At 41.7% G+C, this 72,089-nt stretch overlaps 4 protein-coding genes, 1 long non-coding RNA gene and 2 pseudogenes across 6 annotated transcripts; 1 reads left to right on the top strand and 6 right to left on the bottom strand.

The window, feature by feature from the left end:
• The first annotated feature begins 16,135 nt into the window (after window positions 1-16,135).
• Window positions 16,136-20,535, top strand: LOC139781720 (putative nuclease HARBI1). Its single transcript, XM_071720602.1, has 4 exons — window positions 16,136-16,270; window positions 19,386-19,480; window positions 19,627-19,894; window positions 19,987-20,535. Exons 1-4 carry the CDS (start codon window positions 16,136-16,138, stop codon window positions 20,533-20,535), a joined length of 1,047 nt encoding a protein of 348 aa, XP_071576703.1.
• A 2,551-nt stretch (window positions 20,536-23,086) lies between these two features.
• On the bottom strand, window positions 23,087-27,976 carry LOC139781729 (uncharacterized). 2 transcript variants are annotated; one of them, XM_071720609.1, is made up of 3 exons: window positions 25,940-27,976; window positions 25,090-25,573; window positions 23,087-25,000 (listed from the first exon to the last, which is right to left on the bottom strand). In XM_071720609.1, exon 1 carries the CDS (start codon window positions 27,697-27,699, stop codon window positions 25,942-25,944), a length of 1,758 nt encoding a protein of 585 aa, XP_071576710.1. In that variant the 5' UTR covers window positions 27,700-27,976; the 3' UTR covers window positions 23,087-25,000; window positions 25,090-25,573; window positions 25,940-25,941. The 2 variants fall into 2 exon arrangements, with proteins under 2 accessions (XP_071576710.1, XP_071576709.1); XM_071720608.1 differs by having other exon boundaries at window positions 25,090-27,976.
• Window positions 24,961-28,782, bottom strand: LOC139781721 (uncharacterized). The gene is made up of 4 exons (XM_071720603.1): window positions 28,502-28,782; window positions 28,111-28,359; window positions 25,090-25,185; window positions 24,961-24,980 (listed from the first exon to the last, which is right to left on the bottom strand). The coding sequence occupies exons 1-4, from the start codon at window positions 28,695-28,697 to the stop codon at window positions 24,961-24,963; spliced, it is 561 nt and encodes a 186-aa protein (XP_071576704.1). The 5' UTR covers window positions 28,698-28,782.
• Window positions 28,694-32,314, bottom strand: LOC139781722 (uncharacterized; annotated as a pseudogene).
• Window positions 32,315-35,165: 2,851 nt separating this feature from the next.
• LOC139781727 (uncharacterized) lies at window positions 35,166-35,971 on the bottom strand. The gene is made up of 3 exons (XR_011720644.1): window positions 35,665-35,971; window positions 35,440-35,579; window positions 35,166-35,354 (listed from the first exon to the last, which is right to left on the bottom strand). It is a non-coding gene; the product is annotated as an uncharacterized lncRNA (long non-coding RNA).
• A 1,491-nt stretch (window positions 35,972-37,462) lies between these two features.
• On the bottom strand, window positions 37,463-41,785 carry LOC139781728 (uncharacterized; annotated as a pseudogene).
• A 17,188-nt stretch (window positions 41,786-58,973) lies between these two features.
• LOC139781730 (uncharacterized) lies at window positions 58,974-60,990 on the bottom strand. Its single transcript, XM_071720611.1, has one exon. The coding sequence runs from the start codon at window positions 60,988-60,990 to the stop codon at window positions 59,266-59,268; it is 1,725 nt and encodes a 574-aa protein (XP_071576712.1). The 3' UTR covers window positions 58,974-59,265.
• Between the last annotated feature and the right edge of the window lie 11,099 nt (window positions 60,991-72,089).

Here is a 72,089-nt window from a genome sequence, read left to right on the forward strand (position 1 = left end):
GTTCTTACATTTCGAACGCGTCGCATCACATATATATACCTTACGACTCCTCCAACGCAGTGATGTGATACCGGCCCGGTTTTTGGCGCATGCGCCCCCCTCCACTACGCACACAGAGTGACGCTCGGTCTATCGGTGTGTCGGCAGCGCTCGGCAGTGCCGAGCGAGAGGGAGAATATTACTCCCTCCTTGTCGCTCTCACTTAGCTCGCGCGCTCGACTGTCTACAATGCGACCGTTGGGCGCAAAAGTCTCGGGTCTTGGCGCGAAAGTGACGGGTTCGTCGAAGGAGGTTAGAGACCAACAATACCTACACAAGGTAAGTTAATAAGTATAACACTTATTTATATATTTGTGCAAGCTGCATGATGGATTCTGTTAGTCAAGGAGCTATTAAGAAACGTAGAAGTAGAGAATTTCAAAATGCCTGGCTAGATGAAGATATCTTTAAAGGATGGTTAGCTCCTCATCCTGCAGAAAATAAAGCATTTTGTATTGCATGCAATAAAACTATCAGATGTTGCAGAACAAATTTAGTTGAACATTCACAAACGGTCAGACATATCGATAACATAAAATCTTGTAATTATAAGACTGCTGATAATATTGATACCGAAAATAGTTTGTCACATAAAGATAACGTTAAACGCACAGAAATTAAATTATCAACTTTTTTTGCCGAGCATAATATAGCCTTTCAACTCGCGGATCATTTATCACCTTTGATAAAAGATACTTGTAAAGATCCCAAAGTTGTGCAAGATTTTTCACTAGGTCGAAATAAGTGCGCAAGTATTGTTAAAAATGTCACTGCAAAACGGGAAATTGAGACAATAGTAAAATATTTAAAAACTTGTAAATTTTCTATTCTAATAGATGAGAGTACGGATATCTCAGATACTAAATTAATGTGCCTTCTTGTTAGATATGTATCACCTTCGAATAAAAAAATTACAACTCAATTATTAGAATTATTATCTTTAGATGCAAGAGATTGTTCCGCGAATAAAATTTTTGAAATATTTAAAAAATGCTTAGAAGAAAAACATATTCCTATAAAAAATATTGTTGGAATGGCATCCGATAATGCGTCAGTTATGATTGGACGTAAAAATTCTTTTATGAGTCGTCTTAAAGTAGAAGTTCCAAATTTAGTAACACTGAATTGTATTTGCCATTCATCCGCGATTGTAGCCAGTAAAGCTTGCAAAAAGTTACCTTCTTCTTGCGAAGATTTGATTAGAGGAGTTGCCACTTACATTTCGGGCAGTGCGAAGAGATGTGCAATATTGGGTGAATTCCAAGATTTTTTTGAAATTGAACGAAAAAAAATATTAAAATTGTCAGAAACTAGATGGCTTTGTTTACGAAAGTGCGTTGTTAGACTCTTAGAAAATTGGGAAGTCTTGAAAAATTATTTTTTGTTAGCAACAGTAGAAGATAAATTAAAATCCGCGGAAAATATATTACAATATTTAAATGATAATTCCATTAAAGCATATTTGTTGTTTCTCAAATACGCATTAAATTATTTTAATAATTTTAACGCACTATTTCAATCGCGTAACATTTTAATCCATAAATTATACGAAAGCAGTCAACAAGTAATTCGTCAATTAGCCGACAATTTTTTAAAGTACGATAATGTCGAAAATATTTCAATTTCAGAGTTAGATAATAATGTACAACATATAGATAACATACGTATAGGACCGGAATGTGACAGTTTTTTAGAAACATTATCTTTGGAATGCGCGCAAGAAATTAAATTGAAATGTTTGGACTTCTATGTTACGGCAGTTCGAGAAATGCTAAAGCGTCTACCTTATAACGATGAATTTTTTAAACAGTTAAGTTTTCTAGATCCTAAAATTGCTCTTTATAAAGAAGGTAGAAATAAAATTAAATATCTAACTCATATTGCTAAGCAAGTAGAACATGTTAACATATCAGATTTAGCTTTCGAGTGGGACATATTACCATCAAGTTTTGACGAACAACAAAAAATACAGTTAGCTTCTTTACAAATAGATGAAATGTGGAATAATATATTACAATGTAAAAATTTTGACGGGAAAAAGTTGTTTCCAAATTTAGAATTATTAATTGAAGTAGTCCTTTGTTATCCTCATTCCAATGCCGAGGCTGAAAGAATATTTTCTATCGTTACAGATGTAAAAAGTAAGAAAAGAAATCGATTGTGTAATAATACTCTTTCTTCAATTTGTGTAATTCGATCAAGTTTTCAAGCTAATAACTTTAATTGTATTAACTTTCAACCTGATGCGAGGCATTTTGAACTGCATAATGCGCAAAATTTATATAACAATCAATGCACATCCTATTTTTCTTATTATAATTTAAGATTTAGTTGATTAGATTCAGTTTTATACGCGATCAAAAAGGTCCATATGCAAAAGTCCATATATGGACCATGTATCCTGAACTCCCAAAGTTAATATCGATTTAACATTGCGTCAATTGTTAAATTCCACTTGTGCTACTAAGCTGACCTTTTTTCAATTCATAAAAAGGTTAAATTTAAAATGAAAAAGAAATTGTGCTAATTAGAAATTTGCACTTTGCTTCTTCAACAAATTGAAGTGTGCGATTTGGAAATTTGCACATAGCAAAGTCACAATTTTGAAGTGAGAGAATAGGAAATTAGCAAATATTTAATTTTATATATACGTATGGGGTATTTTTGTTAACAAATATATTTATATAAAAACTATATTTTATATATTTATTTATGTCGAATAACCTGATATATACGTATATATAAAATTAAATATTTGCAAGATATTAATTAACTTAAAAGTAACAGTTACCGACAAATGCAATTACTAGACTCTAGTAAGTACCCACATATAAAAATAAGTGAATGTGTTAACAAATAACGATCATTATAAATTCAAATCAAAACTTAAGCAACGATTTTTTCTGCAAGCACCTTACATTGTAAACTAAACAGTCTTGGTAACTCTTAACACACAGTTATCGTTATACCTATTGTCTATGAATTACAAAAACAACTTTAAAATTTTATCAGTCTCCAAAATTCAATCAGTTTCAAAATTTCAACTTTGGGCGCGAAATTATCAAACTCAATCATTTCACTTTACAACCTTAAAATATATAGAAAAGAAACGTGTGTTTCTAAAATCATTTTGCAATCTAATTTTATAGTGTTTTAGCCTATCAAATGCGTCAAATTTAATTATGTAATGTAAATATTATATTACTCACCTCTTATCGAAACTACCAGCAAAATTACAGTGAATAAGCAGAAAATCTTGCAGAGCGCAGTGTCTTCACATGGATGGCCGGAACGAACTAACAGCGCATTCGCGGGGGGTATTTCTAATTTTATTATATTCTTCAGTCTTTTTTACCCCTATTTCATATATAATTCCTTAAGATTTGGTTGATTAGAAATAATTGCAAAAAATTCGTCAAATTTGGTTTATTCCGGAATAAAATTAATATAAACGAAAAAATATAATTAAAAAAAGTTAAGGAAGGACAGGGGCAGATAGACTTACAGGAAGACAGCAAGAAGAAGATGCAGCCTGTAAACTTTATGAAAAACTTTAAGAAAGAAATTGTGCAAATTAGAAATTTGCACTTTGCTTCCTCAACAAATTGAGGTGTGCGATTTGGAAATTTGCACATAGCAAAGTCACAATTTTGAAGTGAGAGAGTAGGAAATTAGCAAATTGAATCCACAACGTATTGTTACGCGCAAAAAGGTTCCTCTATGAGGAAGCCAAACTAAAAATTATGCATCTAATAAAATACAAGGTTCCTCAGAAAGAAGCTTTAAACGCGTAACAATACATTGAATTCAATTTGCTAATTTCCTATTCTCTCACTTCAAAATTGTGACTTTGCTATGTGCAAATTTCCAAATCGCACACTTCAATTTGTTGAAGAAGCAAAGTGCAAATTTCTAATTAGCACAATTTCTTTTTCATTTTAAATTTAACCTTTTTATGAATTGAAAAAAGGTCAGCTTAGTAGCACAAGTGGAATTTAACAATTGACGCAATGTTAAATCGATATTAACTTTGGGAGTTCAGGATACATGGTCCATATATGGACTTTTGCATATGGACCTTTTTGATCGCGTATAAAACTGAATCTAATCAACTAAATCTTAAATTATAATAAGAAAAATAGGATGTGCATTGATTGTTATATAAATTTTGCGCATTATGCAGTTCAAAATGCCTCGCGTCAGGTTGAAAGTTAATACAATTAAAGTTATTAGCTTGAAAACTTGATCGAATTACACAAATTGAAGAAAGAGTATTATTACACAATCGATTTCTTTTCTTACTTTTTACATCTGTAACGATAGAAAATATTCTTTCAGCCTCGGCATTGGAATGAGGATAACAAAGGACTACTTCAATTAATAATTCTAAATTTGGAAACAACTTTTTCCCGTCAAAATTTTTACATTGTAATATATTATTCCACATTTCATCTATTTGTAAAGAAGCTAACTGTATTTTTTGTTGTTCGTCAAAACTTGATGGTAATATGTCCCACTCGAAAGCTAAATCTGATATGTTAACATGTTCTACTTGCTTAGCAATATGAGTTAGATATTTAATTTTATTTCTACCTTCTTTATAAAGAGCAATTTTAGGATCTAGAAAACTTAACTGTTTAAAAAATTCATCGTTATAAGGTAGACGCTTTAGCATTTCTCGAACTGCCGTAACATAGAAGTCCAAACATTTCAATTTAATTTCTTGCGCGCATTCCAAAGATAATGTTTCTAAAAAACTGTCACATTCCGGTCCTATACGTATGTTATCTATATGTTGTACATTATTATCTAACTCTGAAATTGAAATATTTTCGACATTATCGTACTTTAAAAAATTGTCGGCTAATTGACGAATTACTTGTTGACTGCTTTCGTATAATTTATGGATTAAAATGTTACGCGATTGAAATAGTGCGTTAAAATTATTAAAATAATTTAATGCGTATTTGAGAAACAACAAATATGCTTTAATGGAATTATCATTTAAATATTGTAATATATTTTCCGCGGATTTTAATTTATCTTCTACTGTTGCTAACAAAAAATAATTTTTCAAGACTTCCCAATTTTCTAAGAGTCTAACAACGCACTTTCGTAAACAAAGCCATCTAGTTTCTGACAATTTTAATATTTTTTTTCGTTCAATTTCAAAAAAATCTTGGAATTCACCCAATATTGCACATCTCTTCGCACTGCCCGAAATGTAAGTGGCAACTCCTCTAATCAAATCTTCGCAAGAAGAAGGTAACTTTTTGCAAGCTTTACTGGCTACAATCGCGGATGAATGGCAAATACAATTCAGTGTTACTAAATTTGGAACTTCTACTTTAAGACGACTCATAAAAGAATTTTTACGTCCAATCATAACTGACGCATTATCGGATGCCATTCCAACAATATTTTTTATAGGAATATGTTTTTCTTCTAAGCATTTTTTAAATATTTCAAAAATTTTATTCGCGGAACAATCTCTTGCATCTAAAGATAATAATTCTAATAATTGAGTTGTAATTTTTTTATTCGAAGGTGATACATATCTAACAAGAAGGCACATTAATTTAGTATCTGAGATATCCGTACTCTCATCTATTAGAATAGAAAATTTACAAGTTTTTAAATATTTTACTATTGTCTCAATTTCCCGTTTTGCAGTGACATTTTTAACAATACTTGCGCACTTATTTCGACCTAGTGAAAAATCTTGCACAACTTTGGGATCTTTACAAGTATCTTTTATCAAAGGTGATAAATGATCCGCGAGTTGAAAGGCTATATTATGCTCGGCAAAAAAAGTTGATAATTTAATTTCTGTGCGTTTAACGTTATCTTTATGTGACAAACTATTTTCGGTATCAATATTATCAGCAGTCTTATAATTACAAGATTTTATGTTATCGATATGTCTGACCGTTTGTGAATGTTCAACTAAATTTGTTCTGCAACATCTGATAGTTTTATTGCATGCAATACAAAATGCTTTATTTTCTGCAGGATGAGGAGCTAACCATCCTTTAAAGATATCTTCATCTAGCCAGGCATTTTGAAATTCTCTACTTCTACGTTTCTTAATAGCTCCTTGACTAACAGAATCCATCATGCAGCTTGCACAAATATATAAATAAGTGTTATACTTATTAACTTACCTTGTGTAGGTATTGTTGGTCTCTAACCTCCTTCGACGAACCCGTCACTTTCGCGCCAAGACCCGAGACTTTTGCGCCCAACGGTCGCATTGTAGACAGTCGAGCGCGCGAGCTAAGTGAGAGCGACAAGGAGGGAGTAATATTCTCCCTCTCGCTCGGCACTGCCGAGCGCTGCCGACACACCGATAGACCGAGCGTCACTCTGTGTGCGTAGTGGAGGGGGGCGCATGCGCCAAAAACCGGGCCGGTATCACATCACTGCTCCAACGCCACACGCTCGTGCTGTGCCCTTTTTACTCTACTCTAGCTTGCGCTTAGAACTGCCGTCATTTCTCTACTTGGCTATGACGTGCGTGTGCCGTTGTTCTTCCTTGCAAAATTTCATCTCGATCGGATGGATCGTTCGCTAACTAGCCGTGCTTACTTCCGGGAATGCTGTGGACCTTATCTTCGTGTTCCCTGTATCGCATAGGACCTAATTCCGCTTTTACCATATCCCTATCTCTTATGGTTTGCTACTTCCTAGGGCGATGGCCTGGCGTCGCTGCCGACATTGTATTCGCGTTCCCTAGCTATTTCCGCTTTCAGCTTCGCGATAGGCCTGCTGGTTCTCTAGTTCCTTGTGCGGTTGAGTTGGGACGTTACTGACCCCATGTCCGAGTTTCTCGTGACGCATAGACTCTAATTCTAACCTCATATATCGCCCAACCCGCACGGTTCGCTACTTTCCGGGGCGTTGGTCGTACGTCGTCGCCGACCCTATGGGGTTGTTCGCCGTGACCTAGTACGTCCATCTCCGGTCTTTGTTCCAGAGGAAGACCTCTGGTTTCCTACTTCCCGGGGCGTTCGTCGTACGTCGTCGACCTTGACATTTTCTAGTTCCCCGTGTGATTCTGAACACGCTTATACCATTTGTTTTCACGAACTACGCTCCGTTCGCTACTTTCGCGGGCGTTGACTCTACGTGAGTACCGTCTCGATATTTGCGTCCTCCGGATTCTCCCGAGGGCGATGATAACCTTGGTTACTGTATGGGATGTCCCGTGTGCCCGTTCGCGGGGCAGTGGTCCGCCATTGACGGGAGTGGGTGCGATGGATTCCTCTCATCCTCCGGGAGCTGTTGGTACCCTTTGTTCCTGGAGAATATGTCTGTTTCGCTATCTCGCGAACCCGGTGTCCTAACTCAACGCGGTTTTCACCACCGGGTGTACCAGGTATCAGGGGTTCCGATTACGCTATCATCTTCCCCAAATTCGCTCTAACTTTCGAACCGTTCATAATTTCGCGCTCTCGACCGCGGAATCGCGTTCTCTATCTATTACTTAGCCCGAAACCGTATAGTGGTTCTCCACTTTTGCGCATGTCTCCGTTAAGCTTCCCTGGGTGTACTCATAACCTTAAAATGTCAAAACGCTACCGCCTTTTCACTTTAACCTATCCGAATGGTAGGACGCTCGGGTTATGGTTACATTCGGGCCGTCATTAATAATAAAGGAACATCATAGGTTACGAAATCAATCTTTATTTTATAAAAAATAAATTTTCCACCGCCAACATGGCGCGTCAGTCTTTCTGGGACTAGAGTTGCGCAAAATAAATCTTTGTATCTTGACTCATGGCGCTTAACCTATATTCAATCTTATATTATAATACTCTCGCGCTTTTTATAAGCTAAATTGCACAATGGCGCTCGCTTTTAACCAACCTACTACTTAACCTAGTTTTGTACGGCGTGAACCTCTTAGTTGTTGTTTACGTCGCCGGTTATTATCTCGCCTGCTGATTAGCCATCTTTGTCCGTCGAGGTCGTCAGGATTCGCATCTTGACTTGCGTCGTTTCTACGCTCATCATTAGAGCGTGTCTTCGCAGTACGACTCGTGGCACCCCTTCCTCCATGGCTGCCATCTTGGAAAATAGCGCCACCGGGGTTGGCTGCTGTTGCGTCTCCATAATGGCGGCGGATCGGCTCGTCCCAGCCGTCGACTGCAATGTCATGTACAATGATTTTCGACACCTTGAGCAGAACCGGCTATGCATCGTATCGTGTAACTAAACGAAGTGTTTTCGGACAGCATACATATGCCCGATATCAATGTCCGATAGAGCTATCATGCACGGAGAACATACTGCAAGTGCACCACCCGTGGAATAATAAAAGTATATTACGCACTGTTTCGTACGTAAATTCATCGCAACGATTTCCGAACGAGGCACTGTCTTGCGGGTAACTTCCTTAAAGTCATCACTTTCATCGCTGTTATAGTCACTGTCCGATGACATTCTTGCTCACTGTTATGAAAAACGTTCGCGGCGCGAAAGCTAATGTTTTTTTTTCACTTCATGCAAATCGGGCACATGTTGCACGGCAATATTTGGTATAATGGAGTTAAACAATTTTTGCAGGTTCGGCCACTTATTACATCGTGCGGCTCGGTTACATGTTTTCGAATAGCATACATGTACCTAAATTCAGTGTCCGCTATAGATATCATACATGAAGTACACACGACGTATGAACCACCCGTGGAATAATAAAAATATATGGCGCAACACTTCGTACGTCCATTTAGCGCTAAAATTTCCAGACCCGACACTATTTTATCGATAACTTCTTTACGGTTATCGTCTTCATCGTGTCATAAGTGCTGTCCGGTGACAACGGACGATCCTCGTTGGATGAATCTACATCCATTATTGCCTCGAAATTATTGTCTATCTCCATTTTTCTTTCATGCTCACTGTTACGAAAAAACTTTTTTCCTTTATACCGCCCACTTGACAAAAAAAAAACTTTACCCCCGAGTATAAACGTTCGCGTTGCAAAAGCTAGCCGAAGACTGATCCGCAAGATGCGGATCCATAATCATCCTGGCGACAATGGATGCTATGCATTTGTATAATTACCGTTAGACATATTTTGTTTATACATTCTGTCGTAGCCCGACCAGCCTTCGGGAATAAGAACATGCTTAATAATCAATACGTGATCAAAATAGAAAATATTAATATAAGATAAGACAATTAAAATTATTAAATTATTAAAGAGGAACGTGACGAGAAGAAAGCGAGTCACAGTTCTGTTCCCAGAATGCTGAGACAGCAACGGAGCCGCACGGAGCAGCGTACGTGCTCCGATCAGGGTCACCCCTCCTTCCGCCTTAATGAAATTAATATATATGTCAGTAGCGACAGGATCAGACAGATCGCTTCTGAGAGTAACCGCGCATCCTACTTAACGCGTGTTGACTTAAGTTACTAATTTAAACCTCTTGTAATAAAGTAAGTGAGAGCAAATACATCCTCTTTTACTGTAAAGTACGGAGTGTCATTTATTAGTGCGTGGATCCTAATCCTTTGGGCGCCTACATCCCGACAAAGTCCCTCCTTCACGGCTACGGGCACAACATTAATTAATGGCAGCGGTGGGATGCGCCAGCACTAGTGAGGCAAAAGAGTGAAAATCGCTAACCACTACACAAGAGAAAACCGTGGAAAGAAAAACCACGACGAAAACTGAAGAAAAGCGGCAGATGACTAAACTGTCAGCAAACTAAATCGCAACCAAGAGGAAAGGACGTCGACGCAAGGACCGACGAGACATTCGGTACAGCGAGACGCAAGGACCGACGAGACATTCGGTACAACGAGACGGCAACGATAGTGCAACCCGAGAAGACATCAACCTACCTCAACGCACGAGACAACATCCGCAGTCGACGGCCGACAACACTGAACGAGAACAGCAACGTCAGCAGCCGACACCAACACAGACATCGACATCACATTGCGAGGCGAACAGCGAAACGCGATGCAGATTCTCATCGTAATGTAAGTCGCTAAAAAAATATTGTAAAACCGCATGAATGTCGTTAGGCCGAAGTACGAGTGCACAAAACGTTGCGAATGCGTCTTGGCTACTTAGCGAGTCAGCAGAGCGAGCCATACGCAACAGCCGTGTAAACCCCGCGATAGTAGTAACCGAAGCAATCTCCGACATACGCGAAAACGTACGTCGTAACTTAGAAAATTACTATTCGAGCGAAAGTTCGCCCGAACCTAGCGAGCGTGAATTAATAATTCTCGGCGAGACAACCGATGAGTTAACCGCGAGTCACGAGGAACAAATCCCCGACGCGGAATCTAACATAAGCACGCCCAGTAGAGTATCACACCGTCGTGAATATTCCTTGACATCTTACAATTCGAGCATTTTTGAGCCCCAAGAATATTATACGAGCATGAGTCACTTAAGAGTAAATGAACAGCGAAACGTTCCCGCCGAAGAAGTCGACAGAGAAATCGACCGCTTACGCGACGAATCGAGCCGGGTAAACGCGAGCGCACAAATACGAGGAAATGCGGTAAGCTCTCCAAACCAACAACCTGACGATGTTAGAGCAATGATACACGATATGATGAACATAATGCACGGTTTGAGATTAGAGATAGATAGCTTGCGCGAAAGGAGGTACCGTCGAGCCCGCGCGGCGACGAGCAAAACCGACACGATTACGGGTACGATAGACACAATATTGCGTACGGGCGCACTTCAAATGATATTCGAAACCAAGCCGAACATGCGATAGGGTACTTGAGATTAAAAGAAGCTCGAGACATGATCCCCGAATTTGACGGAAATTCAAACAAACTCCAAGAATTCTTAAGCGCACTATCATACGCGATAAAGAATATTAACCCTCTAGAAGAAGCCACATTACTAGAATCGGTTTTATGCACGAAACTTAAAGGAAGAGCTATGACAGACTTCCAAACGCGAGAAATTCAGGATTTCCAGCAATTAAAGACAGAACTAGAAATTTCTTATCTGAGTAGAAAAAGTACCACGCATCTCCAGTTAGAATTTAACACGTTGAAGCAAAAACAAGGGGAGAGCGCGCGATCGTTCGGACTCAGAACAGACAAGTTAGCCATGGAATTGTACGACGCAATGATAGAAGGAAGAAACCATCCTCCCGAAGGAAAAAGGGCCATACTAGAAACCATACAGCAACAAGCATTGCAAAACTTTCAATTAGGGCTACGAGAAGATATCAAAATACTCGTACGATCCCAACATTACGCTACGCTGCAAGAGGCAATTGCAGGGGCAAACGCAGAAGAAAAAGTTAATGGACCGAGCGGAAATTTACCGCGTCCAAAAAATAATTACACGCATCCTCCACAGGCACGAGATAATAAACCGATGGTACAATGCCAGAAATGTGGAAAGAACGGACATTACGGTCGCGATTGCAGGACAAGCCGATACCCGAACCGATTTTCGTTACCAAAACCAGACAGATATTCCCGCGTAAATACAATTGAAAAATATTGTAAACATTGCAAAAAGGCAGGACACGTACGCGAGGAATGCTGGTTATTACATGGGCGACCTGGCAAGGAACAGGTAAATCAAGCCAAGCAATACAGAGGACCACAAAAAGGCAATTATAAAGCCATGGATCCAAAAAAGAAAAATTCTAACTTCACGCAAAATAGCGATGAAGAAGACGAAGCAAAACAGCGACGACTAGCGATCGAATACCAAGTTTCACACTTAAACGATACGCAGCGATCGCATACAGAGTTAGATCTCGTTACCCTACCAATGAAAGAAGCTAAACAAGGTAAGGTGAATCTATTGTTTGATACCGGAGCTGCTATATCACTAGTTAAGGTGAAGCACCTAAAAGGAGAAACGCCTATCGAAACAGAGGAAATAACGCTCACCGGAGTGACCGGACACCAGGTACAGACTATTGAAAAGGTCGAGGCAACCATTAAACTCAAGGATCACCAAATCCGACACGTTATGTACGTAGTTAACGATAATTTCCCGATAGAATATGACGGAATCTTGGGAGTAGACTTCTTGAAGAAGCAACAAGCCACTTGCAATTACAAAAATAAGCAGTTGCAGATTGGACAGAATATACTGAAACTGTACCCTTACAGAAAACTAATACTAAAACCTCGTAGCGAAACAATCATACAGGTTGTTACCGATAAAAATAAGAGAGGTATAATACAAGCGGAAGAAATCATTCCTGGAGTAATAATAGGAAATGGCTTGGTGGAGCCTGAAAATTTCTTATGCAAGGCAAGTATTTTAAACACGACCGACGTCCCGGTCGAGATAGCGACACCGCATGTAACCATAGAGGAAATCGAACAGTGCGAACCAGAAGAGATATATATTACTCAATTAAATAGCACGGGAGAGAAAATCCCGCGGAGTGAAAAGGTACTGCGCCTATTACGTACCGAACATTTAAACACAGAAGAAAGAAAAGCTATCATGGAAATCTGTAAAGACTTTAGTGATGTATTACATTTAGAAGGAGAACCACTGATGTGTACGGACACCATCTCACACGAAATTGCTACGCAAGCAGATAGCGCACCGGTCAACGTACGACCGTATCGCTTGCCAGAGAAGAACAAAGCCGAGGTAAACCGACAAGTCGAAGAAATGTTAAAAAACGGAATTATTAGACCCAGCACTAGCAAGTGGAACGCACCATTATTAGTAGTTCCTAAAAAGGCCGATGCATCCGGAAAACCAAAATTTCGGGTAGTCGTAGATTTTAGAAAACTAAACGATTTAACCATAGGCGATTCTTTCCCCCTACCAAATATAACAGACATACTTGATCAACTGGGAAATGCTAAATATTTCACTACACTGGATTTAGCCTCTGGATACCACCAGATACCAATGAAAGAAAGTGATAAATGCAAGACTGCATTTTCAACACCATATGGGCATTACGAATACAATAGAATACCCTTCGGATTGAAAAATGCACCTGCCACATTTCAACGCCTAATGAATTCAATACTTACTGGATTGCAAGGACTCAAATGCCTAGTGTATTTAGACGATATTGTAATATACGGAGCGAGCCTGCAAGAACATAATCGGAGACTTATAGAAGTCTTACGGAGGTTACGAAAAAATAATCTCAAGTTACAACCAGATAAGTGTGAATTTCTGCGGAAAGAGGTAACATATCTTGGTCATATAATTACGGAGAATGGAATTTCGCCAGACCCAGCTAAGCTAGAAGCTGTAAAAAATTTTCCGACGCCTACAAAAGTAAAGGACGTACAGGCATTCATAGGATTGGCCGGATACTATAGACAATTTATCGAAGGATTCTCGAAGATCGTCAAACCACTGACTAAGCTAACAAAGAAAGAGAATGAATTTGAATGGACGCAAGAGCAATAGCATGCTTTTAATGTTCTAAAAGAAAAATTAACTACCGCTCCTGTACTGAAATACCCCAATTTTACACAAGAATTCATTGTAACCACTGATGCTTCCGACTACGCAATCGGAGCAATATTATCGCAAGGAAAGATAGGTCAGGATCAACCGATAGCTTATGCCAGTCGCATACTATCGCGAGCGGAACAAAACTATAACACCACCGAGAAGGAATTATTAGCCATAGTATGGGCAGTTAAATATTTTCGACCATATTTATATAGAACCAAGTTTACTATCATAACCGATCATAAATCTCTCGTATGGTTGTTTAACGTAACAGATCCTGGATCACGCCTAATGCGATGGAGACTGAAACTCGAAGAATATGATTATGTAATTGTACACAAAGCCAGACAAGCTAACAGAAACGCTGACGCATTAAGTCGGCACGTGGCTAATATAACTACTGGCAAGGAAGATGAGACCAACGACACCGAACGAAGATATAGCGAGGAAGAAAAACGACGCATATTATATGAGTACCATGACGCGCCCCTAGAAGGACACCAGGGGGTAGAACGAACAATAAATCGAATTCGATTAACACACAATTGGCGAGGTATAACTAAAGATGTAGAAGAATATATAGCGAAATGCGAATTATGTCAAAAAAATAAATTAACGCGAAGAAATAAAGCGCCTTTGGTAGTAACAGATACCGCGAATAAACCATTCGAGAAATGCGCATTAGATATCGTAGGACCGTTGACAATTACTAATAACGGAAACAGGTATATATTAACGTTTCAAGATAACTTGACAAAATTTAGCAAAGCAATTCCGATCCCGAATCAAAAAGCAGCAACAATTGCAAAAGAATTCGTTACAAAAATAATATTTGAACACGGAATTCCGGAAAAAGTTCTAACAGATCAAGGAACTAATTTTTTGAGCGAATTATTTAAGAATACCTGCAAACTATTAAAAATCGCGAAAATACAGACAACGGCCTATCACCCAGAAAGCAATGGCGCACTAGAAAGATCTCATCGCGCATTAGCGGAGTATCTCCGCCACTATATTAATTCAGAACAGACGGATTGGGACGAGTGGATTCCCTATGCAATGTTCGCATATAATACCACTCCGCACACGGCAACAGGATTTACGCCGTTCGAACTAATATACGGGCATCGGGCGACACTGCCTACAGCCCTATCACAACGTCCAAGGTCGACGTACTCATACGATGACTACGCGCAGGAATTAAGAGAAAGACTACGCGCCACCCAGCAGATTGCAAGAGAGCACCTCAAAGAAGAAAAATTAAAAGCAAAGGACAACTACGACAAGAAGACGAGAAACAGCACTTTTAAAGTAGGAGATAAAGTCTTATACGACGAGACTGTTCGTCGGGGACGTTCGAAAAAACTAGACTCATTATGGGTAGGACCCTACACAATTATTGAAAAAAATTCGGATGTTAATTATGCAATTAAGATGGGGAGAAAAACTCTACGCGTCCACACAAACCGATTAAAAGCGTTTGTAGAAAATTAAACCGTAGAAGGAAAGAAAAGTAAAAAAACATAGGAAGAAATAGATAAGTACGAGACAGCGAAAAAAAAATCGCTGAAAGCTTAGTTGCATTCATCGAAAAATATGAATATAGCAACACAAAGGAAGCCAAAATAAAATACTAGGAAATGTTTTTTATTACAGAATGCTAATGGCATGGAGCACCTGTACGAAGACCGAACCTGATATCCGTGAATCGTTTGAAGTGAAAAAATTCACACACGAGCCGGGTATATATTTCGAAAAAATCGGAGTAATGAACCAGGTCGAGTCAGTATGGAAAATGGTAATCAAACTGGACATCATAGCTATTGTGCGAGAGTGCGCGAAGGCGCGATTGATGGCGCGAGGAAGACGACCACGAGGAAAGCGGTTCACACAAGTCAAATACGTATAAGTCCAATAAAATAAGTATATTACAATAAAGTCTCAATATATACAATGGATACAGTGTTCCTTTACTTTTAGCAAAGCAAGAAGCCGTAAACGCGCGCACAGATGTTAGTACGGCATGTAGCGGTGGTGAAAGCGTGTTCGCGAAGCGCGATAGCGAAGAGCGAACTCAAAGCGGTGTACACAGCGGTGTTAACTAGCGTAGTTAAGCGGTTTAGCGAGCGGAGATTCTATGCAATTGACTTTCGACAAAGAGCCGGGTGCGCGACGAAGCAAGCTCTTTTATACGGGAGCTTCTTCTCGCAATGACCAATTGTTTCGAAGCGTTGGCGGTGACCTCCGATTTTTCCTTGTGATTGTCGGCAAAGGGCTATGACACGCATTGAGTCGCACCTGATTGGCAATCGGCTGCCTACGTCACCGCATCGCGTCGACGCGAGACGAAACATTGCTAACCGGCCGTTAGCAATGTTGTTGTTTGTCACACCGGTAACTGTTTATAGCGTAGGTTTCTCCATCGCGCAAGGGTATGAAAACAGCGTTCTGGAAACGTCTTGAAAGTTATCGATTGCGAACTGCCTTTAGAGAAACCCACGTTATAATGCAAAGTATTCAGAACTTACATATTAGGATTAGGATTTTATTGAAACGATGAACTTATAATACAGAGAAGGCACGCGCATTGTGCCCTTTCATTTGACGAGACCGATGCACGCTACGATGCACTTGTGATCTCAAACAGCTATGGACCACCGATACCAACAACTACAAAATTACATGGCACAAACCAAAGCGCTGTGCTATGATAAACCGTTAGAAGAAGGCATGAGGCAAACCTGCCAAACCTTGCTTCAAATAACAGAAAAAGATAACGAGCAAGTAACAATGGTATTAAGACGATTGAAAATCGCATACCAAAACCCAAGGAAAACACGAAGAGGATTAATCAATGGTTTAGGAACGATAGCTAAAACATTATTCGGAACAATGGATGCCGATGATGAAACAATCATAAAGGAACAATTAAAAATGATGCAAGGAAACCAGCAAATATTACAACACGCCGTGAAAAATCAAATAAAAATATTAAATGCAACTATTGCGCACGTGGATGATATGGAAAAGGTTCTACAAGAAAATGAAAATCGATTTCTAAATATTACAGAAAGGATGAGAGAAACCTGGTTACGCGAAAAAGCCGGGTATGGACATCGAGAAGAACTCGACGAACACTTTCTAATACTGAATGCAATTTTAAATGATTTAACAAATGATATGACAAACATTATAGAACATTTAACTAGTGCGAAAAATGGAATACTAAACATAAGATTAGTTCCGATTGAGAATATAATAAATAATTTACGAGACATAGTTTCGCAGATACCTTAGGGAACACACTTTTCGTTTCAAATAGATATATTTGTATTTGTAGAAATAAATCAACAACTTATAGCGATAGATACCGATAGCCGAACATATTGTACAATTGCGGAAAACGAATTAAATAAATGTATTAAGGATGACAATTCATATGTATGCGAGCGAAACCACCCCGTTCATCACGTAGATAATAATGCGCTATGCGAAGTACAAGCGTATGTAGCTATAGATACACATTTAAATCATTGCAGTATTCGAAGCATACACGCCAACACAACGATATGGATAGCATTAAGTAATCCGAACTCATGGCTATATTCCACTCAAACTAAACAAGCCATAGAAATAACGTGTAGAAACAAAGCGATGCAAAAGATAGAAATCGAACGGACAGGTCAAATAACGCTAAGAGACAAATGTAAGATAGTAACGCCTGACATGACGGCAAGAACAAACGCACGCGAAAGAACGACGTACATACAGACACACCTGCCCGATTATAACATAACATTCAGACATGCACAACAGACGAATCAACAACTGGACGTTGCCAGAATGTCGAAATTCAGGAAAATTATACAAAATCCCTCAGAACTTATGGATTTAAGCAAACAACTGACAGAAATCGACAGCGATTTAGATAAAAGCGAGATAGATATACATAAATACACTACATACCCGATACTTTCAAGTTTTACGGGAACTGTACTCACAATTATAGCAATAGCGGTAATATATATAATACAAAAGAATAAAAATAAACCAAAAATACTAATGAATCCAAATCTAAACCCTATGTGCAAACTACGAATTATTCAAGAACATATATATCATACGGCAAGCGGCCGAGAAACACCCGACAATAATATAATGCCCAAAAGGGAAAACGATACCGCAATATTGTATTAAATAACGATGTAAGTTAAGAAACTCAATGTAAATTATGTAAGACGAAAACTCATGTAAACCATTCGTTTTCTTTTTTCAAAGGGGGAGGAATGTCGTAGCCCGACCAGCCTTCAGGAATAAGAACATGCTTAATAAATCAATACGTGATCAAAATAGAAAATATTAATATAAGATGAGGCAATTAAAATTATTAAATTATTAAAGAGGAACGTGACGAGAAGAAAGCGAGTCACAGTTCTGTTCCCAGAATGCTGAGACTGCAACGGAGCCGCACGGAGCAGCGTACGTGCTCCGATCAGGGTCACCCCTCCTTCCGCCTTAATGAAATTAATATCCCATACAGCACAAGTAGATACTGAGAATGTTCGAAGGATATCTCAGCAGTAGATTGCGTATATTCTCACAACATTCGAGATACGTACCACGATTTTCTGAGAACATACTCAGAACATTCCTATTTCCGCCTCACGCCTAGTTCATAGTATCTACTGAGAATATCCCGCAGTAAATACCAAGAATATCTCAGGTATCAATATAGAACCAAGGATAGAATATGCACGGTATATACTTATTACGTTCGATTAGGGTTAAATAATTGGTACTCTTTTATATTTTATAAATTCATATTTATTTATATGTGCATTGTAAATTATTGCCAATGTGTGTACATTATACACTACAAATATTAATACTGACAATTAATACCGCAATAACGCCGAGTTTAATGCTTATGTTACTTCGAGTGTCATACGTGATGAGAGAATTGCTATAGAATAATAGATTACTGCCTGTTTTATGTCACATACGATTTCCTTATAGAATATTGCAGTGCTGTCGAACTTTAAATCACATAGTGATTTGAGTACATATGAAGTACATATTTAAAACTAGCGAAAATAATCGTTTTCTTAAAAAAGGATTGCACATAAGTAAACAAAAAAGAAATAGGAAAATATTTAAAGTTCGAGAACACTGCAATCGTTCAAATATCTCATGAATACATTTTCAATTGAATAATATTAAGACAAACAATTCTTACAGTGCGAACATTTATTTTGTAAGTTATGTTGTGACCGGACGGCAAGAGTTCGGCCCGATTCTCGCGGCTATTTTCCTATCACACGGTCGCCACTCGGTTTTACCTCTGATTACCGAGAAGGTAATTTTGTGGGTATATTCCGAACGATACCTGTTTGGCTTAGTTTTGTTTTTTGATATTGGCAGCCACTTAACTAAACTAACCGAGAAGTGTTCCGAACCCAACATAACCTGCAAATAGCTCAACGGTTACAGTGATACGCTATATTTGCAGACCAAAGCAAATTAAACCGAATAATAGTTTAAAGTTAATTAAAGTTAATAAAAATATTATAATAAAAATTATAATAGTAAAAATGAGTAGAAATAAAGCAGTGATACTTGACGTGCTTTTTACAAGTTCTAGTTCAAGTGAGAGTGATGATGAAGATGTCGAATTTTTTCTTAAAGAAAATAATCGCGAAAATAATCGTACAAAAAAGCCGCGAGTAAAAAATTTTATTTTCACAGTAATCTATGCCTATGATAATCAAGAATTTAAACGCCATTTTCGGTGAGTCAACACATAATAATTAAATAAGCTATTCATTTTGCTTTTAATTTTACATGTGGTTTTTCCAGGATGTGTCGCACCACTTTTTACTTTTTGTTAAACATATTAAAGCCATATTTGCAAACTAAAGAAAGTGGTCCTGTTATTTCTCCTGAAAAGCAATTGTATATTGCTTTGTATGTATTAGGAACACCTGATTCATACAGGTAATTATTTATGTACATACAATTATTTTAAGAGGGAACATCACTTTGGTCAGTAAAAAATCGATGTTTTTTGCTTAAAATGTTCTTTATATCCTTAAAAATTATATCCTTAAGCAGATATTCATTTATAACTTTTATTTACATAGATTTGTTGTAACTAAGTTTGATGTGGGGAATGCAACAGCTTGGCGAGCTGTAAAAAGAGTAGTGAGAGCTTTATGCTATTTCCGAAATTATTTTATTCATTGGCCGACGTTGGAAGAAGCGGAAAGAACAAGCAGATATATACAGAGAAAATATAATTTTCCAGGCGTAATTGGAGCAATAGATGGAACGCACATTACAATCGCACCTCCAAAAAAAGATGGGCTTGCTTACGTTAATCGAAAAGGACATCACTCTATACAGCTACAAGTATGAAGTATTATAAAATATTAAATTTTTAATATTATTAAATTGTCAATATTATATTAAAATAAAATATAAAATATTATTCCTGTTTATAGGTAGTGTGCAATGAAAAGAAAGAATTTATCCATTGCTACGCTGGAATGCCGGGATCGGTACATGACATGAGAGTATTTAAATACTCAGGAATTCAACAAAAGTGCAATGAAAATTATTTTGGTTATAATAAACATCTTATAGGAGATTCAGCTTATTCTCTGCAAACATTCGTGATGGTGCCATACAAGGATAATGGACATTTATCAGCTGACGAAATCTGTTATAATAATGCTCTATCTAGAAGCAGGATGATTATAGAACAGGCTATAGGTCTTTTAAAAGGAAGATGGAGATATATATTGGATAAATTGCCAATGCGAAGGACAGACCTCATTCCCTACTATATTATTAGCTGTTGTGTTCTTCATAACATTTGTCTCATGCAAAGAGATGAGATTGAATATCCAGTTATCCTCCCAAACGAGATAGAAGATCATGGACCCTTGATTATTACTTCAGAACAACAACAAGAAGGAATCATCAAAAGGGAACAAATAAAAAATTCTCTTGCAGTTAATATAAATTTGAATGAGGACATACATATATAAAATTTCATATTTTTATTTTATACTTTTATATATTATATCGTGGTGACTAATAAAAACAATTTTATTTTATGTCTACAACTTTTTATTAAAATCATTATATACAGTAACCTCTTTCAAACAAATATATATATATAATAAACAACAAAAAATATCACTTTTAGAAGTATCACTGTATTAAAATAAATGACTATTAAATGACTCTTAACTGACTATAAATAACTATTATTACTATTAATGCTTTTTGTTAAACAAAAAAAAATATCGAACACAACTTGAACTTAAAAAAAAATAAAAACTTTAACTAAAACACAAATATATAAAAAACAAAGTATTTACTTTTTTAAATTTAAATTATAGCTTATTTTTAATATCTCTAAGTATTGCCAATTTGTTTGTTTTATATTCTTTATCAATGTCTATCTTTTGTTTTTTTAATTCCAAAAGTTCTCTTAGATAATCATCCTTATTGTTACGTTTTAAACCTCCTGAAAACAATTTTTTATATAGTTTATGTAAAATTTATGTAATTTATTTTTGTGTCAATTGAAAAAATATTACTAACTTGAAGTTGAAGGTTCCTCATCCATGTGATGGCCAAGAGGCGTACTAGATCCAATAACAGATAAAGGTTCCATCCAGGGTGATTTAGCAAATATTTCATGTAAAATCTGAAAAAAGTAAAAAATTGATAATACTTGCTAAATAAATATTGATACTTTAACAATTATTATTTATCTATTATACTTACATCGTAATGCTCAATTCTTTTTGGTGTATTTCCTGTTTGGCGATTATGATCACGACATTTCTTGTAAGATTTTTTTAAATTTTCCATTTTTGTGCTACATTGTGATGCGGTAATTACATAATGTTTCTTCTTCATTTCTACCGATATTTTATTCCAGAAAGAGCTATGTGTCATTTTTCCTTCATTTAAAGATTTACTGAACTGTCGATATAAAAATAATAATAATTTTGTTTGCTCATTGGTCCAATGGTGTCTCTGAACGCCTAGAAGATGTATTCTTTTTAATTTATATATTTTTAATTTTAATACATAAAATTTATTATATAATGTAGGGTGAGTCAGCAAGGTCGCACGAAAAAGAAAAGATGTAAATAACACTTATATTTCGTGTTTTAGGGACAATAGATAAAATTATCAGAATCAGATTCCGATGACTGCTTGGAATCATCGTCTAAATGCTCGGTATGAATTTACTGTGGAAAGGTGAAAAAAAGTACGGAGAAAACAATAATGTTAGGACATTTGAAAAAGATCTTAAGTGGTTATACAATCTTACAATTACAATCTTAAACTCTACAATAAAGATTTTATTACCTGTAGTATTACCTACATCTTACGGCTGTATTTTCTCTATCGTCGCTTTCATTAGAATTTTCCAATTCAATGTTATTAAGAGTATTTCCATTATCAAATTCAATGTTATTAAGAGTATTTCCATTATCCAATTCAATGTCATTAAAAGTATTTCCATTATCCAATTCAATGTTATTGAGAATATTTTCCACTTTGTCAAAATTGTTTGTGTCTATACAGTGAGGTATTTGCTTGGCTATTTCTTTATTGTACTTATGGAATAGTTCTGTAGCAAACTGTAAATCTGTAGAAATAAAATATAATTAAAAATAAGAAAATGCGCAAAAAGATCTTTCCTATTGTAAGTTTACTTACCTTTGTTAGCACGTTTATAAATATTATCAGGTACATAAAGACTTATGTTATGAGATCCATCTGATAATTGTAATACTTTTTTATCATAAGTTTCGGGATTCCGGTTTTTAAATAATTCGGGATATTTTTGTTTTTGCATAACGAGAAATTTTTCTGCGTATGATGAGTCTGAAAATTTTAATTATAATAAAATCTTTGCGACTAAAATAACGTTACAATTACTTACCATTATGAGCAAAATCATAAACGTCTTTTGTCACTAAGAAGTTGTATATCTTGTTGTCGCGATCTTGAATTTCCAAATTGAACATTTCGTCTGACATTGTGTTGTCAATTTTATTTAACTTATCAACTTTAAACTTATTATTTGGTTTCACTTGCTTTGGTCTGCGTATCACTGTAACCGTTGACCTATTTGCAGGTTATGTTGGGTTCGGAACACTTCTCGGTTAGTTTAGTTAAGTGGCTGCCAATATCAAAAAACAAAACTAAGCCAAACAGGTATCGTTCGGAATATACCCTGTATCCACGCCCCGATTCTTAACCAGACGCTAATATTATTCCTTTCTTTCAGACTGATGCCCCTGATGGTTCACCGTTGCTGCTACCCGTCTCCAGATCCTCGCCTATTCGCATACTGGATAAAGGTACGTCTCGATAATGTAAAATAATTATGTGCTAATATTCTTCTTCTGTTGCAGGCCCTGCCCAGGATGGATCGTCGCTGCTGTTGATCGTCTCCGGATCCTCGCTTTACATCGCATACCGGATCGCCGCTGGACAACGAGGGATCATCGCCAAGGGACAAGGTAAGTAGAAGGTAAGTATCACTAATTATATAATTAATCTTGAGACTTTGTTTTAGAATTCACTATTCTTTAATTTCAGATCGTTATTTCAGCTCTACAGATCGTTTCACAATTCATAAAGGTGCTTCACAATGGAGTCGCCACACTTCGGTGTGAATCGCGCTTTATTTGCAATAATTTCCGCAAACGCCGATTTTATTGATCCCAGTGGATTAAATATAATAAATGACGCTGTTCGCACAATATCTCGTAGTCGTGAGACCCAATGTCCACGATGGTAATATACTCGATACGCACTAAGTCGTCACCGTTCTATTTCACTATCACGGAATGTTAATTTGATAATTAATTATCTCTCGCTAGTGTTGAGCGAGTATTTAACGCGCGATTATGCGGGAGTTCCCGATTGTTAAGTATCTCCGATAACTGTCGTTGTGTTCTACGCTCGCGATATCCGTTACTACACGAGACACGTCCGTTCGCTATGGCGATACTCGAGAGACTGCCTCGAGCCGCCTATCTCGCGCTGGCTCCCCACCATGCCGAGCCATCCCTACTCTCGGGTTGTTTTCGTCGTTCGCCGTGACGTCACAACTTTCTCTTTCGGTTTTTGTGTGTTTTCGCACGCGCTCCCATATCGCCGCGCGTGATTATCACGCTTGTCCCCCGTGCCCCCCTTTCGGACGCTCCCGGGTGGAAATTTCCACGCGCAGCACCATGTGGAGGTCCCCTTCCTTCGGTACCGCTGCACCAGGTTTTCAACTTCTTGGATGGGAAGGACGCCTCGGAGACGTCCCCGATGATGATTCCGGATCGATTCCCCGTAGAAGATGTCTGGGTGTACTCTGGGTTGTCGGCCGTTGACGCCGACCCGTGCGCACTCCTTTTGAAGTACCCCTGATGATATTTCCGGACCGACTTCCTGGGGAAGACGTCCGTGTGCACTTTTGGGTGTCAGCCGTTGACGCCGACCTGTGCGCACCTCTTTGGAGATGCCCCCGAACAGGTTTCCGGACCGACTTCCTGGAGAAGTCGTCCGTGTGCACTTTTGGGTGTCGGCCGTTGACGCCGACCTATGCGCACCTCTTTTGAGATGCCCCGGAACAGGTTTCCGGACCGACTTCCTATAGAAGTTGTCCGGGCGCCCTTTTGGTGGTCGGACGTTGACGCCGACCCTATAGGCGGGTGTCCCAGGTCCTCGAGAGATGAATACGGGACTTTGTTCCTGGGGAAAAAGTTCCTTTTTGGAGCTGATGCTCCGCCGACGACGCCGACCCTATGGGCGCGTGTCCTAGGTCCGGCTGATGCTCCTCCAAATCCTTTTTCCTGGAGATTGTTGTGGTCCACCTACTAGTTGCGCGCATTGTCACGCTGACCCTCGCGCGTCAAGCAAAAATGTTCTAAACCAATGGACCGGCAAAAATAAATGAAAACAACTCGTACGGTCAGCGACTCACTGAGTGCTCACTGTTGAGAATTGAATAAATGCGAGCTGAAAATTCTCGAACTTCGACGAGACAGCAAGCATTATTCGAGAACGCTTGAAAGGCTCCAAATCGCGACGGTTTCCTCCCCCCTTTTTTTGTGTGTTTTCGAGCAAACGGCACAGGTGTTTCTCGCGTGATCGCAAGCACCGCGACCAATAGACGATTTGGAGCCAACGAGCGTTTCTCACGTCACCGAATTCCTCGACGCGAAGCTCCGGCCGCGATCCCTCGCCTGCTCCGTCCGGGACGGCAGTGAGCCATCATAACTCGCACGCGATACATTGATCGACGTCGAGAAAACGGAGGAATGTAGCGAGTGCGAAATCGCGAGTGCGAAGTCCAGTGTAACCCACAATAAAGTTGACTATTTCGTGTACTCATTTTTGTACTTTCCACGGCGCGCACCGCGAAAACGTCGAGCGGTCCACTGACACTAACTGAGCTGCTTTTCCGCTGAACGTAGCCATAGATATCTAAAATATAGATATATTCAGTTATAAACCCAAGATAACCACTTATAAATTTTTTGTGTAAATCTCATTTCAACAAAAATTATACTTACGAAAATCTTTCTTTCCTACATTGTAGTGATTGTTTGATGCAGTATTTTCCATTGTCTTTGTACTCTGTCTCTTATCATATAATCTGTCATCAAAACCTGAAAATCATACAACAATACGTTACTGAAACATTATTCTATTATTTTTTAGTGTATTAATATATAAGCAAATGTCCCGACTGACTCATAAACGCCCAGCCCAAACCCCTAAACTTAGAAACAGGAAATTTGGGGAGTATATTTTTTCCGTTTAAGGGGCACAACTAGTGTGACTGCCCCAAAAAAGGTGATTTTCGGGAATTTATTAAAAGAAAAGTATTGCATCGAATGTTTTGAAATTTTGAGAATATATTTGTGTATAAATGATCTATGTGCAGTAATTTTTTTGTATGAAAATAATCAATTTTCAGCGACTTATGTGTCATCTCCCGAGTTTCCAAAAAAAAAAGTTCTCCCACTGCTGCAGTGATTGCGGCCTTCAGAGTGCCTGAAATAAAAAAAACAAAAAATGTCCGTTAAACTAGAAGGTATTTCCCGTACAATGACGTAGGATTATGAAAAAAAATTAAAATCCAACAAAATGGCGGAGTTTTGAAAAAAAAATTTCAAATTACGCTTAAAAATCTCGCGGTTTTTTGCATGGCAAATTGACATTTTTCATCCAATCAAAAAACTGGAAGGTCATTGTATGGAAAAACAAATACTAAACACGCTCCAAAAAATTCAAGTTGATCGGATGATTTGTATTCGAGTTAGAACTGCAGCAAATTTGAAAAATGTCGTTTTGAGAAAAACGCGTTTAAAGATAAAAATATTGATTTCATTGTTATAAATCGAGAAATATCATACTTACAGCTAATCTGCTATTCCAGGCCCATATAATTCACCTTCCTCTTCCTCGAAAAGTACCTGCTGGGTTGCTGAAGCTTTCCTTCGAGCTAATCGACCCTCTTTCGAAGCAGCCTGATGACGATACTCTGCTAGGCGCAGCCTCGTTTCATCTCTATCAACGGCATAATCCCTTGCTGCAGATCCAATTATTATTCCCATCACGCTGAACATTTTCAGAATTGATAGAAATCCATCATTGAATATCCCAACAGCAAGATAATTGGATAATTCAATGGTTTTCAATCCATTGTGGAGGTGTTTCGGAGCAAAGTGCCAAAGCAAGCCATTGTAACTTTCGTTGTTATTTTGCGTATTATTTCCCTTACATCTGTCGAGCAACTCACGCCTAGTCAAGTCCGTGTATATTGGCTCCAGAGCTTCTTTGACCTTTGGATCTAGTGGGTGATAATCGTGCTTGAACTTTGTCAAGTCCAATCCTTCAGCCTCCGCGCGGCGATAAGCGCACCAGCTCTCTGCGTCTTCTGGACAGTTTCCATGGTTTGGATTTTTGTCACTCGAACTCAAATGATAAAATGTAGCCCAGATTGCTTTATACATTTCATCCACGTTATCTTGATGTCTCATGATCGCCAGGCCGTAGTATTTTTGGAGCTTATTAATTAACTTGTCAGTTAATGTCATTGTATTCTTACTTTTTCCTCCTAAGCCCTTTATTCGTTTCTTCACATTACGGCATCGCGTTCCCATTCTTTTTTTTACGTGTAAATAGCACTCTAGTTTTTCTACAGGAACATCATATGGGTTCAAATTCAGTAATCCTTTATATGTGGCACTATCACCATCGCCAATATACCGCATATATTTCACTCCATGATAATCAATCGAGCGATCGAACATTTCTTTTACACTATCGACTTCCATTTTTGAAGCCGATCCAGAGTGATTTGCATCGCAATCATCATGCTGTGAGAGCCATTCTTCGTACTTTTCAAGATCGCTATCTTTTTTTTTCTCCCAGAATTGACAACTATGACAGTGAGTAGATTTCACACTTGAATCGACGATCTTTTTAGAATGCTTTCCTGCAAGAGTTGTTACGCCAAAACGTGAAGTATGGCCACGTTTTTTCCACGTACCATCTCCAGAAACTGTCAAATTTGTATCTGAATTTTCTTTTTCTAATGTCAGCTTCTTCTCTTCTTCTATGGCTCTTTTCACACTAAATTGATAAACCGATTCTGCTGCTTTCCATAAATTCTCGAAGCATCCAGCGAAAGTTTGAGTATTGAATTTTCTCACTAAATCCATTAAACCACAAAAAAGATTCAGTCCATTTATTCCGACACCCAGGAGTCGCATCACACTCACTATACGTCTATTTACTTCGCATGCATTTCCAATCATAGGTCCGGAATTGATGTACGAAACACCGCATTCACACATCACAGCAATTTTAAATCCTAAGCCCCGCGGACTTGCTTGATTAAAAGTGACATTTTTTTCACAAGTTTTGCACATCACTAAATTGCTGATTGCAGAGAAAACCGAAACAAACTGAAGAATGCAATACCCATGAGTTGGATCAATCACAATTTCTTCGTCGTTAGTACGTAATAGTTTTTCAGCAGACGTACTGGTATGCGCGGTGGACTGCTCGAACGTGTGTCGATTTCCCGTAAATTTTCGTTTTCTTGAAGTTGATCTACGCACAGGATGATCGTGAGAGCCTTTTTGATTGGAATAATGAGGTTTTTCACTCATTTTTACTGAGATATACTGCGATGTGCTCTGTAGGACGGTTACGAGAAAACTAAATAAGTCGTTCAAATATACTTGCGTCGAGCGGCTCCAAAACACGTCTCCCTGACAACAATGCACGAAAAGGACAAGAGGAACAAGAGAGTAGCGTCCCTTCCTCCACTATTATGATATTTACGATGCCGACAGAGCCAGAATAATAGGCCGCAGGGCCCCTCAGCTTATGCACGTTTTTGACCGACGAGCAGCTACTTTTTAGAAGGCTGCCGTTCAAAAACTATTTGAGATCCACCCTTAAAATTTTAGTATGTTATTCTTGAAGCTATAGACTATCGAAAAATGCAAAAAAAATCGATTTTTCAAAAGTGTCACACTAGTTGTGCCCCTTAAGCTAGTGCTTTATAAAGTTCTTACTTTTTTGTGCATTTCCGGTTTTTTTCAAATGTATATTTTTGTTTGAAAAGTTCGGTACTTTTGCCATGCTGTCTAATATAATACTGTCATCTGACAGTTCAATATCATTGCTGCTCATTGATGAGTTCATATCCTTTTTAGCTCTATTTTTTCTTGTTTTCTTACGAGATTCGTCTTTCTCGGTATTTGATGTAAGATCAGACTCTTCTTCGGCTCGTTTCAACTTTTGTCTTGCCACGTCATAACTCACTGCAACAAAATAACATAATGGAAATAAAAACATGTACCATTGTCCTATAATTATTAATAGACATCAACAAACATTAATATTGCATGTGGAAAACAAATAATAATACACATATATTTCAGAAACAAATATAATGTTACTTACTATATGTCCCATATATTTTTCGAATGGAACATTTTGTCCATGTAGATTCCGGCTCCTCCATACGTTTAACTGCTTTGTCGTGTCTTGCAGTACTAGTGTAAATAGGCCAAAAGGCTTCCGTCAGATCTTTAGTCAACCAATTCTTTGGAACTACTGAGAGTCCATCTTCAAATTCAACGACTACGTACATCTTCATCGTGCCAGCAATTCTGTTTCAATACATATTACATTTTGCTATGTATCAATGGAAAAACTGCATATTTTTCATTTTCATGCGGCAACTTCACATATTTTCTAATAACATTTTAGACGACAGGTCGTCCGATTGAGAAATCGCTAAGATTTATTGTTGTTTATTTATTTATTTTTGTTGTTGTTGTTTACATTTTTATTTTATAACAACATTTAATTCAACTCGTTAAACCATTTTACAATTTATTAAATTTCCTCTTGCTTTACAATCTTCTTGATTTTCCTCGACGTCCTCTGCCTCCTCGTTGCTTCGTCTGCGTGGTCCTTGAGATGACTTCGGACCTATTGATCACCTCTGTCTGCGTCGCTGAATCCCTAAGTTCTTTAGGCGCTGTCTGCGAAGCTGTACTCTGCTGTTGGTTCCCCGTCGTTTGCGTCCCCTCGGTATTCCTCCTGATGGGCGACAGTGAAGGCGGGGTGATGAGAGGAGGTATGACCCAGGGATTGGTCGGTGATGATTCTCCAGACACCGGCGTAGACGTTCCAACCTCAAAGGGGCGCTTTCGAGGTGGTGTAGAAATCACCGGGGTTGGGCGACTCGCGCCGATGATTGGAGAGGAGCTGGCGACTGAGCGACTAGCGCCTGGAGTCGGTGTAACGCTGAAGGTCGGGCGTCTAGCGCCGGGAGAGGGAGAGCGACTGGCGCAAAGAGTAGGCAGGGAGCGACCTGCGATTGGAGTCGGCGGAGCGACGAAGACCTGGCGACTAGCGCCGGGAGTAGGGCGTCTGGCGCCGGCTGGTAACGGCTTATAACCGTGAGCCAGGCGTCCTGCGCCGGATGTTGGGCGGCTAGCGCCTGAAGGAGGCGTCTGAGCGCCTACCTTGAGGCGTCTAGCGCCGGAGGCTGCGGCAGGAGCTTCCTTTTTCCTCTTGACCGCGAAAATCTGGTCAAGAGGAAGCGGGGCGAGTCTTGCGCCTCTTGGTAGCACCTTCCTCGTCTGCCCTGTTGAGACGAGGAGGGATTTTGTTATTCAAAAGACGAGGCGTGGTTGTACCTTTAGGAAAACCTGTAGGACAATTCTGCCATCGCCGGATTTCCTCGAAATCGGTCCCCTTTATATTTCTTCGTAGCTGAATTTTAATTACGAGTTTCGCATCCATCTATGGGTGACTTTTTGCAAAACTCGGTTGCTAGGATACACGAAGACCTGTCAAACAAATCGTAGTAACCGCAGTTTGACAGATAATATCAATCGGTTTTAACCTGCCGACGCGTCAAACCAAGTATCGCATATTCCACGACTTCTTGGTGGCTGACGACGGCTGCCACAACATTTTTTAATGGCCACGATTTCAATTCTGAGCATGAGTGCACACTATAAATTCCAAGTAATGATGATGGACAAGGAATATTATACAGGTCATTTTTTTCTAAAAATTCGCGACCTATAATGACTGAAATATTTCGCTCTGAACAGTGTGCTATATTTTCAATACATACAATGGCACCACAATTTAAGCCGCAACAACTATCCGCGAGTGTCCCAGCTTTCAATGTAATTCCGTTATACTTCACAATTTTATATTGTGGATTGTTACAATTGGAAACAAGTGGACCATCATAATGCAAATTTGTTAAATTTGGATGTACCAAAACAGAATGTGATGAAAGAGAAGTTGATAGTGATAAATCCGAGTTTATTTCTTTTTCAAAATATCTCCGCACAACTTGTTGTAAAGGTCTCTCTGTTTTCCTAATATATTTCTTCAATGTTTTCATATAATTTTCAAATTTAAATGCAGTAAAGTTGTCAAGCGGTCCAAATCTTTTGACGTCATCAACAAGATGTACAAAACTGTGAATATTATGTGACATATTCTCAATACCATATAGTTTCTTAAATGTCTCAATAAAGAAAAATATCAAATCTTGCGCATAATTTATGTATTGATTTAAATCTGGTGAAGAAAGAATGCGAATAATCACATGTAGCGTCATAAAGTTGATATATACGTTTTTTTTTTAATATAGATTTAAAAGCCAGTGGACCCGTGTGTAATAATATCAGTCGATATTCTGTAGCTTTTCATAATTTCACACAATTCAGTGCTCGTGGCTTTCTTGCAAATTCTACAGGTATTGCAGGCTTTAACAGTGTTATTAAACGTGTAGAAATTTCTTCAACAGCTCTATTTTGTAGTCGATAATCCAATTTTCCAGAAAGCCATAAATATATTATTTTGCGCATAATTCCTAAGAACACCAAGTGCATAGGATCTAAGGGAACATTGGTAACAGGCTTAAAATGTGGTATTTCTAACAAACTGCAGGTGATATCTATCTTGTGATAATTATCGTCAGTCTTTCGAATGAAATCGTCATCTGTTCTAGGTGGTGCATTGATTTGTGGGAAACATATTCGGTTTCCTACATATTCTCCTTCTGTTTCACACTTAGTACAGCTGGAATAACCGGAATGTCCTTTTACACACATAACAAATGCTTTCGCTGGAGTATCACAAATTAAAGCCTCAAGTCTGCAATTTATATTACGACCATTAATGGTAATACCGTTTTCGCACATATCTTTAGCCTCGTCAACAAATTGCTTCAAAAAATCATTGGCATTTGTCGGTTTTTCATATCCATGATAAAGTCCAATTACAAATACATTATCATATGGAAGAACTGAACCTAATATGGGCCAGAACTGTTGTGATGACGATTTCGACAGTGGTAATCCATCAACATTGATAGTTATTTTCACACAATCAATATTATCCTTTACGGATGTTAATATATTTACCAGAGATATATATTTTTTGACCAAACTGACTTTAATATCAAAGATTCTTACATTGACTTAACTCGATCGCCGTCTTTCATTTCGGAACGACGTGTCACCTGTCGGTTCCGTTTGCATTTATGATTACGGGACTCTATATTGCGACTCTTTTTAAATAAGAATGTTTGACAAAGTTACTAAAATTGCAAGAACTTTACGGATGGTTAAAATAATCGTGAACAGGATTAGATAGAAATCTCTTGAAAAGGACACAAAACCAGTGTCGAAACGTCGAGTTAAGTCAATGTAAGAATCTTTGATATTAAAGTCAGTTTGGTCAAAAAATATATATCTCTGGTTAATTTTTCACTGACGAAGAAAAGAATCTGTTAATTCAATATATTTAATACAGATTTAAGTAATCCAAAATGGTAATATATTCCCGGTGTTACTGTGCGTATCTCTTGTTGTCTCGGTGTTCGTAGAAGTGATCGTGCATGTATCGACAATTTTGAAAAACAAGAGTGTTGTTTTAATATTTGAAGTAATGCTCTCAGAGCAGTATGTGAGACTTGATGCTCTGTAGCCCAGACAGCAAGGATATCTTTAAAATCACTATCTGTTGTATTTACATTTTCAGATGCCACATGAGGTATTGAGTCACAAGAAATGTTTATAGAAGATTGTTCTGAATCCGATTCGTTTAACTGTCGACATTCGTCATTTTCATATGCTGCAGATATATTATTCTCATTTTGTTCATTAATAGTGCCATTTTCAATTGCATGTGTTTGTTTACGTTTATGTATTGTATGTGAATACATTGTAGAATCATTTTTTAAATATTCTGATTTTTCATCATTATCACTATGTGATGATACAGTCGTTTTGAAGAAACTAGCATATATAAGTTCTGATTCTTGTGCAGCTAATTGACGCAAGCGACGTTTTGATAGATATGCAATGTCTTTTCTGGGCAAATTTCGTTTCATTATATATCTGTTAAATAATGTTATAATATTAATCAGTATTATTTGAAGATGGAGACACAGAGAGAGTATTAATACTTTCAGAGTTTTATTATATCTTATTTTTAGTTGATATTATTATACTGTTTTATAATTTTCATATTACATTGTACATAATATATTATTAATTAGTATAAATTCTATTAGAATTATGCATTGTTATTTTAAATAACAATAAAAGTATTAAGATTAAAAAATATATGTAAATGTAATATTTTAAAAATGTCTTTTAAGGATGTTCTGGAGGCACCGTTCCAATCAAAAGTATGCAGAAAATATTTAAAACATCGATATTAATTATCCAGGGATACAAAGACAAAAAAATGTATACAAATAGCAAATCTAATAGAACGTAAAAGACATAGATTCAGTGACTGTAAGGCTGGTTCTACGATCAGTCGTATGTCGAAGTCGAATGTCGGAACGTAACCGATGGTCCAATAAGTAAAAATCGTTTTCGAAAAAGAAAATCTGTCATTGAATCATCGCCTGCGTTCCGACATCCAACTATGACACACGACTGATTGTAGAACCGACCTAAATAACTGTTACTACACTGTTGGAAAATGTTTGTAAGTTTGTTAAAAAAGGTCCTTGTTAAAAGTTTTGTGTAAAATAATCAACACATACATGTGTAGATTTAACATATGCCTGCTATGTTAATTGAACTAAACAAATTTAATATGTAAAATTATTAAAATAATTTAAAGAATATGTTAAAGTAACACAATTTGAATGTATTTATTAAATGTGTTAAAATTTACAACAAAAGAGTGTTGATTTTACTCTATAATAGAAGTGGGAATAAAAATTTACAAAAAAAAGAATGTTGATTTTATCTTACAATCTTAATTTCAACATAAAAGTTTTATTAATTGTACACATAATTAACCTCCAATTACGATCAGAATTACATTTCTTTTCTGTTGAAATATTTTAACATAGTATCGGTGTTACCATTTAACACATCCATATTATGTTAAATTAACACAAAAATTTGAGTGGACCGTTTGGGACATGCGATTTATGTTATACTTAACACAAATTTTCCAACAGTGTACTATTTCTTTTCCAAAAAACAACTTTTTATCTAAATTGTAAATCAATCTCAAATTTAGCCCCGAACTTTGAAAGACAATACAGAATATGGTATATTTTCATTAACATCGTAGCATTTGCGAAAGGAATAAAATCGAGTGAGAATCTGTACAAATATTAATGTCACTCTTGTTATCATATTTTTCAGAGTGGACGATCGGCGTTTCCCCTGTTTATCTTGCACGGACGTACACGGATGTGTCTCGTGTGTCGTCCTGAAATATTTTTGAAACGTTGCTGACGCAACGTTTTGCCTTTTGTGCATTTCATTTCTACATTTATAACGAACGAAGAAGATTGGTAAGTTTATTACAATAATACGTAATAATAGTAGATGTGCAAACTATTAAAAAAAGAATGAAATCGAGTGAGAATCGGTATTGAATATTAGGGGAGACCGGGGCTAAAACGTCAACGGGGTTGAAGCGTCAAATCAAATATTCCGGAACCTGTATATTGTGCGAACTCGCTATTAACATTGTAAACGCTGCTTATGGTACCCATGTGACCAACGGAGTTTCGGCAGGTTACCTGCCGTATTATAATTTTTACGAGGGCAAACGTGTTTTCGGAAGGTGAAAGTTACATTTTCTGCGCGTGGAAATTTTGTAATATCTACAATAATATTTGCTCTCCAAATCTCGAGATACGTGATTATAAAGAGTAATGCATGCTGAACACGAATCCAGTGTAGTTTTTTCATTATCGTTGATGTCTAATATTTCGTGGGCGATCAAACCTGAAACTTGTGTTTGGGGCTAATCGGTCAGTAAGCAGTCCGGATGCATTTCCAAGGCATTTCCGGGCATTTCCGGGCTCACTGCATATGGAATATGGATGAGACGGAAATTACAACCGTTCAGACACCAAATAGAGTCATCGGACGTCGAAAAGTGAAACAAGTCGGGCGAGTGACTTCTGCGGAAAGAGGAACCCTCGTAACTATTTTTTAATAATGTTTCGCATAAAAATTTTAAATAAATTTTTATATTTTTCTCTTAAAAAACAATTATTAAAATGTATCCTATTATTTTTCAGGATTAGATGTATACGTATATGTATTGAAAATGCAGTGTGACGTTTAAACCCCGGCATTTTTGATATTTCAATTTTTCCACCGTTGTCGTTTTTGCTCTATACCGGTTAAACAAAGCGACGTAGACAAAAATTTCCTATATAAATTTTGTAGCTAAAGGTTCACTCTTTACAGTGGTATACCACATTTAACTAAAATTATTTATTTTGTTGTTAAAAATCGGCACCGAAAAAAAACCTGACATTTTAGCCCCGGTCTCCCCTACATAATGTTATTGAATACAACATTATTTTACTTTAGTATTTATCGTTTTTTGCCTAATTATTTCAATTACTGCAGCATTAAGTAAATATAAAAGTATATTTTATTATATATAAAGTAATAAAATATACTTATATATTTATGTAATACTTCAGTACTTAACTGAAATAATTAGGCAAAAACCAATAAATATAAAAAGAAAATGATGTTATTATGTATATTAAATAACATCATGTAATATTCAATACTGATTCTCATTCGATTTCATTCCTTTTTTAATAGTTTGCACATCTACTAATTACGTATTATTGTAATAAACTTACCAATATTTTCCGTTCTTTACGAATGTAGAAGTAAACGAAAGGCAAAAGCGAGAGGCTGACGCAACGTTTCAGCACGACACACGAGATACGTCCGTGTAAGATAAACGGAGGAAACACCGGTCGTCGAGTCTGAAAAATATAATAACAACAGTGACATTAATTTGTGCCGATTCTCGCTCGATTCACTATTTACGAATTATGATAATAAACTTACCAATATTTTCCGTTCTTTACGAATGTAGAAGTGAACGAAAGGCAAAAGCGAGAGGCTGACGCAACGTTTGAGCAACGTTTTAGGACGACACACGAGATACGTCCGTGTAAGATAAACGGAGGAAACACCGGTCGTCGAGTCTGAAAAATATAATAACAACAGTGACATTAATTTGTGCCGATTCTCACTCGATTCACTATTTACGAATTATGATAATAAATTTACCAATATTTTCCGTTCTTTACGAATGTAGAAGTGAACGAAAGGCAAAAGCGAGAGGCTGACGCAACGTTTGAGCAACGTTTTAGGACGACACACGAGACACGTATCCGTATACGTGCTGTCGTACGTTGCTGTCGAACGGAGACAGCCGTTTCTCGCACTCGCGGATCGTTTCCTCGCTCGCGTGCACATACGCGAATAATGACCGAATTAATAAAGACGGGGCCAAAGAAGCCGCGGAAGGTTATGTCGACGAGACCGTCGCGCACATGGACAGCCGTTTCTCGCACTCGCGGATCGTTTCCTCGTTCGCGTGCACATACGCGAATAATGACCGAATTAATAAATTTACCAAGAGTTTCCGTCTTTACGAAGGTAGAAGTGAACGACGAAAGGCAAAAGGAAGAGGGCTGACGCTAACGTTTTGAGCAACGTTTTAGGACGACACACGAGACACGTATCCGTATACGTGGCTGGTCGTACGTTGCTGTCGAACAGGAGACAGCCGTTTCTCGCACTCGCGGATCGTTTCCTCGCTCGCGTGCACTACGCGAATAATGACCGCATTAATAAAGACGGGGCCAAAGAAGCCGCGGAAGGTTATGTCGACGAGACCGTCGCGCACATGGACACTATGGACAGCCGTTTCTCGCACTCACGGATCGTTTCTTGTCCTCGCGCGCTTCTCGCTTGCGTGCACGACACAACTTCGACAAGATGTCTGACCGCCGACGTCCGACTTCGTGTTCGTGGCTTCGTGCCCGATCGACTCTCATCGGGGCGACTTCGGCTCGCCTAGCGCGCACATCAACACAGCGCCTTCGGACTTAGCCGATTCGGCGTCGTCGCGCGGTGAAAGCGCAACACGCCGCGAGCGGACTTTATCTTCTGATCCGTATTAATTTATATATTCTGAGTAGTATACGAGAATGTACGAAAAATAATATACTACTGTGAGATATTACAAGTACATCCTGAGAATTTACGAAAAATAATGTACTATTAGAGATGTTATAGAAATGTTCCATGTATATTATATACGGTACGTATATGTACAGTACGAGTACAGAACATTCGAAAGATATCATGTGCTGTATGGGATATATGTCAGTAGCGACAGGATCAGACAGATCGCTTCTGAGAGTAACCGCGCATCCTACTTAATGCGTGTTGACTTAAGTTACTAATTTAAACCTCTTGTAATAAAATAACCCTATAAGCGCATAATATTCCTAGAATATTATATGAATATTATTAAAAATTAAAATAATATTATTATAATATTCCTAGAATATGATATAATATTTTTTAATATCGTGGGACTATTCTGTGGATGTTATATGTCTACTTCATATAATATTTTAGAAATAATATTTTTTAATGTCCATGGAATATTATTTTAATATCCGCGGAATATTATTTTAATATCCGCGGAATATTATTTTAATATCCGTAGAATATTACTTTAACATCCGGCGTGGAATAATATTTTAATACCCGGGGAATATTATTTTAATATCCGCGGAATATTATTTTAATATCCGCGAAATATTAAAAAATGTTCTTAGTATATTATTCTGGTCCAAAATTGACGTTCATATAACATTCTTGGGATATCATTATAATATTTAGGGGACATAATTAAAATGTGCACAGAATATTAAATTTATGTAAGCAAACATTTTTATATTTAATATTTTATTTTTTTAATGAAAATTAATCTATATTTAAAACATTTTTATTTAATAAATTGTTTAATCAAAATTTTTTATTACAATAAATAATAATATGCCATAAAATATATATTCCAATATTTTTATTTTAATATAATGTACAAATTTTATACATATTATATGCATATTACAACATACATATTACAAAATAAATTTCTCTGTATTATGTTCGTTATGCAGCAATGGTAATACAACGAATTTGTCTTTATACGGCAATACGAACATTTTATTTTTAATTTTCTTCAATAACCACATTTTTTCTCGCGAAAGCTGAGAAACCACATAAATTTGGAGTAAAGAAGATTCACATGGGATTGTAAATAAATTATCTTTTCGTTTGTATCTTTTCCCACAAATGATTGATTCTTTCTTCTCAAAGTCGTAAGAAAATTTTGTTATTTTTACAATGTCTCCATTTGTCAATATACAACAATTATCATTGATAGTATTTACTCGAAAACGATAATTAATTGAAATAGCTTCTGTATACAAAGGTGCTCTATTTCCATTGGACAAAATACAATAACTATTATGCGATTCGCTGACTACAAGTTCAGTTGTACGATAATCAGTGCTTTTCACGTTAGATTTAATTTCATGATACCGATTATACAATTGTTGTAAAGGTTGCGCATACTTTTTGACTATTTGTTTTAGATGCTGTAAAAAATTTTCATATTTAAAGGCACTGTAATTGTATAATGGTCCAAATGTTTTTACATCTTGTATAACATGTATCAATCCATGCACATTATGCGATACAAAACTTTTATGATACAAATGTGGCATTGCATCCACAAATTTTTCTAACAGTTGACCTGCATATTTGATGTACTGACTATAATCATTACTACACAGAATTCGTACAGATACGTGTAAAACCAAGAAATGGTTATACAAATCTTTATCTAAAATTTTTTTTAAAACAACAGGACCGGTATATAAAAGCAATAATCTGTATTCGGTTGCTTCAAAATATTTAACTAATTGTAACGATCGAGGTTTACGTGAAAATTCGTTAGGAACAAACGATGCAATGTTTTCAAACAAATTGGATAAACGTTGTATACTTTGCGCATTTAAAGAATATGGTTGTTTTGATTTACTTAACCATAAATATAAGAGTTTACGCATAACACCGAGGCATATTAAATGCATGTATTCTAAAGGAATTTGCTTAACAATATCAAAATTCGGAATGTCTGTCAAAATACTATGCCCTAGATGATAATTAGGATCAGTTTTATTTTTAAATTCAAAATCATTTCGCAATTGTTCATGATTATTTAACATATAAACGCGCCTATGAGCATATTTGCCTTTTACATGACATTTAGTGCAACTATAATATCCGCAGTGACCTTTGACATTTAAAATATATGATTTTGCTGGTGCATCAGCTATAACAGAAACAATTTGACAGTTATAATGTAATCCTTCAATTGTTATACCATTTTGACATACATCTTTAATATCATTTACAGTAGCACTTAAATAAAGATTACTATCATATGGCTTTTCAGGACCGTAATAAGCTCCAATAAGAAAAATATCATTAGTATTTTTTACAGAACCTACAATAGGCCACAATGATGCATTTGATTTGAATAACGGAATACCATCTATAAAAATTGATATTTCTATTCCACTAAGAAATAATTCTTTGTTTGTATTTAAAATTGTTTCTGTAATTCCTTTTTGTAAACCTATGTGTATATAACTACCTGGTGCCATGGATATGATATTTACTTTGTTGCGAGGAGTATTCATCAATGTCTTAGATTGTATTGGTAAAGTTTGAAAACAAGAGTGCAATTTGAAATGATGTAACAACTCAGTCACAGCTGTATGAGAAATATTATCCCTCAGTTTCCAATTTCTTAAAAATTCTTTTGTATTCTCGATCTCTTTATTTTTATGCTCTTTTGTAGAACACTACGTTTCACTCATCACATTTTCGTATTCAGGAAGATATGGTACTGTTGTATCATCTGTATTATCAAAGCATTCAATATCTGAATCAATTGGATTATCATCCGAATCTAGACAATTTATATCAATATGACAGCTTTCTTCATCAAATATATCTAGTACTTCTTCGAATTTATTTTCACATTGATTCTGATGCTGTAAAAATCTATCAAATGGATCCTGTTTAGAAGAAGAGCCTGGTCTATGTAATGATTCAGTCATAACAGTATCGAGCAATTCTGCAAAAATATAATAATGGATTACAATTGATAAATTCCTTAGCATCCATAATAGCGCATAATATTGCAAAATGTAATACAATATTTAAGCAATATTACATAAATATAATATTATACAAGATATTGTGAGAATATTTCAAAACATATTTAACATCATAGGAATATTTTTTATAAATATTTTAAAATTAAACACTTAAATTAGTATTGCTTTTCTACATTCAACTTTTTGTTAGAAATATATTGTGCTAAAATAATACATGTTACATGATATATAAATATTTTCACAAAAACATTTTTAATATTAAAGTGAACTTCATGAACTTTCCGGAATATTTAAGATGCCTATAATATTTATGTAATAAGAAATTAAAATATTTTATATATTATATAAAATATTTAATCTGCATATCTGCATATTTATAACATTTAAAATTAGTATTTTCTGATACAATAATTATAAATGTATAAAAATGCCATTAAATTGTATAAATTTTTATTCTGTGTTAAATAATTACAGAAAAACGTTATTAATAATTGTGTTACTTTTATTAAAAAATAAAAATGTTTTAATTGCTTGTTAATACAAATAATTTCAATATAATTTTCTTTTTAAAATAACACTTCCATAGGATGAAATAAATTGTTTCATACGTAATACAAATAATTTTACAATAAAATAATATTGCAAAAATTATACCTTTTCTTGTTTCTTCATCTGCATCATCATAATCATTATTATCTTTTATGTTTTCGAAAATATATCTCATCACGTTTTCCGTTTCACTTGTTATGCGACGGCGGAACTGACGATTACTCAAATCCGAAATGTGTTTTTTAAAACGTTTCGACATCATACAAGTTATCCTGCAATATATGCTCAATTAACAAAACGTTATCCTGTTATATTTTTATCCAATATTAAATTAAAATAAATGTTAAGAGAGTGAGATTTCATTATAAAAACAAAATCATAATGTAATTTCCAAAATGTAAGTTTTACTTAAAATAAATAAAATAGCAAAAAAAATTAAAACTTTGTGGTTGCAAATTTAAATACTTACGCCGCGCTGTCCGCAAATTTAAATAATCAGATAAAAATTTATCATTTACATTTATATGTTTTAAAAACAATGTGATAAACAAAATATCAACAACATATTCTGTTTCATTATTAGAAAAAAAGAAGTATACTCTCAAAGGGACAAATTTTTGCTTGGCATTATAATTATTTAAATTTGAAACTACGAAGTTTTCATTATTTTAATATACTATTTTATTTATTTCAACTAAAATCTACATTTTTCAGATTATGTTATGATCTTGTTTTTAAAACGAGAATAAACGCTAGTGCGATTATCTATTTTACATGTCATAAATAATTATATATTATAATTATACCTATGTCTACTATAGTACTTATACTTACGATGCAACTTATAATGCAAAATGAATTGAATTAATTTTGCTTTCAAGATCTTTTAATTAACTTGATACTTTGTACCATATTTACAACGGATGGCCAAAATGTATACTCCTTGTCATCAGTTAACCATTGTTTCGGTACTGTAACCAAGCGATTGTTGAGTAAAATTATGTAAAATATGTCGTTTTTTTCTTTTTCTAAAAAAAAAAGATAAAAATGTGTGCGCATGCTGCTAACATTTTGCTTATTGGACTATTTCATACAATGTAGTACTTACCGATACGACATTCATAATGCTGATTGATTAGATTAGAGTACTTAATTACTATTAATGTACTACTAATTAGCCTGTAGAACGTGTGACCACGTGGCATTAGATATTATAAATACGTGGTACCGTATTTCTAGATTTTTCCTTTGTCGAACGGAATTTCACTGTGTACTACTAATTAGCCTACGCTGCAGAACGTGTGACGACGTGGCATTAGATATTATAAATACGTGGCACCGTATTTCTAGATTTTTCCTTTGTCGAACGGAATTTCACTGTGTACTACTAACTATAGCCTATGCTGAACAACGTGTGTGCTGACGACGCACCAGTCGGCACCAGCCGAGTGTAGCCTTTTACCAGCCATGCGCTGGCCGCGCTGTCCGTGGAGGGGAGCTAGGCCGGCTAGCTAGGAAGGAAAAATCGAAGAAAGGAAAAATCTAGAAATACGGTGCTGCCAGTGATCGGCTTTTGGTCGCACGCACGGTCTTACATACAGGTCTGGAAACTCCTGTGTTTTTAAGTGGTGGGGGGTGTCACCGTTAGTGAGGCACGTAGACCCCAGTATTGCAGCGAACCTATCGGACGGACGGGAAACTGAGCCGACCGTGACCATGTTCAAATGGTGGTAATCGTGTGTGCGTCAAAAATCAAAATCAGTGAAAATTGTTAACATAAATTGTAAATAATAAAAAATTGTTAACAATTGTTTAAATTGTTAACATAAATTGTAAATACAATGCCAAAAGCGTGCATTGTGCCGAATTGCTGGGAGAAATTTAAGGACAATACAGAAAAATGTTCCGTTTTTAAAGTGCCTCAAAACGAAGAATTGCGTAAAAAATGGGAATCTGCAATTCCAGGCATTGCAGTATTGAAATTGTCGCAACACGTGTGTGAGCGTCATTTTGAGCCGACGTGCATCGTGCGAAAATTAGAGAAGCGTAGTCCAGATGGAAAAATTCTCATTGATGTAAGTGTGAATTATATGAACAGTTTTGTCGATTGCATTTTCGCATTTGCATAAGGCAAAAAACTGTGCAACATCGTTCCCGGTAAAAAATTTTTTATATAAAATTATGTATAATTATATAGAATTATATAGAATTATATAAAATTATATATCAATATGTATATATACACACATACATATACATATACACACACATGCACACACATATATATTTCTTTATATGTACATATATGTATACATGTATACATGTATGTATGTATGTATGTATGTATGTATGTATGTATGTATGTATGTATGTATGTATGTATGTATGTATGTATGTATGTACCTATGTATATATAATATACCTTGCTGCTGTTGTTGCTGCTGCTGCGGAAGGTGTTGTTCCTCCTGTTGCTGCTGCTGCGGAAAGTGTTGTCCTTCCTGCTGCTGGCTTTGCTGCGGCTGGCCCTGCTGTTTTTTTGCCAGTGTTTGCACTTGCTGGGCCAGCTGTTGCATTTGCTGTTGCTGTTGCTGATGCAATTGCAACAACTGGTCCAATTTCTCACTGGCCTTCATTCTTTGACCTGTAAAATACATAAGTAAAATACGTATCAGTATCATATCACTATCATTTTCATGTATAATACTAGTATAATACATATCAGTATCATATCACTATCATTTTCATGTATACATATGATATACATTATAAATATATTGATACAGATTCTAAATAAATTATAATGAATTGTTTCTGACTAACCCGTCGTATCCTGCTGATCCTGCATCGTAGCGTGCACGCTGTCTTCTTTCGCCATATCTTTGGTTTTTCGTCCGCTAGTTCCGCGAGTCAGCAATGTCAACAAGCGTTTTTCATTTGGCTTCTAGTGAATCTAGTTTATGCGTGTCTGCCTGTTAGTTTAAAAATGTCGTGTCGTTGACCGCTTCGTTGAGTGTACATTTTAACGAACGCAACTCATATTCACGAGTTTTAAAGGTAACACACGTACGCACACACACGTACACATACACATACGCTCCACTCGTATTCATAGTCACATATATTCACACACTCAAATTTACACTCACAACATTTTTAGTTCCTATTTATATTTTAACATTTGTATTTTTCGTTTTCTGTCATTATTTAATAATCAATGGAAATGTGTGATAAAGTAACGAAAAGACCTAAGCGAAGCTTTGTAGAAGCTTGGCTTAATGATGATCGATATAAATCTTGGATACGCAAAGTATCATCTAATAATAGTCTTTATTATTGTAATATATGCAATAAAAATTTTTCATGCAATTCAACACATATTTCTAAACATGTGGATTCTGCATATCACAAAGAAAAAGAAAAATCATTGTTAAATAGTAATGACGATGATTATTTGCCAAAGAAAAAAGTTCGTAAATCAATATTTCAACAACAATGGTTAGATATAGAGCAATTTCAATGTTGGTTACGTGAAGTGCCAAATGATTCGAGTTCATTCTTTTGCTTAACTTGCGATAAATCTAGTGTTGGTTTATCGCAAATCCATCGTCATGCAAAATCTACCACTCATATAGAAAATTCACAAAAAAATTGTAATACAGAAAACGAATCAAATGAAAATTCAAATACGCAAAGTAATAAACCGCGTTTGTCATTTGATGAGCGTAAAAAAAGATTGGAGATTAAATTTGCCGCATTAATTGCTGAGAACAATATTCCTCATAAAAATGCTACAGTTCTTCTTAACTTTTTTCAAGTTAATATAGATGATTCAGATGATGTTATTGCGTTGAAAAGCATGAGCATGGGCCGAACAAAATGTAAGAATATTATTACAAACGTTTTGTGTCCAGTCGAAACGGAACGTGTCGTTAACAAAATTCAGAAAACAAAATTTACAATTTTTATTGACGAAACATCCGATATTTGCAATACTAAATGGATGACTTTTCTTGTTCGCTATGTTGACCCGGAGACGTTAGATATTCAATCTCAATTAAATTAATTGATATTGATGCCAAAGATTCCAGTGCAGAAAAATTGTTTCAGGCATTTAAATTTGAAATGTGCAAATTAAAGATACCATTTTCAAATATTGTTGCTTTGTCATCCGACAATGCGTCCGTCATGATAGGGAAACATTTATCATTCAAAAGAAAATTAGAAGAAGTATGTCCACGTTTATTTACATTTTCATGCCCTTGCCATTCCGCTGCGTTAGCAGCGCGTGCTGCATGTGATAAATTACCCTCATTTTGCGATGATTTCATAAAAAAAGTTGCTAATTACATTAACAGCAGTCCGAAACGTTCGGCTATTTTTAAGAAATTTTGTGAATGTTTCCAAGAAAAATATCGCAAAATATTAAAATTATGTGATACACGCTGACTTTCTCACTACATGTGTGTAGAAAGACTTCTGGAATCTTGGGATACTATTAAGCATTTTCTTACTGAAATGGTTGTTAGTAAGAAAACAAAATCTGGAGAATATCTATTATCTCAGATGGGCAACGTAGAGATGAAAGCGTATTTTCTATTCTTAAAGTATGTTTTAAATTTATTCAATGCATTTAATGCATTTTTTCGAGCATTAGAAACGAGAATCTATTTATTGCACTCAAAATCTGTAAACTTTCTCTTCCAAGTTTGTCGAAACTTTTTAAAAGAGGAGCATTTAAAACCTTTCTCCATAAACACAGTATTCTCTTTAATAGAAAATCAAAAAATTCTTACCGAAATTACTTTAGGATCAGAATGTGACGAATATCTTAACGAATTAATGCTGCAGGGGCATACAGACATTGTTACAACAGTTCAACAAAACTGTTTTAACATTTTATGTGACTGCTGCAGAAGAAATTCGCAAAAGGTTACCTATAAATGATGTGTTTTTGTCAAAATTAAAAGTTTTTGAAGCTGAAACAAGTTTGTTAAATACTGAGAGAGAAATATCATTCAGTGATGTTTTATTCGTAGCTAAAACTATCGGTGGTTGTGATGAAGATGACTTAAAGAAAGAATGGATTGCATTACCATTAGATTTTATAATGGAGGAGAAAAACAAAATCTCTCTACATTAAATTTCGACAATATGTGGAAAAAAATTTTGCAATGTCAATACCCAAATAATACTGTAAAATATCCAAATTTAACAAATGTTCTGAATGCTGTTCGATCACTTCCAAGTTCAAATGTCGATCCGGAGAGAATGTTTTCCCTCTTAAGTAATGTAAAAACGAAAAAACGTAACAAACTCTCGTCAGCTTCTGTTAATGCTACTTGCGTTTTTAAGTCGGCGTTGAAGACGAGAGGAGAAACATCTATAAATATGATGATTGAGGAAAAACATTTGTCTCTTATGTCGCCAGACAAATTATACGCTAGAGATGCGAGAAAAAACCGTAGTACTTTAAGGCTACATGCTGTGGATGATATTGCTGGTCCTTCATTTGCAGACTAAAAGTGTTAAATCTTAGATTATAAAAATCTTGCATTTGACATTAAACTTAAAAACTATAAGCGTGTAAAAAATCTTGTCAGCATTTGACATCACGCTTACAAACGATAAGCGTGTAAAAAATCTTGTCAGCATTTGACATTACGCTTACAAACAATAAGCGTGTAAAAAAATCTTGTCAGCATTTGACATCACGTTTACAAACGATAAGCGTGTAAAAAATCTTGTCAGCATTTGACATCACGCTTACAAACGATAAGCGTGTAAAAAAATCTTGTCAGCATTTGACATCACGCTTACAAACAATAAGCGTGTAAAAAATCTTGTCAGCATTTGACATCACGCTTACAAACGATAAGCGTGTAAAAAAATCTTGTCAGCATTTGACATCACGCTTACAAACGATAAGCGTGTAAAAAATCTTGTCAGCATTTGACATCACGCTTACAAACGATAAGCATGTAAAAAATCTTGTCAGCATTTGACATTACGCTTACAAACGATAAGCGTGTAAAAAATCTTGTCAGCACTTGACATCACGCTTATAAAAACATACAAGAAATCTGCCAAAGAAATATAAAAGTGCTAAGAATTTGTGTGCAATAACACACACACACACACGCACACGCACACGCACACGCACACGCACACGCACACGCACACGCACACGCACACGCACACGCACACGCACACGCACACACACACACACACACACAAGGAAATGTAAAAAATTGATTTTTTATTATTACAATTATTACAAATAATAAATTAACAATTCCTTACATTTCCTTCCTGACGGAAAAGACCACCACCTTCTCGCGGTTTCCGTTGAGCAACAGTATGCACGTTGTATATAAATACAAAATAAATTAAATAAGTAAAAATACTACGAGCTATAATTTTTTATTCAGAATTAATATTTAATTTTATTATTTACATTTAGATAATATTATCATGTTAAAGTTAATGTTAGTTTGTTATGCAAGAAACTTTTTAAAAATAAAACAGCGTACATATTGGCCAAGAGTGGATTTTTATACATTATTACATTTACAAAGTTTAACTTTAATCAAAACAAATATTTCAAGGTCTGCAAATTAAAAAAAAACGGAGAATTCTTTTAACTTTTTATATTTATAAAGATTTACGTCATTGCATTTGGTAATTTTTATATTTTTAGACATTTTATTTACATATTATTCACAATTGAAATTGATTATACATATATCAGTGAATAACGACAGAATGATTGACATATATCTCGATATTTTATAAAAACAGAATAAGTTTATAATAAATAACGTCGCCCATCGTCGATTTGCCAACTCGAGATTCGGAGAGTCGCGAGATCTGAAATATGCCGGCATAGCCGGCACTGGCATAGCGACGTCATAGCTCAAGAGAGAAGGAGACAACGATCGTGTTCTGTCCTTCTTTGCGCCGAGCGGACAGAGGAGCTTGCATTAGTGTCCGCGTGGCTATGCCGTGCGCAGCCTTGCCGGCGCATCCCCTCCACACGCTGTAGCATGCTGGTCGGTCTGCACAGCGGCATCACTGGGCGGGATGGATGGGACGTCTTACAGTAGAGGGACCGTGGACCGCAGTCGCCGCGGACATCGTAGGGCCACTGCCCCGTATCAAGGCGGGGTATCAATACATTTTAGTCATCCAAGATCTTTTCACTAAATGGGTGGAAATTCGGGCGTTGCGGGCGGCCACGGGGCCGAAGATAAAAGAGGCCCTCGAGGATTTGATCGTGTCGCGATGGGGCACGCCGAAAACCCTCTTGACGGATAACGGAACCGAGTTTATAAACAAAGTTATAAAAGGGTTCGCGGAATAGAACGGAATAACGCACGTAACGGTGCCCCCCTTGCCACCCTCAAGCGAACCCCGTGGAAAGAGTGAATCGAGTGTTGAAAACGATGATTTTCGCCTTTATCGAGAAGGATCATAGGGAATGGGATAGGCATTTGTTGCGACTGCGTTTTGCGTATAACACGGCGAGCCATTTCTCGTTAGGTACATCCCCAGCGTCTTTAAATTTTGGACGCGAACTGATACCGCCCGATGCGTTACGTGACCGTGCGTCGCGAGAACGTCGCCGAGACGGAAGCGAGGGACGCTGCGGAGTGGTCGCGGCGAATGGCAGAAATGAGCGCTGTTAGAGAGTGGGTGGCGGAAAACTTGGAGCGGGCAAACCAACAGCAGGCCGCGAGATATAATTTACGTAGGCGGCCACGCAGATTTCGCGTCGACAAATTGGTATTAAGACGGCAGCATGTACTGTCGTCTGCCGCGCAAAACATTGCGGGAAAGTTGGCACCGAAGTTCCAGGGACCGTTTCGGATCAAACAGGTGATCTCTCCGGTCGTCTACGAATTAGCACGGCCGGACGGATCGTCTGCCGGGAAAGTACGTGTTCAGGATCTGAAACCCTATCACCTTCCTGCCCCGGTAAATAGGGTTCGAGATACCGATTAGGATACCGACAATGGCGTCCCTTGAGACCCATCGAATCTGGTGGAGGTTTTGTGACCACCACCGCCGGGTGTGACACTACGTCCGTCGGTATGAGCCACACTTTTGGGCTGACCTAGCGGATGCCGCCCTACAGGCCAACGACGCGAGGTACACCAGCCGGGGCGCCGTGGTGCGCGAAATCAGGCAGCAGGACGCGGAGACCCAAGACTGAGGAGTCGAGCTGAAGGACGCCGAGACGCAGACGGTGGGGAGCACGCGGGAACGCGAGCTGCTCGAGAGGGCGATGGCGGACCAGACGCGACTCGAAAGCAGCCTCCGGATAGCAATAACGGAGGTTGACGTCGCACGCGAAAGCGAGCGTCGGGCGTGGGGTCAAGTGAACGAGGCCCACCGCCTCCTTGACGCCGCCAGGAAGGAGCTGGCGTCGCGGAACAAGACCCCGGAGCGGCGGGAGGTCGCTGTTCAGGCGGACGGCCGAGTGGAGGAGGCGATGGCCATGCGCGGGCGCCGAGGAGGCTGCTGGAACTGCGCCTCCGGGGGACATTCCTACACGGACTGCCTCCTGCCCCGTCAGCGCGAATTTTGCTACGGCTGCGGGGAGCAGGGGGTCATTCTCCGGGGATGTCGGCGCTGTGCCCCCGCATACATCCAGGCGCAGTTATATACCGCCCCCCGTGGACCCAGTGACCGCCAAAGGAGCCGCAGTCGTGGTCGACCCACGAGGGGATAGCCGCCGCGTAGCCGCCGGGGCCCCCGCCCTCTTTTCTTTTCTTTTTTTGTCCTGTGTGCGTTACCTGTATTCCGTGTATCTAGAAAGGTGGATAAAGGGTCATGTAAAGAACGTTGTGTTGTCTTTGTCTTCCTACCCGCTTGCGGAGAAGAACTAAATTGCGTCAACATTCTCAAGCTATCCCACGTTTTCGGTTCGCGAGCCAGAACGTCGCTCGGTTGTGATCTTTCGGGTGGGGGTCGTGGGCATTTGGTTTGATATCGGTATCGGGGATCCGGAGTGATTACGGGGGGGAGACGGGTTGTGGGAGCTTTCCGAGCTTAAGGGCAGGACTCATTATTTGATGGCATGGTGGCGTTAGTCGGTGCTGGAGTGGTGATCGCTGTTGTCGGGGCCAAAATCCCCTCGGCGCTCGTCTGGGAAGGGGGAGTTGTGACGTGACAATGTCGCGTCCACCGCCCAGACGGTAGCTCGTCCGAGTGGAGGGTCGGGGATGGCGCCTCGACTTGAGTAGGGGAGGGCTATTTGCGCTAATTAATTATAAGTTAGATTTCATAGGTACGACAGGTGGTGCCGGAGCGTGTGATTGACGACGACATAGAAATGTAACGACTTATGTCGCAACGAGGGAAGGACGGACGCTTGGGGGACGCTGGGCGGAGTGGTTGGCCGACGGGCGGGTCACCGGGGTCCGCCGCCGCGGAAGCGCAAGGAATGTCTCGCACATTCCTGGCCCCGCCGCAGTATAACGAAGGATGCGACACCGCGACTGCAGCGCGGGTGAACGACCAGGACGCCTCCTCCGACGGTACCAAGGGCGCCGAGCAGCATGGCCATGGCCTGGCCAGCCTGGCGAAAAGTGAGATGGGCCCGCATACGTGACAGCCGATTGAAAGTGCCGCGGAAAAGCGGCGGACATTGCGAGCGGCGCCGCGAGCAGGGCGGCACGCGCGACAGGTCGGCGGGGCGGAAAACCGCGAGCTTGGGGCGCATGCGCGGGGGCCCAGTGTGGTCCCGCCGGGCCGGCCACTCTTCACTGTCGAGCCAGCCGTAGCCGAGGAGCTACCCCCGGAAAAGTGCCCGACGCAGCGGAGCAGCAGCAAGCAGTAGTTCTGTAAGATCTCCGCTTCGCTCGGGTACTATCGCGATATTAAGGGCTCGATCTCGGCCATGACCCGATACAGCTGATTGCAGGTATCGATTAGATTACCATTTAGATCGAGTAGATTACCTCGTGCATGTGGCTAGCGGCTCCCGTTATTGCCGATGCCGATTAGATTACCTTTGCATTCTGGGTGAACGCGTGGTCGCGGGGCCGGCTGAGATGGAGCCCGGAAAGTTGTGAGAAAGCCCTTCTCGGAAGCTCTGACGCGGCTGACAGCCAATTCGTGTTTATTGTGTGTTATTGCGTGTTTGCGAATAGAGGCGTGCCGCGAGCGGAATATCGTATGAGTTGTGGAGAACCTGTCGGGATAAGTATTAACGCGTGTCGCGAGTGGAAACATATCGCGGACGGTGCGTTTCGGGAGATATTGCGTTGTATTCGCCTGAGAGCCTCGCGGATATTTTGCGTCGTTACCGTGCGGGCAAGTATCGTCGAGCTCGCTCGAAGGGAAATCTCACGGACGTGTTGATTGGGATATTGCGTTGTATTCGGTTAATGAGATATTGCGTTGTACTCGGGTAATGAGATATTGCGTTGTACTCGGTTGATCGAGGTATTGCGGTGTACTGAAGTCACGGTCAACTTCGTGTGTAATTGAGATTTGCAGAGAATGAGACTCGCGTTTTCGCGAGTAGGATGTGTGACGTTCCCACAGTATTCTATCTGAAATATATTATTATTATTTTTTTTATTATTTAATCTGTGTTGATTGCGCTACGCTCCCTCCCCGCCTTTCTTCCTTGACAAAGGACGTAACCGACGCCCTGAGTTTGCGTTCAGGTGACTTGTACATATATCGGGATTCGAATTGTCGAAACGTGGTGCGCGTAATCGCACCTGGCGTTCATTAGAGTGTTTGGTCGAGAGAAAGTTATCGGAGAGATTGATACCGCGGATACCTCGGAGCTACCGTCTGCTTGGCAGATAATTTGCGGCAGCACCCCTTCGGCTAGCGAGACCGAAGGAAAACGGGTCGCAATATATATAAAGTTCTATAAAAAGTAAAGATTAATAGTATTTTCTACATTTCTCAAATAAAGATAAATATAAAGTTTGTTTTTAAATTTAAAACAAAAATATGTAGCAAGTTTATTTATGCAAAAGTTATTAAGTGGATTTCTTAGATTTTTACTCCACGCGAGTAACAAAGGATTAACATTATTGGACTGTGTTGCACATAAATTTATATATAACATATATATACACATATACATATATAGGATGTCCCAGGACTGACAAATTGCGGAAGGATATTCTACAAGTGGAAATAAGAAAAAAAATATTATATGAAATTTGGCTAGGAATACTTTATTACAAAGTTATGATATATTGAAAGAGGACATAAAATAGGTACAAATAATCCTCTGATCTCCGAGATTGCCAGATTTAACGCCTCTTGATTTTTACTTATAGGGAACTTTAAAAAATAAGGTACTGGTTTATAGTAGGGGAGACTGGGGCCCCGGTCGGCCGGGACCGTGAAGGGGGAGTTTCTACTCCTCCCACCGGCCTAGAGAAAGGAAAACCTCGATAAAAAACCACCGAAGTTTGGGGGGGGGTTTGGCTCCTTCACCCATTGCACGCCGGTGCTCCGGCAGGGTGGGGGAGCTGGGGTTTCTGGGGTGGGTTTTGAATCCCTCACCCATTGCACGCCGGTGCTCCGGCAGGGTGGGGAATCCGGCCGCCCGGGCCGCTCGGACTTATTCTGAGGTCGGGGCCGGGCGGCCAGGGGAGGGCTTTTGGGGGAAGGTGGTCCCCGTTCCCGAGGTGGGCAGGGATGCCGTCTCACCGAGGGGACGGGAAAACCTCCTCTCTTTCCTCCATTGCACGCCGGTGCTCCGGCAGGAGGGGGAGAGGGGGTAACCCTCTTCCAAGCCGGCCCAGGACGTGGTTCTAGGTCGGTTGGAGGAGAGGCCCACACTTGGCGGTTGCACACCAGGGACCTGGTCCCACGGTCCGCCAAGTGTGGACGGTCGCCTGGGCCGCTCGGACGTATTCCAAGGTCGGGGCCAGGCTACCTGTATGGAACAGACCCGTCGGGCCGCTCGGACATATTCCGAGGTCGGGGCCGGCGGGTCTGGCTGCCGGACACACGGGCCGGCAGCGAGTAGAGTACTCCGGTGTTCGGGGATCGCATTCCTTTCGAACCCGGCCGTCGGAGTAGGAGATCAGCTGTCGGCGCGGAGGTTACCTCGGCCGGCGGATGCGGCAGATATGCTGGTCGCCACGGCGGGCAAGGTGATGGAGGGGGTGCGACCTCCTTCGCCCCAACCGTCCGTGGGGCCCCCCGCGTGGCGGCGCCCGCTACGGTGCCCCGGGGGTCGGAGCCCGGGGACCCCCGAAAGCCCGTGGGAGGGAGCTGGAGCCTAGTGCCCCCGATGTTTATTTCCGGGGACCCGAGGCATAGGCCATCCGCTCGGGGGAACTCGAGGCACGGCCGGCCGGGAGTAATCCTGGTCGGTCCGTGAGGGCACGCCCTGGATGGTACAGCCGTAGCGGGTTGGGGTTCAAAACCAATGGCAGACTCACGTATTAAAATATCAGACGACGATTTCACTACCGATAGAAAATCGGTGGAGGGGGACGCCTCCCAACCGCCTTCCCGCGGCTCTTCGAGCTCCAGGAAGAAACCCCTGGAACCGAAGTATGCCAGGGAGGAGAGGGACAGGGAGACAAGAAGTAGGAGCAAAAGGGCGGATTGTTTCAATGTCTTCAGAGGCATTGAGTCACCCTCGCAAGGGGAAGACGCGTCACAAGAGACGACGCCGGAGCTTCCTGTCTCTACCAAGGAGATTCCGGACACCGGGTTGGGCGAGAAGTGTGCGGAGTTTTTGAGTAGCAGGCCCACGCCAACACCGACGGTGGAGGGAGAGTGGGATGTAGAGGGGGAGAATCAGGAGGGGGATGATTTCCCCCTCTTCTGCCTCCTCGTACAAATTCTCCTTCGCGGACAGGGTTTCAGCCGGGAAACCTTTCCCGAGCAAGAACCCAGCACAGGAGCTCCCCACACAGGGGAACCTGGATTTGTCCGGGAGGCCTGCGGAGGGTCCAGCAAGAGGAACGGATGCCCTTATGGAGGCGATCAATAAGTACTTTGTGACGACGTCAGTTGCCAGCGTGCTGGCTGACGACGAGAATGACGGGGTGGATGTCGGGGAGGTGGAGATGGCGGAGTTATCTGCCCCAGCCCCGGCCTCTGTTCCCGCTTCCCCTCCGAACAAGGGTATGAAGAGGAAGAAGAACATCCGAGGTGATTATCCGAGGAAGGCCCGTAACAATTGGAGAATGGGAGATAAAGAAAAAGAGGTTCCTGTCCTATACGGACAGGGACGGGGTGTTGTGGGTGAGGCTCGTCGGGGCCGGTGTCCCGTAGGGGTCAGTGTTAGGCCCACTGCTATGGAACATCGGTTACGACGAGGTCCTCCATGCCACGCTTCCTCCGGACTTTTGGCTGTCGTGTTACGCAGATGACACGACTCTGGGGGTTGCGGGGGACACCTGAGAGGGGGTCATTAGAATGGCCAACGTGGCGGCTGGCTGCGTGGTCCGCGCGGTCAGAAACATTGGGTTGAGGGTGGCACCCCAAAAGACACAGGCTATGTTTTTTCACGGGAGGGGTGTCAGGGTGCCACCCGACCTGTTCCTGACCATCGAGGGGGTCCGCGTCCCTATAGGGGCCCAGATCAAACTTCTGGGCCTCTGGCTGGACGGAGCCTGGAGCTTCGGCGAGCACTTCGCTCGCCTTGCTCCCAGGGCGCAAGGAGTGGCCAACAGCCTTTGTAGGCTGCCCGTGGAGGGCGCCAACCCGCACCCTCTCGTTTGCCAAGACAGGGTGTAGGGTAGCGGTCCTCGGGAGAGGGGGCAGTTTTCCCCTCTCCCGCGAGGAGGTAAATTCGGACCCAGGAGGTTAGGCAGAAGCGACAGCGTCGCAACGCTCGACGTATAGTGCACGTCTAAGAAGGAATGGGGGACGAGGGTCGCCGGTCGCTTTATGTGGCGGCGGTTCCTCCTTCCCCATCGCAGGCTATTGCTTGCAGCGAGGTGGCGACGGGCGGCGGGAGTTCCGAGGGTCCTCGGGCCCTCCCTCCCGCCGTCCGTCGGGACAGCGTTGGGAGTGGCGGTCCGAGGGGGGCTCGGGCGGATTCCCCACGGTGTTTCCGCCACAGGCGCCCCTCTCGGCCCGCCGGGGACCCGGGTTCGGGACCGCTACGGCGGCCCTGAGTCGGGGCCTTCTGACTAAACGGTCCGGGGGAGGGGTTGGGTTGGTTCCCCACCACTGGGGCGCCGTCCCTTATTCCCCTCCCTCGGGCCGCCGGGGCCGGGGCTCAAGCGGGGACTCTTGAGCCCCGACCCCGCCCCCGCACAACAACATAGGGGGCGCGGCGATGGGGTGGTGGTCCCCCGTCGCCGCAAACTGGCTGGCACGCCATCATCGGCGCACACGGCGGGGGCTTGAGGGTTCCGCGGGAGGGCGGTGTATTTGCACGCTCTCGCGGGCCCTCAGGGAGTAGAGACACCCGACGCGGTGTCGGGCGGGGGGCGTCCTGAAAGAATATAACTAGTTCCCAGGGCGCCCCCAACACGCCAAGGAAGGCCACCCGCGGGGGTTTTAGCCGGTAAGAGTCCGGCAAACCCGCCCAACCCCTCCCCGGGGGGTGGGGGTACTCATGAGAGTTTCCCCCGCGTAATAAAGAAAGGGGGAGACCGGGGCGAAGTCGTCACTGGAATGGAGTCGTTTTTGCAATTATCTCGAAATCTGTATGTTGTGTGAACTCGCCATTTATACTGTAAACGCGGCTTATGGTGCCCACGTGACCAACGGAATTTAATGAGGTTACGTGCCATGTTGTGATTCTTATCAAGGCAAACGTGTTTTCGCAGGTTAAAAGTAAAATTTCTTCCACGTCGAAGGTTTGTAATATCTTAAGTATTATTACAACAAGACGTGTGAATCGGCCTGACTGGCAGTAATTTATTGATGTAACGACGTTTCAACCCTTACTTTGGGTCCTTATCAAGTTAATTTAACAATGCTGGAACAACACAAATTACCGGTAATCAACGCATGCTACAATGCAAATTAATAAAATGTGATACAAAGTAACAATAAATATCAAACTTACATAGAACATTGTGCGTCAAAATTACTGAAATATTTGAGTCATAATTAAAAATTGTGTAAATGATCGGTGAACAGAAATAGAACAAAAATATAAACTTGGTTGAGAGACATGACCGTCTCTTGTAAAGCCCGAGAAACGAATGATACAAGCGTCATAAATAATCACCGAACACAGTAAATAACACAGAAAGGCGTTTAAAGGAAAAATATTATACGATCGTAGACCAATGGCAAATTTTCAGTGTCTTTCTGCGAAATGATAGCATCTTTATGCTTCTTAATAAAAAACATTTCCGAGATTTCGCGTTTTTTGAGATTTTGTTCCTTGTGTAAAATTTGGTTCTCTTGCCATTTGAAGTTGTGATTAAATTCCGTTCTGTTTGCTGACCACAGAGTGACAATTGAAGTGTTTGTTAATGTCAGCGCAATGTTCTTTTATGCGAGTTTCCATATGTCTCTTCGTCTGACCAATATAGCAAGCATTACAGTCGGAACAATCTAGTTTGTAAACGACCCCTGTGCATATTATCTAATCTGTCCTTCCCTTTTTTAATTAAAACATCAAGTTTCTTAGGCACGGTATATAAGGTGTTTAAGCCATAATTACTAAAAATCCGCCGTAAGTCCTTGCTAATAGTTTTTACATAGGGAATGGTCACATAACTTTTTAGATCGAGGATACTGCGATCCCCATCATTATTAATACCATCATCATTAATATTATTATTTGACTGTTTATCGATTTCAACAAGTCTATTTTGTATATGTTTATTCACTAACGTGTCAGGAAAACAATTGTTCGACAAGATGGATTTCACCAAGTTAATGTTTTCTTTGTGAAACCGCTCATCGGACAAGAGGATTCCATGGTCAACTAAATTAATGATGGTATTAATCTTATACTTCAACGGATGATTGGAGAAGTAATTGATGTATCGATCAAAAAACGTTGGTTTACGATACCAGTTAGTGAATAAGGAATTGTCCTGTCTAAACACCGTCGTGTCCAAAAAATTCAATCAATTGATCTTCTCCAGTTCATACGTGAATTTAAGACGAGGGTGGTAATTGTTGAATGCGAGGACGACATCATTAAGTTTCGATTTCGGAATACACATAAAAATGTCGTCAACATAACGGCAAAATATATCGATGCGAAAGTCAAAGAATTGAAGGCACCGAGTTTCCAAGTCGTCCATGACTATGTCTGCCAAAATCGGGGAAAGGGGGAAACCCATTGGACTACCGAAGATCTGTTCGAATTCCCCATTAAACGAAGAACTGGTAGAGTTTAAAACCATCTTGATTGCATGTAAGAATTGCTCAAGGTCCATCCGAGTTCCTCCCGATATTGCATCCCACCTTTTTTTGATTCCAGTCAGAACAAGATCAATGGGTATGTTCGTGAACAGTGCAACAACATCGAGAGAAACCAAGATATAATTCGGAGGGATGTTGAATTCTTTAATATTCTTCACGAACGACCAACTGTCTTTAACATAAGATTTTGGCTTCGCGACTGCTTTATCAAGAACGTTATGTAAATAGGTAGTAATGTTATATAACGGGCTTCCGATTGCAGATACAATTATACGTAACGGATAACCCTCTTTATGGATCTTCGGAAGTCCGTAACCGCGTGGAAGGTTGCTATTCGTGCAATGTAATGCATTATAAACCCTCGCGTCAATAATACCATTGTTCAACCATGATTTCACTAAACTATTTAGTTTTGAAGTGATTTTCTTTATCGGGTCCTTGTTTAACTTTCTGTAGGTGGATGGATCATTAAGCAATGTTTTTATTTGCTCGATATAACCATGTTTGTCCGTAATGACTGTAGTCTGACCTTTGTCAGCATTCGTGACTAAAAGATCAGCATTATCCAGGAGATATCTTTTGCAAAATGAAAACTGCAATAAAATGTATCGATCAATAGGATTGAATCTCTTATTTGTTTTTATGAAGTCATGTAACGAATTGGAAGCTAAACAGCGTACTTCATCAAGTTTTTCATCAGCAATCATATACTTGTTTTGTTCCAGATTTTTTAGAACCTCTAAAACAATTTGTGATCGGTCCTTTTATTATATTGGTTGACCTTTAATCCAAACTTGCTACCTAAACTTAGCATCTTTAAAACATTGTCAGGAATCTGTTTGCTAATATCGACTACCCATTTACTCGTGTTAATATTAAGGAAAGTCTCGAGAAGTTCATTGTGTTTAATTTTTAAAATGTTGAATTTTTTAATCAATTTTTGTTTGAACATGTTATTGAATTAAGCTATTTTATTTTTGTTAAACGAGAAAAAATCAATTATTATATTTGTCGGCAAGGAAACATATTGTGCGAGAGTGCGCGGATGCGCTTGCTAGAGCGAGGAAGACAAGCACGAGGAAAAGCAGTTCACACAAAACGGAATAAGTTCATGAAAATTAATGTATTCCAAAATAAAAGTGTCTATATTTACAATATGTACAGTGTTCGTTTATTTCCAGAAAAGGAAAGAAGCCGTGAAAGCGCGGACAGAAGCTAGTGCGGCATGCAAAGCAGCGAAAGCGTGTTCGCGAAGCGCAATAGCGAAGAGCGAACTCAAAGCGGTGTACAAAAGCGGTTTTAACTAGCGGTGATTCTAAGCGGTGTACGAAATAAGCGGTTTCAACTAAACTTGCGGGTGATCTGCGAGCGAGAGCGGGTCTCCGACGAAGCAAGCTCTTTTATAAGGGAGCTTCTTCTTGGCAATCACCAATTACGTTTAAGTGTTGTAGGTAACCTCAGGTCAAAGCGTGCGATTGGCGGCCAAAGGGCCCGACACGCATTGATTCGCGAGGCACGTATTGTGACGAGCGATTGGCAATCGGCTGCCTACGTCATCGCAATGTGCCGTCTCGAGACGAAATATAAGTTGACGGGCCGTTGACAATTGTTGTTGTTTGTCACGCCGAACATTGTTTATAACGTGGGTTTTTCTATCGCACAAGAACATAAAAACAGCGTTCTGGAAACTTCTTGAACGTTATCGATTAGGAATGTTCTTGGAAAAGCCCATGTTATAACGCAAAACACAAGGAAATTACATATAGGAATAATCATTTTATTGAAACAATGAACTTATAATATAGCAATGGCACACGCATTGTGCTTTTTCGTACGATGCAATCGATGCAATCTACGAATGCAATCGCGATCTCAAACACATATAAAGCATTTTCAATACTTTGACCCTCAGATTGTAAACAAGAAATGGTGTAGTTAATGTCTTTAATCTCTAAGTTCAAAAACAAACGTTGGCAATGGAATTTGTAATTATTTAACGTTCGATTTAAACGCCCATTACATAGCTTGATATTGTACCGAAAATGTAGAATATGAAACAGGAATAAGCCCGAACGTCTGCAGCGAAGTAAAAACCTTAATTGTTCAAATAATAATAATGATGATGGTATTAAGGGTACATTCTCATCAGTAAGGCCGAAAAATAGGCTATTTTCATGATTTTTTTTTTAGGAAAGTAATAAATCTAGACATTCGCGATTTTTCAGGTATATTTGTAGTACTTTTAAGTATATTTAAAAAAATTTTCAATTAATTTTATGATAACCCCGAGGTAGGGTACGTTGCGCCGTAGACCGCTGCGAAAAAAAGGACCTCGCTGGCGACCGTCCTACAGGTCATAAGATTCATCTGAAACAAAAAATGGAAAAAGATTCTTGTTTAGTATGAGTGTGGTTATGGCATGAACCACGAAAAATGAAATCTATCCAAAAATAACAAAATGGCGGCGTTTTGAAATTTATATGCGTTTTTAATGAATTTTTTCGTTACTTTCTTGTTTATAAAAAAATCAATTTACAACGTATCGGCATAATTGTGGTTCATGCGATAGAGAGTTTAATTACGCGTATTTAAAAAAAAAAAACATTAAGATTCGTTGAAAATTGACTGAGTTATCACGGTCGCCAGCTCGAAAAACGTTGTTTTCCAGAAAACGCGTAAAGTTTTAAGTATAGTTTTTTCGACATAAATGTTTATATTTTGATATTTACCGCTAGTCAGCTATTCCAGGGCCATATAATAATCCTTCGGTTTCTTCAAAATTGACTTGCTCCTGCAATCTTTTATTTTGTCTGGCCATTCTCGCCTCGATTGAATGAATCGACGATAACCGCTCGGCGTCTTTTATGCGGTTAGCGTCGCGAGCGCAAGCATACTCGTATGCATTTGGGCCGATGGTGACTCCCATAATCGACATAATTTTCAAAATCGGTTTTAAACCTTCATTGAAAATACAGGTGGCCAAATATGTCGCAATATTTATAATATTGGAGGAGCAAAAAGAGTGTTTTGGAGCGAACTGCCACACAGTTTTGTTGAAGCACTCGTTGTTGTTTTGTGTGAATCCTCCACAGCAGCGGTTCAACAAATCTTGCGATGAAAGGTCTTCATAAATGGGCCGAATTAATTCCTGCACGTTCGAGTCGAGAGGAGGAGGATGGTTATATGACTGTAAAGTTCCAGCTGCTTCCGCTTGTCGCCATTTACACCAAGAGTTTGGTCCACTTGGGCAATTCTCGTGCTGAGGCTCTTCGTCTGTCGATATTTTGTGGAAAAATGTTGCCCACACGTCGTTTCTCATTGCATCAACGTCACACGAATTCCGTCTGATTGCGAGTCCATAATAAATTGTTAATTCATTTATTAACTTGTCCGTGAGCTTTCCAGGCCCACGTCCTCCGACTTTTTTGTTGGTTTTTTTAACTTTTCGCAATCTTGAGCCCATCCTTTTCTGCACGTGGTTGATGCATTCTTTTTTACTAACTTCTTGGTCTTGTTGTAACAAAGCTTTAAAAGTTTTCGTATCTCCATCTCCAATATAGTTTGAATATTTCGCGTCGTGTAGATTTTCTGCTCTGGCAAACATTTCCAGCATTCCTTGCACTTCCATAGCTCCGGCACTTCCCTTGTGGTTGGCTTGACAATCATCCTCGTGTTCGCTGAACCACGTGTCAAATTCGGTGTCCGTCATTTTATTTTTATTTATGACGCATAGTTTACAAAAGGATGACTTTACCAACGTATCTAGCACTTTACTAGTATAATGTCCAATTACTGTGACAATACCAAACAGAGAAGAAAATCCTCGTCTGCTCCATGATCCATCTCCTGATACTGTCAAGTTTTTCTCCTCGTTTCCATTGGCAGCATTTTTTTCTTTTTCCTCTCGACCTGCTTTTCCGATGACTTCATTATACACAGCACTTACAGCAACGAATATATTGTCGACGGCAGCGTAATACATATTATTGCTAATTTTTTTTCCAAGATCCATCAATCCAAGAAAGGTATTAATGCCAGCTATTCCAACGCCCAAAAGTCTCATGACAAATACTAACCGCCGATTTATTTCGTAGGATTTGTTATTAATTTTTTCACACGAATAAATAAACTTCTCGTCACACTTACATAAAACAGAAAGTTGAAATCCCAAGCCATGTTCGTCTTTTTTTCCAAATTTGACATCTCCGTTACACTTTTTGCATTTTAAAATATTGGAAAGAACAGTAAAAACTAACGTGAAATTCACGACTGCATATACGTTACTCGGCGAAACAGTTGTTTCGAAGTCATCCGAACCGTCTATTTTCTTCGCTGACGTGCTGGCAAATTCTTGCTCATTTTCGTTTGTATGTTGATTCCCAGAGAATCTTCTCTTTGTTCCTTTTTTACCGGGACGTTTCGAACTGTATTTGTCGCTTTTTCTGTCTTGAGGCATTTTAAAAAATACACGCACTGAGACGTCAAAAACGCGGGAGACACAAAATCGCACACGTGTTTCTCGTACGTTATAAACCTGATTTCACCAGTGTAATCCCTAATAGTTCAGTGTAAAAAGGCTCCATCTAACGCCAAAAATAGAAAACCTTACGTGAAATCATAAACCCAAAGAAAGGTCGATAAATGTACGAGGAATATTCGGCGCTACGTACCTGAGCCGCGCGACGCTCGCTACCTGCTTTGACTCGGTCGGCTCGGAGGCTCATAACTTTTGAACCGTTACGAATTTCGATTTTTCCTTTTAACATGATATTCTAGACAGTTATAGCTATCGAATTCCGCAAAAAACAATTTTTGCCAAAATTTGACCCAACTGACGAGAATGTACCCTTAATAATGATGATAGGGATCGCAATGTCCTCGATCTAAAAAGTTATGTGACCATTCCCTATGTAAAAACTAGGTTAGATTCTGATAACCCTGGCGCCTTAATTTGACGACGGTTCCTGGTAGTACTTTTAATGCTGAACAAAAAATTATATAGGTTTATAGGTTGTTCGAAAGCGAGCTTTCGCAAACGACCGCGTGAATAATCGCGAATAAAATTATAAGTTAAACTTAGAATTATTTCGGGAATAACCAACGTTATTCTCGGAAACTTCGAGAGGCCGAGAAACGGTCTCCCTTTATTCTGCGTGTGCCAGCTCTATCCCTTTGTCTCGGATACGCGACATAAACATTCGGGACGGAGCGAAAGACCACGGCGTAAACAGCTGATCGGTTGCCGACTCCGAAATCCGCTGAGTTCAAATCGAACGAAAATTCGGTGGGTCGGCGCTGCGGCCTATTGGCTCAACTAATTGTTCGGCTCGTTACCGGGGATGTGTGACGCTCTGGTATAAAAGGCCCGGCCCTCCGCGCGCGGCAAGCACTCGATTCTAATACGTCCACAGTACTTAAATCAAGCGAATTATTTCTTGCGATACGAGAAGGCTTTGCGTTGCTCGCGTAAAGGCTCCGACGACGGTGCAATCCGTGGCTCGCGGAACAAACGTCGTTTTCCGCGAAGTATATTTCGGGACAGTGCGAACCGTGGTTCGCGGAATAAGAGTCGTTTCTTCAAGGAATAAACTCGTGACTCGCGGACGCTGTAGATAATTGTAAATAACTAGATATTAAAGACTGTGTAAATACAAAGACAAGAATTCTGCAATAAGCCCTTCTCACGCGCCTCTACTCCGACTCCTTCCCCCGCTCGCGCACATAGGGCTAACTGCTCTGGTTTTCGAGATATACAGTGTTAATGTTGGTAAAACTTTAGATTAAGGGCGATCTCACCGATTTCAATGACCTTGATATGTTGTCGATGTGAAACGAGATGCAACATGGGTTTACAACTTTTCACGCGTGGAAAGCCGACGCATGTACTTTGAAGGCACACCATGTGTCTAGTTTAACAATAGTAGACCCCCCCCCGCAAGAGGGCGGAACCTTTTTTGTTGGTAACGGGGGGGATATCCTCATAGGATACTCCCGCCGCCGGGGTGGGGCGGGCAGTTATGCCGGATTCCTACCGGCTAAAACTCCCCCGGGTGTCCCTCTTGGCACTTATGTGAGGAGGCCCCGGGAATCGCAGAATGCATAACGTCCATGGGCCTCCTCGTGTCTGACCTGCTGGTCAAATCCCTGACTTGTAGCGGATGGGGGGACACCACCCCCATCCGCCACTCCCTCCTCCGGAGTTGCTTTCGCACGGGCGTGCGGCTATCCCCGGCCGCACGCCCGCCTCCGGGCGAGAGAGGGGAGGAGTGGCCATCCCCAAAGGGAGAGTGGGCTCCTCCCCTCCCCGCACCCTCCCGTGGAGGGTAGGCAGGGTCGACGCTCGGGTTGCCCCGAGCATCGCCCCCGACCCACCGCGACCCGGGGGAGCGCCTGTGACGGAAGCCCCGTGGGGAATCCGTCCGAGCCCCCCCGGACCGCGTCGCGGCGTCGACTAAGTCGACCCGACGAGCCGTGCCCCGGGCCGAACCCCCGCAGTCCGCGGCCCCGACCGTTTGCGGGAGGACAGGGCTCAGGAGGGACAGTAGCCCCTCCCACCATTCTCCTCCCGCTGGCCGAGAGGCCGGAGCATGCAAGGGCAGGCCCCGAGGCACCCCGTCCCCTCCTTCGTGCGGGTTGTTCCGCACGAGTGGAGGGGGGAGGAGGAACCACCGCTATCGCAGTGGCCCTCGTCCCCCTCCACGCGCTTTAACCTTCTATGCAGACACTTCCCTTTGATGGAAGCCGGAAGGGCGCGGGGAATGACTCACTCATCGGTGTGAGCCACCCCCGCACCCACATTGCCGTTGTCCACACCCGTGCCTTGTATGGCACTGGGACGCCATCGTTCCAACAGGACCACCGGCTGCATGTGCGGCCCCATTGCCGGCCGTGGTGGTCCTGGCGCCCCATTATCTCCTCCGTTCTCATTGTCAGAAGAGAGAAGAACCTCTCCTCTTCTTATCCTTTCACTCGCCTCCTTCCGTGACATGACAATGCCACGGAAAGAGACGAATGCCCTCTAACTGTCTTCGCCTTCTCTCCCTCTCCTGACCGCCGCCGCTACGACGGCCGGGAGGGGGAGATTCTCTCCTATAGCTGCCCGGAGGACACGGCGCTGTTCGTCCCAAGCGGGACAGTGTTCAAGGGTATGTTGCGCCGTGTCTGCCTCCTCCGGGCAGTGGTGGCAGCATGTGGTGCGCTCCTTACCGATCCAGTGCAGGTAATGACTGAAGCATCCATGCCCCGTCATCACCTGCACGGCGTGGAAGGTAAGATCACTCTTTTTCTTACCTTCCACCCATTCCTCGAGTACCGGCTGGACGGCCGTTCTAATTCTCTCCCCCGGAACTAGCCTGGGTTCCTCCAAGAACTCTCCCCACTTCCGGAGGAGAGCCTCCTTGATTTGGAGCTTCAGCGCTCCCAACGCCCTCGGCGGGACTTCCCCCAACCTGGCTCTGATCGCCTTTACCGAGTCGTACATGTTGGCGTACGACTCGGCGATCAGGTTTACCGGGGGAATCCCGACGAGGGTGGTCGCCCCCACGTGGGAGACGGTCCGGTAGGCTCTGGCGGCCCTGTTTACAATAATGCGCTGGGCCGCCGTCATTCGCCTACTAAGGCGGGCTGATTTGCCCACCTTTTCCCACCAGACCGGTGCTGCATAAAGCAGCACCTTATGGACCGTCGCCACGTAGAGACGGCGCACGCCGCCGCCGGCCCCTCCGATGTTCGGCAATAGCCTCGCCAAGCTGTTGGCGACCGTCTCGGCTCTTGGGGCCACGCGCGCGACGCGCTCGCTGAAGCTCTTTTCGCCGTTCAGCCACAACCCTAGATATTTCTGGTGAGGAGTGGTCGGTATTTTAACTCCTATTCGGAGGCTGAGTCCCTTCGGAGGCGGCCCCGACGCTTTGCGATCGTAAAACGCAGTTACTTGCGTCTTCTGCGGGGCCACCTCCAGACCCAGCCTCTCGATGGAGCGCACCACACAGGCAGCTGCCACATTGGCCAACCTGGTAAGCTTCTGCCAGCCCTCCTCGCTGACTCCCAGGTATATATCGTCCGCATATCCCGAGAGACAGCAATTGTCGGGGAGGGCAACCCTGAGGACCAGGTCATAGGCTATTATCCACAGTAAGGGTCCCAACACTGATCCCTGTGGGACCCCACAGCCCATGAGCCTGACCCTCAGGACCCCGTCCCGGTCCGTGTACGTAAGTCCTCGGCTAACGAAGTAGTCTCGGACGACCTCTATCAAGTAGGGAGGGACGTCCAAGTCCTGGAGCGCCCTCCCAATAACAGGCCAGGGGAGGGAGATGAAGGCGTTTCTAACGTCAAAAAAACGCCGATCACTACCATCCCCCCCTCAATGTCGGCCTCCGTGCGGGCTAAGACGCGCTTGATCATGTCGATCGTCGACCGCCGCGCAGGGAAGCCGAATTGGTCGTCCGAGAGACCACCTCCTCCCCTCTGTTCGAGGTGCTGGACGAGGCGTTCGGCAATTATACGTTCAAAGATTTTGCCTGCCTCGTCCAGCAAGCACACGGGCCGATAATTGGACGGGGAATCCGCCGGCTTGCCCGGCTTGGGCAGGAGCACCAAGCTGGCCTTTTTCTATCTCTGGGGAAACCGGCCGGCGCGCAGACACGCTGTAAAAACTTTGCGCATTCTGCCGGCCAGTCCCCCCGCGGCCAAGGTCCAGACCTTTCCTGGGATACCATCAGGGCCAGGAGCTTTGTTGCTCCTGACCCTGCGGAGAGCCCTCGCGAGTTCATCCTCTTTGACCCCCAGCTCGTCGTCCCATTTCCAAAGAAGTGTCTCCGGGAATGAGACCTCGCCTTGGTCGCCGACGGGGAACAGAGTGTCGACGACCCTTTCTACGAACCGGGGGTCTAATGATTCCGTTAAAGGGGGCGCCCATGGTCTCAATTTATCTTGAACCAATTTGTAGGGGCGCCCCCACGGATCCTTTTCTACGCTTGCGAGGAGCTCTTGCCAGGACCTTTCCTTGGCCGCACGAATTGCGCGGGAGAGGTCTCTCCCGTCTCCTCCACATCGAGAGTCCCGCGCCCTGCACGGGCTCTCTGCCACTGTCTCCTTGCGTGGACGGAGGAGCGCCGGAGACTGGCTATCTCCTCCGTCCACCAATAGGCAGCGCGCCGGGGGGGGGGGGACGACGGAGCCGGGGCATGGCCACGTCACAAGCTTGTGACATAATTCTGACCAGTTTCCCCGACTCCGCGTCCACGTCCACCTCTACTTCCCCGTCTTCCCCGACGTCGCCGCCATCCCACCATGTCAGTCCTAGGACTACCGCCTTCAGGTAATCTACCTCTATTTTTCTGAAGGCCCATTTCCGTCTTTTCCTCTCCGTCGTTTGGCGGCGGGCTAGCCATTCCGGAGGGGTGGCGCGGACCGTCATCTCAATGTACATATGATCAGACAGAGTCTCCTGGCCCGCGACCACCCCCCAGTTGCTGATTTCGCGGGCGGCAGGGGAATTGGCCCAAGTCAGGTCAATTATGGATGTCCCCTGCCGCCGCACGCACGTGCTAACTCGGCCCGAATTTATAAGTTCCAGGCCGAGGCCCGCCGCCCATTCCTCCACAACACGGCCCCTCCTATCGGTGCGCGGGGAACCTCATAGCGAGGACTTCGCGTTGAAGTCCCCCGCCACCATGACCCGGCCGGGTAAACATCTGCGAACGCATGCCCCCAAATCGTAGAGCTTGCGTTCGAACTCGGCCAGGTCCCAGCTCGGAGGGGCGTACACTCCTACGACGGAGATGAGCCCCCATTTTGCCGCCACAAACTCTTACCTCGGCCTCAAGCGGGGTGCACAGTGGGGCGTGTTGCAGCGTCCTCCATGCGGCGGAGCCTCTGCGGTCCATGGCCCAGCAGGGGTGGTCTGCCGGGACTCGGTAGGGCTCCGCCACTATACCCAAACCACACCCGCGCTCAGCCAGGGTGTGGATGAATAAATCATGTGCGGCGCGGGCATGGTTTAGGTTCGCCTGTAGGATTTTTAAGGACTCGGGGGGCATTTTATGTTGTCCTTGCCGAGTCCTCCGTCCTCTCCTTCTCCATTTCGGCAGTCTTATTAGCCGCCGTCGTCATCTCTATCTCCATTGGCTCTGGAGCTTTGTCTACGGGGGCCACCCCCCCCCCCCACCGTGTTTCCCTTTACCTTGTCAACCTCCATATAGCCTCGGGAGTTTTCTTCGGGGCCTTTGGGGGTTTACTTACTTTACCGGTTTTCTCATAACGGGTAACTTTCTTCACATCCACTATCTTGGGCTTAGGTTTAGACTTGTCCATAGATAGTGGTCTTGCTACCGTTGCCGTTGACGCCTTTCCTCCTTTGGGTGTCTTGGCGCCGGCCTTTGGTTCACTCGGCGTTTTGATGTCCTTTTTGTTCCTCTTCTGGAAAGCTGTCCTTCCTTTCACCTTCGTTTCAGCGCAGGGTTTGCTGCCAACACGATGATTGTTTGGCAGCCCTTTGCCGGCGCAAAGGGGGCATTTAATGGGGGCTCCGCACGTCCTCGCCGTTCGGTCCACTTCGCTCTTGCACGTGAGCGTCGTGTGGCCGAACTCTAGGCACCTGTAACATTGCAACGGGCGCTTGTCGAGCATTTCGACTTTCGCGCCCGTCCATCCTACTCTTATGCGGCTCTCCCTCGCCAATGGGTTCGCTATGGCCAGCGGGCACCTGACGAAGGCCGTGCAGAGCCCATTCGGTGTCTTGCGTACCGATCCCACCGTTATGTTTGAGGGGTGGGTGTTCCTCTTGTTTGCCAGGGTCGCCCTTAGTTCTTCCTTAGTTACCGACTCGTCGAAACCGCTGAGTCGTAACTCTGCGGACATGACGGGCCGTCCCACCCGTACCCCTTTCTTATCGGCAAGCAGGTCGGCCATTTTGGCCGCCAGGGCGTCCGCCTTGGCGGCGTTATCCTGCCCGGATAACTCAATACTTATCGCCCCTGTCGCCGTCTTCCTGATATTTGGGGACTTGATTATTCCTAAGTTCTCCAGTTTAATGTTTTGCCTCACGTACTCCATCCATTCTCCATACTCCTTCTCGGGGCACGTGAGGGTTACTGCCGACGTTCTCGGCACTCTCCTCTTTACCTTCGCCTTACCTTGCTGAGGGGCAGCATTTATCGCCGCTTTCCCGCCGGGTCCTGCCATCTTCTTGGCAGTCTGGTTCGGCAAGGGTTTGGTTGTAACCGGACGTGGCTAAGTGACGGCTCGAATTCGCGAAATATGTCAATCTACTGCCCGGTCGCCACTCGGTTTAACCAATAATCTACCGAGAAGGTAAGAAATATGTATCTCGTCAGAGGACATCTATATTAACCATCTTTTCTGTTTCAGGTTCCTGTCTTCGATGGATCGCCGCTGGACAACGATGGACCACCAACGATGTGACCTTTGATCGCCGGTGGACAACGTGGGATCGTCAATTGAATCGCCTATGCTGGACTTCCCCGGATCATCGCCTTACCGCATACCGGATCGCCGCTGGACAACGATGGATCGTCAATTGGATCGCCGCTGGACAACGAATGGGTCGTCAACGCTGGACATGGATCACCGCTGGACACCGATTCGCCGATATCGAAGGATCAGGTAAGTATCAAGTAAGTATTCACTAACTTGAGACACTTTTGATTATGTAAATTAATGATCTTTTATTCTTAGATCAATTAACAATTACTTGATGACCAATACGAGAATTCAGTTTCACAATGTTCGCTTCGCACTCAAAGATGTTACGCGATTATAAGTTACTATTGTCGTATCGCTGGCGGTAGCGTAATACGCGGCTAAGTCAATCAGAGGTGTATCTCGGATACGTCCGTTCGCGTTTACCTCTCTCGAGCGACTGCCTCGAGTCCCACTCTTCGCTCGGTCTCCCCGATTCGCCGCAATTTCCCCCACCACGGCTCATGCTCGAACTTGTTTTCGACTTTGAGCCCGCATTCCTGCGTGTTTACGATTTTGGCGGTTCGCGACGGCAGTTTTTGCCCGCATTCCGATCTGTTTGTCTCGGTGGGCCTTTGTTCGCTCGTGTTTCCATACGGAAATTTCCACTCGCTAGTGTTTACGTTCGAATGTTCTCGAATCTTCTTCCACTTACATGATTTGACTCTTAATCTTATACATTATTACTCTCAAACATTCGAACGTTCTCGATGTTTCATACATTGCGATATCGCGCCTGACTGATTATCGGATACCCTGCTTACCATTTTACGACGCTCGCTATCTCAGGCATTACGGTCGTTACCTCCGGAATTACGGTCGTTACTTCCGGAACCTAAATTCGACTTCCGGTCGATGCGTGTCTGTGTATCTACTCTATGGGGCCTCCCAAGTCCGATTCTACGCTCGGATTTCGCTTCCGTCCCCCGGCTCGGTATTTCCCGGGCCCGTCATCGGCCGTCGACGGAAATGCCTCCGGCGTGTTCGTCGGCCTCCTCTGAGTCGGTTTCCATCGCGACTTCTTGAAGAAGTTGTCTGGCTCGCGTTTTTGCGGGCCCCCGGTCGGACCTCGACGCCGACCCCCTGGTACCACTATTTGGACCTCAGTCATTCGCCCCGTGAGGTTTTTCCTCGAAGAAATCGTCTGGCTCGCGATTTCGCGGACCCCAGGTCGGACCTTGACGCCGACCCCCTGGCATCATTATTGGGACCCTATTTAGTCGTCCCACAAGGTTTCCTCTCGAAGAAGTTGTCGGATCGCGTCTTCGCGGGCCCCAGGTCGGACCTTGACGTCGACCTTGTGGCATCATTCCGGACCCCCGTTAGTCATCCTATCAGGTTTCGTCTCGAAGAAGTCGTCGGCTTGCGTTTTCGCGGACCCTGGTGCGGACCTTGACGCCGACCTGTGCGCGACGCATATTACGGTCTCTCCGAACGATCTACGTTTCGACTTCTCGTAGACGTCATCGGGCTCGGGTTTTCGCGGGCCCCGGCCTTAATCGCATTCTCGATTACGCGTCGGGTGTTCCCTTAATCCTGGAGATGACTTGCGGCTCTTACTTTACGCAAAACCAAACAAAACTATTTATCTCGCAAATTTTATTTACGCCGATCGACGAGAAAACATCATCGTGATTAAAGAAAGTAACTTTGTCTCGCAAGAGCCTAATAATTAAATGAATGAGTGCCGTGCGAGTTCGGCGCTAGTCTTAGCCTAAATCCTATTTCTAATTGTTTAAACCCGTTCATTTACCCGTCACCAGTAAAGAAAAACTTAAATGGGTAATCCTTAACCTAGTACGTATACGGCCGCGGTGCCTAATTGCAAAATAAACGTAAACGCATCCCCTTATGGGCAGAACTTCACTCGAAACTTAAATCAGATGATGAGCCTCGGCTGCTTAGTATCCTCCTCGGGCTGCGGTGAAGAGTGCGGTCGCATGGTCTTCTCTAACCCCTTCTTCTCCTTCCTCCCCACCACCTTAGACCACGGTGTGTCCATGGTTGCGGCAGGGGAAGGAGCAGGCGCGCTTTCAAGAAGCTGAGGCTGAGGGCGGGGTATTTCCCCGTCCTTTGCCTTCCCTCCTTGAGGAGAGGTCTTTCCCGTTCCTTTTTTGGCCGGGGGTTTTGTGTGCTCCTTCATCTTCTTCCCGGATGCCCCTTCCGGGCGGATGACCGTCCTAGCATTCGGGGCCGTGATTTTTGGTTCGGCCTTCGCGGGGCTCTGGGGGACCAGCTTCCCCACCTTTGCGAGGATCCGGTCCTCCATTGCCCCTACTTTTTCGTTGACGCAGCGAACCAACATCGTCGCCAGGCGCTCCTCCAGCGTAGATCCTTCGATGTCCGATCGCGTGCTCATTCCTTCTTGCGCGGACACCTCCGGATCTATAATTTTCTGTTTTCCTTGCAGTGCCGGTCTCATTGCCGCCGGCATCCCCTCCACTGCAATTTGCTCCATTATCTGCTTCCTGGAGCTTTCGCCCTCGCCTTCGATCTCCATGGAGGCTGAGGGGACATCCCCAACCTCTTCCGGAGGTCGGAAGTTATCTCCCTGTATCGAGGCGAGGGGTGTGCGTTCGTCCTCAGAAGAAGAGGACGTCAGTGGAAGAGAAAGCTTTCTCTTTTTAGTCTCCTTCTTCTGTCTTAGGCGCATCCTGCTTTCTGCGTCCTTCCCTCCTATCTGTGACTGCAGGAGCTCCACACGTTTTTGCTGCTCCTGCATGTCATTTTGTAACTGCGCATATTGCGTTTGTAGACCTCGGAGGGCCTCAATCTCCCTCTCCTGCATGGAGATCTACTCCCTTAAGCGCTCCATCTCCACAACACTCACGATGCCGCCCTCCCCGTCTCCATAACGCTTTATTAATTTCGTTAGTGCGACCTTGATTGTCGCTGCAGATTGATTTAATCTGCCCCTAAATTGACTTTTCAATTTGCCCGACTTCTGGGCCACTAGGTCCACACCATTTATTGCCTCCAGAATTATCGCCGGAAGCGTCTCCGTCGGTGTGTAACTCAATTCCTCCTCGGCTTGCCGTTCTGCAACCTTTCTTTCGTTCGAAAGTTCGGCGGGGATGGTCGCTTCTCGCAAAACTCGCAGCTCTTGGGCCGCCTTTACCAGTTGCTTTTTTGCATCGAGCATGCGCTTAATGTAATAATTGCCGGTCTCTGGTTTGCGGCCCTGGCCTCCCTCCTTCCAGACCATCGCTATAGACGGACAATCTTCCCTGCCCAGCTGCTTGGCGACCTGGTCCTCCGCGTCGTCCAAAATGCCCCTGGCAGTTTCCAACCTATCGGGGGTAAGCTGGGTATCCTGCGCGTCCTTCGGCTCACTTGGTCGTCTGCGTGGTCCGCTTCGTCGTCGGACTCTGCCGAAGCGTCGTTGTCCGCCAGTGATGACGGAGGATTTTCTTGATGTTTTTTCCTCTCTTTATTTGACCAGCTCCTCGAGCGGCTCCTCGATCGTTCATCTCCCACTGAGTCCGTACTCGTGGACTCTTGGAGCTTGTAAGACTTAGGGCATGGCTTGCTCTTTGATGAGCGCCTGCCCCTGCGTTCTATCTTACGCTCCGTCTTCTTCAGCGCCTGGCTTGAGGCTTGTGTCCTCTGAGTCTTACTCGGCTCAACGACGACACATTCCTCGTCCTACATCTGGTTTTTATTGTGGTTATTGCGATTCATTTTGGGTTTGATCCCACTCCCCGCTGCGGCTCCACCACCCAGGGCATGCCCCCACCGACCGACCAGGAGTTTCCCAGCCGGCCGGCGCCCCCGAGTTCCCCCAGGGGAGGTGGCTATGTCACGGGCCCCCAGAATTATCATCGGGGGCGCTGGACTCCAGCCCCCTACATACCCGTGGGCGGGCCGAAGCCACTAACTCCCACGGGCTATTAGGGGTTCCCGGGCTCCGACCCCCGAGGCACCGCAGCGGGTGCAGCCACGCGGGGGCCCCACGGACGGTTGGGGCCAAGAAAGTCGCACCCTTTCCAAGGCCTTACCCGCCGTGGCGACCAGCATACCGTGTTGGGTCGCCGGCCGAGGTAACCTCCGCACCGACGACCCTTATCGACTCCG

The sequence above is a fragment of the Temnothorax nylanderi genome, unplaced genomic scaffold, assembly GCF_030848795.1.
Source record: "Temnothorax nylanderi isolate EJ_2023f unplaced genomic scaffold, tnyl_v1.0 TNYL_tig0357_pilon, whole genome shotgun sequence".
In the NCBI taxonomy this organism is placed as follows: Eukaryota; Metazoa; Arthropoda; class Insecta; order Hymenoptera; family Formicidae; genus Temnothorax; species Temnothorax nylanderi.

Bases quoted from the DNA above. Each gene is read 5' to 3' on its own strand.
- LOC139781720 (XM_071720602.1), top strand. From the start codon at position 16,136: ATGGACCACCGATACCAACAACTACAAAATTACATGGCACAAACCAAA. The intron at 19,481-19,626 runs GTAATTATTTAT...TTATTTACATAG, and splicing joins GGAACACCTGATTCATACAG to ATTTGTTGTAACTAAGTTTG. The intron at 19,895-19,986 runs GTATGAAGTATT...TCCTGTTTATAG, and splicing joins ATCACTCTATACAGCTACAA to GTAGTGTGCAATGAAAAGAA.
- LOC139781729 (XM_071720609.1), bottom strand. From the start codon at position 27,699: ATGAGTGAAAAACCTCATTATTCCAATCAAAAAGGCTCTCACGATCAT.
- LOC139781721 (XM_071720603.1), bottom strand. From the start codon at position 28,697: ATGAAGATGTACGTAGTCGTTGAATTTGAAGATGGACTCTCAGTAGTT. The intron at 25,186-28,110 runs GTAAGAACTTTA...TATGATTTTCAG, and splicing joins AACCGGAAATGCACAAAAAA to GTTTTGATGACAGATTATAT. The intron at 24,981-25,089 runs GTAAGTATAATT...GGCTACGTTCAG, and splicing joins TGTAGGAAAGAAAGATTTTC to CGGAAAAGCAGCTCAGTTAG.
- LOC139781730 (XM_071720611.1), bottom strand. From the start codon at position 60,990: ATGCCTCAAGACAGAAAAAGCGACAAATACAGTTCGAAACGTCCCGGT.